The 60,948-nt window shown below is 37.9% G+C and overlaps 6 protein-coding genes and 1 non-coding gene across 11 annotated transcripts in view; 6 read left to right on the plus strand and 1 right to left on the minus strand.

Annotated features, from left to right (window-relative positions):
* LOC109157878 (probable proteasome inhibitor) overlaps window positions 1-3,052 on the plus strand; it is an 8,006-nt gene extending 4,954 nt beyond the window's left edge. Inside the window, exons 3-11 of one of the 2 annotated variants that reach the window (XM_019305728.1) lie at window positions 94-265; window positions 377-514; window positions 974-1,063; window positions 1,843-1,920; window positions 2,021-2,052; window positions 2,149-2,212; window positions 2,442-2,522; window positions 2,766-2,850; window positions 2,898-3,052. In XM_019305728.1, the coding sequence (XP_019161273.1) occupies window positions 94-265; window positions 377-514; window positions 974-1,063; window positions 1,843-1,920; window positions 2,021-2,052; window positions 2,149-2,212; window positions 2,442-2,522; window positions 2,766-2,841 (731 nt within the window). In that variant the 3' untranslated portion in view covers window positions 2,842-2,850; window positions 2,898-3,052. Of the gene's footprint in view, window positions 1-93; window positions 266-376; window positions 515-973; window positions 1,064-1,842; window positions 1,921-2,020; window positions 2,053-2,148; window positions 2,213-2,441; window positions 2,523-2,765 lie in introns of both variants that reach the window. The other variant, XM_019305727.1, reaches the window with a different exon arrangement.
* Window positions 3,053-10,956: 7,904 nt separating this feature from the next.
* On the plus strand, window positions 10,957-12,868 carry LOC109157769. Its single transcript, XM_019305608.1, has 2 exons — window positions 10,957-11,319; window positions 11,462-12,868. Exons 1-2 carry the CDS (start codon window positions 10,957-10,959, stop codon window positions 12,866-12,868), a joined length of 1,770 nt encoding a protein of 589 aa, XP_019161153.1.
* Window positions 12,869-22,886: 10,018 nt separating this feature from the next.
* LOC109157729 (probable glutathione S-transferase) lies at window positions 22,887-43,058 on the plus strand. 3 transcript variants are annotated; one of them, XM_019305569.1, is made up of 4 exons: window positions 22,887-23,251; window positions 26,299-26,629; window positions 26,727-26,773; window positions 43,039-43,058. In XM_019305569.1, the coding sequence occupies exons 1-3, from the start codon at window positions 22,931-22,933 to the stop codon at window positions 26,750-26,752; spliced, it is 678 nt and encodes a 225-aa protein (XP_019161114.1). In that variant the 5' UTR covers window positions 22,887-22,930; the 3' UTR covers window positions 26,753-26,773; window positions 43,039-43,058. The 3 variants fall into 3 exon arrangements, with proteins under 3 accessions (XP_019161114.1, XP_019161115.1, XP_019161116.1); XM_019305570.1 differs by lacking the exon at window positions 43,039-43,058 and having other exon boundaries at window positions 26,727-26,775; XM_019305571.1 differs by lacking the exons at window positions 26,727-26,773; window positions 43,039-43,058 and having other exon boundaries at window positions 26,299-26,667.
* LOC109157770 lies at window positions 28,692-29,525 on the plus strand. The gene has a single exon (XM_019305609.1). It carries the CDS (start codon window positions 28,692-28,694, stop codon window positions 29,523-29,525), a length of 834 nt encoding a protein of 277 aa, XP_019161154.1.
* On the minus strand, window positions 33,830-34,321 carry LOC109157731 (copper transporter 1-like). The gene has a single exon (XM_019305572.1). The coding sequence runs from the start codon at window positions 34,298-34,300 to the stop codon at window positions 33,860-33,862; it is 441 nt and encodes a 146-aa protein (XP_019161117.1). The 5' UTR covers window positions 34,301-34,321; the 3' UTR covers window positions 33,830-33,859.
* TRNAV-AAC lies at window positions 36,960-37,033 on the plus strand. The gene has a single exon. It is a non-coding gene; the product is annotated as a tRNA-Val (tRNA).
* Window positions 43,059-56,806: 13,748 nt separating the features above from the next.
* LOC109157851 (phosphatidylinositol:ceramide inositolphosphotransferase 1) lies at window positions 56,807-60,747 on the plus strand. Of its 2 annotated transcripts, none has more exons than XM_019305689.1 (12): window positions 56,807-57,139; window positions 57,259-57,348; window positions 57,979-58,065; window positions 58,162-58,230; window positions 58,384-58,464; window positions 58,719-58,790; window positions 58,921-58,981; window positions 59,074-59,176; window positions 59,548-59,643; window positions 59,744-59,790; window positions 60,195-60,304; window positions 60,366-60,747. In XM_019305689.1, the coding sequence occupies exons 1-12, from the start codon at window positions 57,107-57,109 to the stop codon at window positions 60,447-60,449; spliced, it is 933 nt and encodes a 310-aa protein (XP_019161234.1). In that variant the 5' UTR covers window positions 56,807-57,106; the 3' UTR covers window positions 60,450-60,747. The 2 variants fall into 2 exon arrangements, with proteins under 2 accessions (XP_019161234.1, XP_019161233.1); XM_019305688.1 differs by having other exon boundaries at window positions 60,388-60,747.
* The last annotated feature ends 201 nt before the right edge of the window (window positions 60,748-60,948 follow it).

Here is a 60,948-nt window from a genome sequence, read left to right on the forward strand (position 1 = left end):
GTTATTATTTCGATTCTCGCGGTTATATTTATGAATTTTAGGGTTTGGTTTACGGTTATGAAAGTTTTGGGGGTTATTATTTACTTTGGTTAGATGAGGTGGGGATTGATCACTGGAATGATTTTGAGGACAACTACGGCTTTATCTATTCAACTCCTGAGGGAAATTCAAAGAAGGTTTTAATAAAGTGCATCGTCATGAATGGTAAACTCCTCGTTGATGCATTGTGGGAAGGCGCTAGTGCTCCTCGTCATCTTGAACTGAAGTAAGTTCCTTCCAAATTCCTTTCTGTTTTTACTGAGTGAAGTAAGCATAGGAATAAGGGAGTTCTTTAAAATATACTCTGTTTGTGATTGTCATTGCTGGTAATGTGCAGTGTTCATGATTATGTTGAGAATGGAGGGGCTAATTATGATTCCCAGTATAAGAATTTTGGTAAGCTTGTTGAAGAAATTAATAAAGAAATTTTGAGCAAGGGCTCGCCAGCAGTGAAATCATCCACTCAATCATCAAGGTACATGTTATTTGGTCTACTCACTTTGTTGACGAACTCATGTGCATTGAAACTGGCTGTTGTTCCTGTGCATAGTTTGCATTAGAGTTTTCCATTTTTATTTGGAATATGAGACAATTGTGGATTTGGAAATGTAAACTAGTGCAAAATTGAAAGTAATTAAACTTCTGTTGTAAAAAATATTTGTACATTTGATTGAATTGCATTTTAAATTATAAAAGAATAAAAATATAAAGATAGCCAGTTTCGAATGGGAGCCACCTATTCTGTTCCTCAAATTATAGGACCCTAAACTGGGACAAGAATGGTCCCGTTTCAAGGCCTGTTACAAACTGGAATGGTACTAGTTCGGTGTGATCTGGATGGTTGTTGTAGTCATCCTTATTGTGTTTAGCTTAGCTAAAGAGGTGGTTGATTTTAGTTGCCACTAATGAATTACTTTGCTATACCCATGTACAGTTCTGAAAACGGAGGAATCAGAGATACTGCTGATCGACGTGGCGCTGAATCTGATGACCCATATCAGCATTTGGGTTCTGTTCCTCCAGGGTAATGTCAAATTAGAAGTTGGATTGCACTACTTATTTATCTTCTTGTATATGCTATTGTATTATTTGGTTGTCACCCATGAGGTACTCATCGTAATTCGACGTGTGTTGAAATCTTTGACCCACAGGTTCTTTGCACTTAGGATCACATTAAACTAGCAATTAAATTGTAGACATGCTTTTTTTATGTTATTTGATGTGTTATTTATTTGTTGTTGCCTAAGTGGGTACTTATTATAATTCATATTTTGTACTGGGGTGTCTTTAGAACTGTGTTATTTTACAAGAATGATATTGAATATGCAATAATCTGGTTCTCCTTTCTTTTATATGCGATTGAAGTAACAACTGTTTTCTTGAATCATGTGAAATTGAATTCATGTGATTCACGTATTCAGATGCCCTGGGAATTGCTTGGAGTTAGAATGTCTGAGTACATAATAATGAAATCAGATGTATAACTAGCATTCTTGGATTATAGATGTAGACAACCTTTTATGTGTTACTCTTTGATAAACTGCACCTAGATGCTATGTTGGGCTATAACATGAAGTAGCTGAACATTGAGTAAATACGAAGTGCCAGTGTTTTTTTCAACTCTGCCTTGTTTGTAGCAGTAGTAAGCATGTCTTATGGAATATCAATAAAATATGCATCTGAATATGTAATTTTTGGTCCTGTATTTCTGGTTTATGTTCAATCCTTTTATTTTGTTAGTATTAGTTTCTCTTGATGATTCTCTTATAATATTATCATTATTATTATTATCTGTCTATATAGATATGTGGTTCCTCCCATTCCTGCTTTTGGTGGCAGTGACATATTCCCTGGACCAGGTGCCGGTGTTTACCCTACCAGGTTCCTTAGCTCTCCTTGCACCTCTTCTCCATTTTAGATGGCTCTTCTTTGATCGTACTCCTAAATGTGCTTATTTGTTTTTTGATACATGTCCTTTCAGAGATATTGGAGGCTATGGAGGCATGCTTGTAGGTTTGTGACTGTTCCTACCTGGTGTTTGATTTTCTGATTTTCAAATCTTGAATTAAATCCTTTTCTAAACTTGATGGCTACTCTAATTTCTTTTAGGACCCAGAGATCGTCGTTTTTTCCCTGGGATAAGTGGAGATCCTCGTCTCCCTGGGGGATTCCAGTAAGTTGCTTCTCTTCCACTGCATTCTCCTTTGCAGACTTAATTTTTTGTTTTAATTTTTGATACATCGAAGGGTAATGGAAAATGCACCTAAGACCTCTTATGTAAAGTCTCGAGCATGTGCCACCGACTACAAGGCTCTTAGTGCAATCACTATTTTATCTCCTCCCTCCCATCTATACGTAAATCTACTTTGAGTTGACTCTAAACTGCCCTATTATTGTTACAGGGGTATTCCACCACCAGGTGCTCGTTTTGATCCATTTGGTCCACCCGACGTTCCTGGTTTTGAGCCAGGTCGTTTTATCAGGTATATTTATGCATATTGATCATACTCAATTGTTTTGGTTAATTAGTGTTCCTATATAAGGGTACTATCGCGGAATCAGTCATATTTGGTGAAGGTTTTATAATAGCATTTCAAAATAACATTTTCTATATTGCAATGCAAAAGATGAAACTCTCCGGGAGTTATGAATATTGGTAGCTCATCTCATCTGCGACTAAGTGGATTTATAGATCCCCCGTAATTTTTCTTGGCAACATTTTGCAGGGACCCAACTAGACCCGGAAGCGGCAGGAACCATCCTGATCTGGAGCACTTTGGAGGTGGTTCAGATTTCATATAGACTGAATAGTTTGTTTCTATAGAGTGGTGATGGGAATCATAAGAAGGCAGGGTCAGTTGTGAATAGGGTTGCACTACATTTACTAGCAAATCGCCCATATTATCATGTAATAAATACAGTTTTAGTTACAATACTACCATATTGGCGGAGTTTTTAGATTCATTCCCCCTTTCTATTATTAACTTATGGATATCTCTCTCAATCTTTGTGATGTGTATATGCTTTAAATCCAGCAAGATTATCACTACAATCTTCTATGTAAAGAGTGACACATGATCATCACAGTGGCGACAATGGTCAAGGGGCATTAGAGACATCAATTATTCATTCTATTACCAAAATAAAGAAATGAGTAATAAAGAATAAGCAAAATTGAATAAAGAAGGCATTAATCGGAGGCACAATTTAAATAGTGTGTTGGAAAAAATAATAATTTCACAATGTACTTGCAGTATCAACAGCATTATTGAAATTTGAAAGTAACTGATAGCGTACACAAACAAGGAAAATAAGTGTACTTACCCTATGAATCTCCTAAGACCTTATTGACCATAATAAACAAATGTCCAATAGAATTGATTAATTCCTAGAGTTGATTAATCAGAATGTCTTCTAAATTAAAATTTCTAGTTTTACTGAACAATTTGACTCGAATATAGAAGATTGATGTCACCATATCTCTAAGGTTGTATGCACTCCTTTCAATTGTCTGCCGACCAAAACATACAAAGGGTATCTCTGTTGCAAATATATTCATCAAACATGAATTTAATAAGTTAGCAATTATTAATTCAAAGATAATGAAAATCATAATTGATAAAAGGATAAACAGTTGTATTGGGTTAAGAAACAATCAAGAACAAGGTTTCATCATATATTCAAGTTCTTAAGTGTTTAGCCTCTAAACATGGAGGCAAAAAAGAAAGAAATCAATTAAACGATAAATGAATTCAAGAACATAAAAAATCACTTTGATTTGTGAAAAATGTTGATTCTAAACTTTCTCGAGATGTAAAGTTGTCTCTCAAAATATTGTTGAAATCTCTAAAAGTGTCTTGAATCTCATTTCTTAAATCTTGAATTGGAAAGTCTCTCAAAGGGGTTGAAACGTCATTTAATATAATTTTGCAACCATCAAGATGGCTTTAACACAACCATGTCGAAATATATCAACTTTCTTATTCTAGGTGTGTTAAGGTGACACCACCCAGACGACATGGCAATAACACGGTTGTGTCCCCGAGTGTATCAAAATCTGTCAAGGTCTTTTCTCCTTGTTTTAGTCTAAATCTCTAAATTAAAACTTTGAACATGAAAATTGCAGAGAACCATCTTAAACTTACGCGGACACTTGAATCACCTTAAATGAACTTCACATGAAATAATATGGCCAAAATACTATCAAAATGTTGCAAGGTAGTGTCCCTCGGCATGTTAAAATCTGCCCAACATTTTGACATCAATATTTTCCAAATTTGTAAAACCTCTAAACACAAAAGCTGTAGAAGATTGTCTTTGTTTTCTATGGAAACTTGACTCATCCCAATGAAACTTCGTATGAAAGAGATGGGCCAAAATACTATCAGTTTGTCTCATAGTGCATATTTTATCATTTTTGCTAAGAAATTCCTAAAAATCAAATAGTTGTGAATTAAGCACCATATTCCATCAAACTTGCATCCGGTGCAGTTGCGCAGTAGTACATCCGGTGTAGTTGTGTAATGGTGCAATGATGTATATTTACCAGGTCAAAATTGTTAGGAATATAATCCTACAAAAAGGATTATTTCCACAAAAATAGCAAGCACAAAAAATGAAAGGTTAAGGGTAAGCTTGAGTCATGTGATACCCTCACTATCCTTAAAACCTTATTTGCTACATCCCAAAGATGATAGGAGCATAGTAGTCTAGGTTTCCTAGGATAAAACAAGCTTCTACTCTATGTTTGAGACTCAAACAAAAGAGTCCATCGAACTAGAACTTGGCTTTGAACACATGAAGGAGGAAGATGAACAGAGTTTCGAGAGAGAGCAAAATGTAGGCTATTTGTCTTGCAAAAATTCTCCTGCCCATCCAAGGCTTATATAGGAGTTGAATGATTAAATAATATTTAATCATGACATTAAAACTGATAATAAAATCAGTCATTGTAACATCTATAAAAACAGACAACCATTAACTTGAGAATTAATTCTCAAATTCAAAATTGGAGTTAAATTGAAATGGATTCCATAACATAAGAATTAATACCCAGAATGGTACGTCAAGAGTGGTTCAAAATGTGAGTAGTTCAAAAGGTAGCTACTCAGAATGGTACCTTCGAAAGGTTACGATACATGACATTCTGGTCTGATAGCCGAATGGTCCCCAAGTCCGACTAGTTACTGCTCGGACAGTGGCAAAGGCGGATGGTGACAAAGGAGTTGGAAAACATTTTCGAAAAGTTTGCATATAGGTGTCGGTGTACACGAGTCAAGTCTTTTTTTTCTGGCTCATTCTGGATTTGATTTGCACCAACCTGCGTGCGAGAGAGAGCCTCTATGTTATACAATTCAACATCCTTCTAAAAGGGTCTTGTATATGTAGTGCAAATCCCCTTCATTTTCCAACTCAAATGGGTCTAATTTGAAAATCAATTTCGCATTCACCAATTATTTGTTTTGAGCGTAAAATATATCGATCTCTTCATCTCACTATGAAGAATCTAAATCCACTTTGACCCGGCGCAAATTAAAAATGGACCCACATATATTTGTACCACAAATTTGCAACTTACAAAGTCATTTTTGCTATTTTTTCCAATAATCGCCAACATGAATGAAAAAATTGATTTTCGGGGTTGTTTTAAAACGGAATGACTATGTTTAATGGTCGATCCTTGCATAGGATAAGCAGGTGTTACCCTTTGAACCTTCCCTTGTCAAGATATATTTACTCTACTGCTGTTCGGCAGAACGCGATGTCTTTGAACCGATTGACGTTTGTGAAAATGACGATATATCCCATCAGGAACCTCCCAACAATGTTATGCTCTCGACTCTGCCCATTTTTGTCATGGGTCACCGTTCCTGATTCTGCAAGAGTTTCTAAAGAATTGAGCCCTGTCAATTCTCCTTTGAAGACCCCACTTTTATCTCACATAAGTGATCCTTTTACAAGTATCCCGCATACTAACACATGTTAACCGGCAATTAGAATTATTAAAGCTTTGACGTGCTAACCTCGTGCGGGAGTCACTTGTCTAACAAGGAATGGTAGGGAGTCCGAGACCCCAGAGTGACACGCTTTGGTCCATAATTTAGTTGTCGCATTGAACTTAAGTGCCAACTAGGTTGGGTATCCACTATAAAACTTTATCCCACGGGCTTTAGACCCATTCCTCGTGTCAACTCTCTATTTAACCGTTTGGTTAACGAATCTGCTACATTGTCTTTGACTTCACATAGTTAACCAAGAAAAGTAGAAAACACCAGTTGTGAGAAGTTGTTTAATGGTATTATGTGTACGACATATATGTCTAGATTAGTAGATTTACCATTATACATATTACTCCGTACTCTACCAATCGTGGCTTGACTATTGCAATGCACACATATTGAAGGTACATGTCTTTCCCAACTAGGAATATCCTCAAGAATATGGCGTAGCCATTCAGCCTCTTCGCAACATTTGTCTAATGATATCAGCTCAGATTTCATCGTGGATCTAGCTATCACGATTTGTTTAGAGGATTTCCATGCAACGGCTGCATCAGCTAATGTGAACACGTAGCCACTCGTGTACTTATAATCCTTAATACCCGATATCCAGTTAGCGTCGTTATACCATTCAAGTACAACATGATACTTGTATAGTGTAGTCCAAGGTCACGAGTACCCGTTAGGTATCTCATAACCCCCATAATTGCCTTCTAGTGCATATCATGCGTGCAAAAAAAAAAAAAAAAAAAAAAGTAAAAAATTACTATTTGGATGGCTCGAAGGTGGATCATTAACAGAAAGTATATTCTTAATATAATAAAGGTTCATTTTTAATATATTGAATGTTCATTTTTTTTCTTTAAAAAAAAATCATTATTTGTGTACTGAAAGTTCATTATTTGATATACTACCAAATAACGAACTTCAATACACAAATAACGAACTTTCATTTCAAATACATTGAAAGTTCATTTTTAAAAATGAACATTTATTCATTGTCTACATTGCATTGTGGATCAAGGTCTACAATACAAATTAGTCATAGTTTTTCTTCATTCTTAGCCATACATGTGCACCCCATTACTTGCCCCATATCGCCCTTCGATCTCTCTGATGGATATATTGGACCCGGAGCAAGCTGAACTGAAGAGACAGACCCGAACCACCACGACCCGGGATGCACGGCCCAGGCAGCTCAATACACCCGAGCTCGTCACCATGGACCTCGAGTCGGTCCATGGTGGACTCGGCTAGGCCGAGCTCAGTTCACGCCCAGCTCGGCCATGCCGAGTCGCCCCGCTTTGGACCCGGTCCCGGAGGGGACGCGGTCAAAGCGGGCCGATCTAACCACCCCCGGTTTCAGGGGTGCGGTTGGGGGTTTTGGCTGATATAAAAGCCTCCATCTTGCCCTAAACAAGGACAAAACATATTCCTAAACTACTATTTTATAGCATTATTGTCCTAATCAAGTCTTGTAATAGCTTATTAGCGATATTCAATACAATCTACGGTCCCTGCGACCTTACGATATCCTTGCGTTACATTATTTATTTCATATATATATTCTTATCCAGATTCACTGATTCGGGTCTACTCCGGGTTAATTAATTCCATCATTGGTGCTCTTGTTGAGAGCTGTTGTACCAGCTCAAGCGTATTCTATATCCAGTGGTCTACCGCGACCAGCTACCATGACGAGATCAAGATCCAACTCTCGCCGCACCAACGGTTCCTGCGGCACCCAGCTCGTCGCAAACAGGAATGGCCCCAACGGGGCCCCCAGCATCCAACTGGCCGCCTCCAACAGGTCGGGAGGAGACCTGAGGGCCCAGCTCACCAACCACCGCAGCGGTGGTGCACCACCCCCCGCTGCTCCCGCTCTAACTCGCGCCCTCATCTAGGAGGGGGTGGCGGTCTTCGAACAAGCCTCCACGGCACTGGCACGTGTCGCGACGGGCCTCCGGGCTGAGGAAGAAGCCCACCTAGGCGCCACCCGAGGGGGCCTGCCGCTGAGCACCGTACCACCTCCACCTCCACCTCTCTGCAGGGGGCGCAGCGGGCCGAGCACCATACCACCTCCGACACATGCCACACAGGGGGAGGTCAACTCCCCCCGACCAACGGACAAGCGGGGAGGGGGGGGGGGGGGGGGGTCTCCCGCTGAGACCGTCGGCACGACGACGAAGGAAGGGCACCAGCCCAAACCAGGCCCGCCCTGGAGAGGTTGGCGATCGCGTGTCGACTTGGGACAGGCTGGGTCCGAGGCCGACCGCCAACGAGCCACCCGCGGCAGAATCGTGATCCCACAGGCTGCCACGACAAGCATCGGGCACCCGGAGGTCGCCAAGCCACAGACCCCGAGCCCGGCTGCGACTGGAGGCAGGCTCGCGTAGGTCCCCAGATCGTGAGACCTGAGGTCCACCGCGACGCGGGCAGCCTACCCGAGTAGAGCGAACAGGTGAGTCAAATGGCCGAGTCCCGAGCTCCAATCGGGACGAGGTTGAGCAGTTACGGAGGAGGATGGACGAGCTCCAGAAGAAGATCGATGAGAGGAACGGGTCCTCGGAGCCCCAAGACATACTGTCCACCCCGTTCGTGAGTGCTATCATTGAGGAACCCTTGCCCAAGGATTTCCGTTTCCCCACCATCAAGGCATACTTGGGGACCATGGACCCGCGATCACCAGGGACAGGGCCGCCATGATGATCACCGAGGCTACCGACGTCATCATATGCAGGGGATTCTTTGCTACTCTAGACGGACAGGCGCATGACTGCTTCGGGTCCCTCCCGGGGGGATCCATCTCCACCTTCGCGGACTTCACTAAACAATTCCTGTCCCACTTCGCCACCAGCATCCCAAGGAGGAAGCAGATCGCCGACCTGTGCGACCTGAAACAGAAAAGCTTGGAATCGCTAGCCGAGTATCTCAGTAAATGGAAGAAAGAGGCCATGGGGGTCGCCAATTTCGATGGTAAGTCGGCCATACCGATTTTCAGGAACAATGTGAGGTCGGGTGCCTTCCACCAGGATCTCATCCGGTACCCCCCGAAGAACTATGCAGACCTGATGGACATGGCGGTCAGGTATGCCGATGCCGAGAAGAGGAAAAGGGAGCAGGAGGAAGGGAGAGGTCGGAAGGAAAAGGCCCCCCAGGAGGAGCGCGGCAGGGCACCTTGACAGCACCGCCGCGAATACGCCGAGGGGCCCAGGTTGAACCCCACGCGGTTCCTCACCCCGCTGACGCACCCCGTGAGCGTCATCCTAGCTCACGCGGAGGACCAGGGGTTCGTCGAGTTCCCAAAAGAGGAATGCATGAAGATCTCGGTGAAGGGCGACCCCAAGAAGTACTACCGGTTCCATCGCCAAAAGGGTCACGACACGAATGAGTGCATCCTCCTAAAGAAGCAGATTGAGGAGCTCATCCAGATGGGTTACATGGGCCAATTCATCAAATGGCCTAGGCAACCCCAAGGCCAGAACCGGGACAACAAGTGGAAAAAAAGATGGTGGTGGTTCCACGCCATCCAACTCGGCACCCCGCAAAAGAGAGCACGGCCAAAGCTCTGAAGAGGACGACAAGACGACGGAAGACTCCCAGCCCCTAAAGAAGCGGTCCATCTATGTCATTTTCGGAGGACCTGAGGGTGGAGACACCCAGGCTGATCGGAAGAAGTGGGCGAGGAGTCTGTACGTCGGGGAGGTGACACAAGCCCCACGGGAGAAGAAGCTAAGGAGGGAACCCATCACTTTCACCGATGGCGACCTGCCGGACGACCCCCTCCCCCACCGGGATGCCTTGGTGATCAAGCTGGACATCAACAATGTAGTGGTGCACGAGTGCTCGTAGACACGGACAGCTCGGTAATGTCATGTACTACGACACGTTCACCCAGCTCGGCCTCTCAAGAGACCAGCTGGAGCAGGTCAGGACCCCCCTATCCGGGTTCACGGGGGACTCGATCGAGACGGAGGGATCAATTAGCTTGGAAGTGGAGATAGGCACCTCGCCTCACCTCAATAAGTGGAAAATCGAGTTCGTGGTCGTAAAAATCAGTTACGCCCACAACATGATACTCGGCCGACCTGCCCTGGAGGACCTCAGGTGCGTGATTTCCTAGGAGCACATGTGTCTCAAGTTTCCAACATCAATCGGGGTCAGGACCACCCTGGGGGACCAGAGAGTGAGTCGTAGCTGCTACCTACGAGCATGCCGCCAGATGGGCAAGACAGGCCTCCGAGTCCACACCATAGCTGAGAAGGCATTACGAGAGGAGGCGGGTCGGCCCCGGGCCGAGCCCATAGTTGAGTCGGAGGAGGTCGTCTTGGATCTCAACTGCCCCGATCGGGTTGTGAAGGTAGGGGTCGGCCTCCTGGATGAGCTCCGGGCTCGCATCATCGAGACGATCCGAAGTTACAAGGAGATCTTCGCATGGGGCCCCCAAGACATGCCGGGCCTCAGCCGCGAGGTGATCAAACACAAGCTGGCCGTGGACCCCGCGGTCAAGCCAGTCCAACAACGCAAGAGGTACCTCTCCACCGACAGAAGAGAGTTCGTGAAGAAAGAGGTCGGCACCCTCTTGGAGATAGGTCATATCAGGGAGGTCCTATACCCCACCTCGTTAGTAAATGTGGTCCTCGCCCCAAAGCCGCCCACCTGGAGGATGTGCGTGGACTACACCGACCTCAACAAGGCCTGTCCTATGGACCCCTTCCCGCTCTCCAACATCGACCAGCAGGTGGATGAGACAGCAGGTTGTGCTCTCATGAGCTTCCTAGACGCGTTCAGAGGGTACCACCAGATCTTCATGGAGGAGGCCGACGAGGAGAAGACAACTTTCACCACCCCGGAAAGGGTCTACTGTTACAAGGTCATGGCCTTCGGGCTGAAGAATTCAGGTTCCACCTACACTTGAATGGTGGGCAAGGTGTTCAAACAAGTCCTCGGCCGCAACCTGCAGGCTTATGTCGACGACATGATTGTGAAGAGCACCGAAGCCAACCTGCATACGGACGACCTAGCTGAGGTATTTTCAATTATGCAGCGTTGCAATTTGCAACTGAACCCCAATATGTGCACTTTTGGGGTCCACCGGGGGAAGTTCTTGGGGTACATGGTTTCCAAGAAGGGCATAGAGCCCAACCCCGACAAAGTTAAAGATATCCTGGACATGGAGCCCCCAAGGTGTCTTCGGGAAGTCCAGCGCCTTAATGGGCGACTAGCAGCCCTCGGTCGTTTCCTATCGAGGTCGCCCGAAAGATCTCTACCGTTTTTTGGAGTACTCAAGAAGACCAAGGGGTTCGAGTGGTCCTAGGAGTGCCAAAGGGCTTTCGAGGACCTAAAAACGTATCTGATGTCGCTCCCCCCTGGCCAAGCCCGTTAATGGAGAGGTCTTATTTTTGTACCTCGATATCTCCCAGGCCGCGGTCAGCTCCGTGCTGGTCTGGGACGATGACGGGGTCCAACGACCCGTGTACTACACGAGCCGAGCTTTACGGGGGGCGGAAATCAGATACACGCCCGTCGAGAAGGCCCTCTTCGCGGTAGACATCACCACAAAGAAGGTCGGCTACTACTTTCAGGCCCACCCCGTCCACGTCCTCACCAACCAGTCCCTAGATGCGGTGCTGAGGACCTCGGGGTCGACCAGCAGGTTGGTCAAGTGGGCCATGCGGCTGAGCCAGTACGACATCCAATTTCGAACCCGTCCAGTCATCAAGAGGCAGACACTAGCTGACTTCATAGTCGAGTGCACCGCCCGGGAGGCCACCGAGCAGGTCCGAGACGAAGACGAGGAGTGGTGGACCCTTTCCATAGACGGAGCTTCGGGACCAAAATGCTGCGGGGGAGGGGTCGTCCTCATCACACCCGAGGGGTTCAGAGCCTACTATGCCCTCCGTTTCGCCTTCAAGCTGTCCAACAACGAAGTCGAGTACGAAGCGCTCCTCGGAGGGCTCCGGCTAGAGCTAAACATGACGGTCGAGAAACTCAGGATCCGGTGTGACTCTAGGCTAGTGGTGGGCCAGGTCACGGGAGAGTTCGAGGCAAGTGACAAGAGAATGAGGAGGTACCAGGATGTAGTGCTCCAGCTCTTGGGCCAACTAATAAACTATGAAGTCCTACAGGTACCTCGGGATCAAAACACGGATGCCGACATGTTGTCCAAGCTCAGCCAAGGGGCCCCGGAGCACATCTCTAAAATTTCTCGAGTTGAAGATTTTGAAAGGTCAAGTCTGGAGTCCTACCCAGTCCTACCTATACAAGGCCGACCTCCCTGTTGGTTGGATTATCTTAAGGAGTACAAGCAAAAAGGTACGCTACCTCCTGATGAGGTCGACGCCAAGCTAGTGAAGTGGCGTGCCCCCATATATGTCATCATGGGGGACACGCTCTATAAGAGGTCGTACAACGGTGCCCTGCTCCGCTGCTTGTACCCGGACGAAGCCAGGTCGGTCATGGAAGAAATCCACAAAAGGACCTGCTCCGCCCACCAAGGCGCCTTCACGATGGCCTGCCGAGCCATCTTGCAGGGGTACTTTTGGCCGAGAATGGCCAAAGAGTGCGCCAACTACGCCAGAAGCTACGAGACATGCCAGCACTTTCAGGTCGGCCCCGCCCGACCCGCCACGAACTACACCCCGATAAGCTCGGTCATCCGCTTCTCCAGGTGGGGAGTGGATATAGTCGGAGCTCTACCTATGGGGTCGGGCAAAAGAAAGTACCTCATAGTGGCTGTCGATTACTTTACCAAATGGGTAGAGGCGAAGCCGCTGGCAAGCATCACAAGTGCTCGTTGCAAACAGTTTGTCTACCGAGACATTTTGTGATGTTTTGGGGTCCCGATGCAACTCATCATCGACAACGGACGCTAATTCGAAGGGCAGGAGTTCGAAAGATTCTGCGCCGAGTGGCGCATCAACCATAGCCAAGTGGCCTTATGCTATCCACAAGCCAATGGGCAGGTGGAGAACGCCAACCACACCATAGTGAACGGTCTAAAGAAGAAACTTGAATCCGCAGGTGGAGCATGGGTGGAAGAGCTCGACGCCATCCTATGGGCCTATCGCACCACCCCCAGGAGGGCCACGGGGAAACACCGATTTCTTTAGCCTACGGTTTTGAAGCCCGGGCCCTTGCAGAGATGGTCATACCCTCCCGCCAAGAAGAAGAATATGACCCCGACACCAACGAGGAGCACCATAGGCCCGACCTCCACTTGGTGGATGACAGAAGAGAGGCAGCCTCCATCCGAGCTGAAAATTACCAAAGGCAAACTAAGTCCTACCACGACAGACGAGTACAACCCCGTTACTTCCAAGCAGAAGATTATGTACTCAGGAGGAGAGAGGCAAGCCAACCCCAAGCCGGAGGGAAGTTCGCTGCGAACTGGGAGGGACCCTATATTGTGGCAGCAGTGGTCCGTCCCGGCAACTACAAACTCAAGAACCCCAAAAGAAAGGTGATACCCAGAGTTTGGAACTCGGAGCGTTTGTTGAGGTACTAACAGTGATCCACCATGGACCGACTCGGCCGTTAGGACCATTTCCTCTCCCTTTTTCAAATAATGTCACAAGAGGCGGCAGGTCCCCTCCGTTGCTATAAGCAGAATAAAGTTTTGTATTACGTCACATATTTTCTCACTCACTCCTCAAGAAGGGAGAAAGTTTTTTACCCGGGCGGTTAACATACCCTAAGGGGGCACGAGGCCCGACCTCGCGTACCAACCCCGACGGAGGAGCCCCATGGTCTAGTCTCACAAAGACTATACTGTCGCGGTTAACATACCCTAAGGGGGCACGAGGTCCGACCTCGCGTACCAACCCCGACGAAAGAGCCCCCGGCCTAGTTTCCAAAGGACTCGGTTAGAACGGCTATTAAATAAAAAAAATAAAAAAAAAATAAAAAAAAGCGAAAAGTATGTGCAACTCGGACAACTAGGGAGAAGGAGAGGAAAAAGAAACGACTAACCGGAATCGGGATGAAACTTGGAGACTCGGAAGAAAGCTTGTGACCCTAGGAGGAGCTTGAGAGATTCTTGATGTGGTGGTATGATGGAGTGGCCGAAAATGGAGAGAGTGAGGGGGTTTAAATAGGAGGTAGATGGTGGAAAAGAGGGGGAAGGGGAAAAATTGACCAAAAATTCAAAATTTGAAAAGGTGTATGGGGAAAAGGAAAAGGTGATGGGGATGGGAAGTAGATTTGATGGATATGATGGGTGAGATTCTCAAGATTTTATAAGGAAGGAGTTGCATGTTAATAGGGATTCTACCATATCTGGGGAAGATTTTTCGGAAGGGAAATTTTATCCGCGATAAAGATTTTATTTGGACGAGGTCGGCTAATTATCCATTCGGGGTGACCGCGTAGGAGTCGGCTCGCAATGTGTCTACTCTCCATCATTGTTGACTCATCACAACGAAGAGAGTGGGGGACTCGTGATGGATATATTGGACCCGGAGCAAGCTGACCCGAAGAGACTGAAGCGAACCACCGCAACTCGGGATGCTCGGCCCAACCCCTTAGGCCGTGACCGGGTCGGCCCAGGCAGCTCGGCCGTGAGCCGAGCCCGGTCACGAACGGTCTCGGTACACCCGAGCTCGTCACCATGGACCTCGAGTCGGTCCATGGTGGACTCGGCTAGGCCGAGCTCGGTACACGCCCAGCTCGGCCATGCCGAGTCGCCCCGCTTTGGACCCGGTCTGGGAGGGGACGCGGTCAAAGCGGGCCGATCTAACCACCCCGGTTTCAGGGGTGCAGTTGGGGGTTTTGGCTGATATAAAAGCCTCCATCTTGTCCTAAACACGGACACAACATATTTCTAAACTACTATTTTATAGCATTATTGTCCTAATCAAGTTTTGTAATAGCTTATTAGCGATATTCAATACAATGTACGGTCCCTGCGACCTTACGATATCCTTGCGTTACATTATTTATTTCATATATATATTCTTATCTGGATTCATTGATTCGGGTCTACCCCGAGTCAATTAATTCCATCACTCTCGAATATGGATAACTTGTTGTGCCTTTTTACACAAGAATTGAATAGTTTACTCGATTGGTGGCGTGACCGGCCCTAGGTAAGGACAAGCTGGGCACATACTCGGAGGGAGCCCACCCCACCCCTTTTATATATATAGTAGACATATATGTATAAGTAGTTGGTATACATATATTTTATTTTATTGAAAGATGAAACAACTTAGTTGGTTTAATACTTGGTTATTATACTAAAGGTCACGGGGGTGAGCCCTTTTGACTACAATTTTAATAATCCAATACACAAGATTTATTTATAATTTTAATTGTATAATTTTGAAATCTATTTATAGTTAATGTTAGAAAATAATTTGTGTGGCTCAAAATCCATGAAGAGTTAATCTTCCGCTGCTGTCCATGTCGCATGCACAAGCCACCACTTCGCACGACTTGGCACGTCTTCATTATGCTTACCGCATTTGTCTCTATTCTTAAGCTATAAATAGCCTTTGCTTTCATTTGTAATAGCACATCAATTTTGAATTCATTCTTCCTTCTTTTGTCTTTTTCTCTCACGTAGACATATATATATATATATATATATATATATATATATATATATATATATATATATATATATATATATATATATATATATATATATATATATCTTTTAATTCTCTTTATAGAGATTAATATATATATTTATATTTTCCCATCCTTATTAATTTATTTTGTCATTTATATATTTTCCCCATTATTTAACTTCTATAATTCTCAATTTTCGATTCTTCGCTTCCGCATTATTCCGCTATATTCCTAACAAGTGGTATCAGAGCGGTTTAATTGAGAGTTATTTTCAAAGATGTCGACTGTTACCAAGTTTGATATCGAGAAGTTCGACGGGAAAATTAGCTCTATCTGGAAGGTTAAAATGGAAGCCGTTCTAACCCAGAACGGTTTGAAGAAAGCGCTAGCTGGGAAGAAGAAGAAACCGGCTACAATGACAAATGAAGATTGGGAAGATTTGGATGACAAGGCACGCTCAACCATCCTTTTGTGCCTGTCTAAAGAGGTTCTACGTGAGGTAGTAAGTGAGACGACTGCGTCAGATTTATGGTCCAAGCTGGATACGCTTTACATGGCAAAAACTCTGGCGAACACGCTGCGCCTGAAGGAGCGTCTGTACACAATCCATATGACGGAAGGTACTTCTATTAAATCTCACTTGGATGAATTCAATTCTATTTTATTGGACTTGGAAAATATTGATGTCATAATTGAAGATGAGGATCGCGCTGTTTTATTGCTTGTTTCTCTCCCTAAATCATACAAGCATTTCAAAGAAATTATGCTGTATGGTAATAGTAGTGATACCCTTACTTTCGACAATGTTAAGTCAAACCTATTGTCCAAAGAAAAGTTTGACTTTGAAATTAAGTCTGAGGACAAAGGTGAAGGCTTGGCCGTAAGGGGTCGTTCACTTGAATCAGGGAGTAGCAATAAAAATTCTAGATCCAAGTCCAAAGGACGTAAGTCCAACAAATCCTGTAAGTACTGCAAGAAGCAGGGTCACGATGTGACTGAATGCTTCAAGCTGAAGAACAAACAAGAGAGAGAAAAGTCCGCTGAAGCTAGTGTTGTTGAAAGTGATTCAGAAGGCGATGTTTTGTTATCTGTTAGCTCCGGTTGCAAACGGAGTGAAACCGAGTGGATTCTGGACTCTGGTTGTACATTCCACATGTGTCCTCACAAAGAGTGGTTCGTCTCTCTGGAACCGGTTGATGGTGGAGTTGTCTTGCTGGGTAATGATACCCAATGCAAGATTAGTGGAATTGGAAGTGTGCAGATTAAAACTCATGATAACGTTATTAGGACTCTTACCAATGTTCGGTATATTCCTGATTTGAAACGCAATCTGATATCGTTGGGCACCTTAGAATCTCTGGGGTGCAAGTACACAGCTGAAGGTGGAGCTCTAAAGGTCATCAAAGGCTCTATTATTCTCATGAAAGCTTCTCGTTCTGGAAGCTTGTACGTCTTTCATGGCAGTACTGTGACAGGTTCAGTAGCGGTATCCTCATCGATGTCTGATGCGGATCTCACTCAATTATGGCATATGCGTCTGGGGCATATGAGTGAGAAAGGCATGCATCTCCTGAGCAAGAAAGGCCTCCTTGGTGGTTCAGGTAAGGGTAAATTACAATTTTGTGAGCATTGTGTTTTTGGGAAACAAAAGATGGTTAGTTTCTCTACTGCTACACACAGTACCAAAGATGTATTGGAATACATATATTCTGATTTATGGGGACCAACTAAATTCCAGTCTATGGGAGGCTGTAGATATTTCATGTCTATTATTGATGACTTTTCTCGTAAGGTTTGAGTCTATTTCCTGAAACATAAAAATCAGGCATTTTCTATTTTCAAAAAGTGGAAAATACTCGTTGAGACTCAGACAGGTAAAAAAGTCAAGAAGCTCAGGATAGACAATGGCTTGGAGTTCTGTGAGTCAGATTTCAATGGCTTCTGTGCGGCAAATGGAATCGCCAGACACAAGACCTTGCCTGGTAAATCCCAACAGAATGGTGTTGCCGAACGTTTGAACAGGACTCTATTGGAAAGAGCTCGTTGTATGCTCTCTAATGCTGGGTTATGGAAACGGCGTGATTTTTGGGCCGAGGCCGTTTCTACTGCTTGCTATTTGGTAAATAGATCTCCACATTCATCTCTTGATTTCAAAATTCCAGAAGAAGTTTGGTCAGGTAATCCTGTTGACTACTCTGTCTTAAGAGTTTTTGGATGTCCTGCTTATGCTCATTCCAGTACGGGTAAATTAAACCCGAGAGCTGTCAAATACATTTTCCTTGGTTATGCCTCCGAGTCAAAAGGGTATCGTCTATGGTCTCCTGATTCTCGGAAAATCATTCTGAGTCGTGATATCACTTTTGATGAAAATGCACTACTTTCTTCTGGAAAAGTTCCCAGTACAGGTGAGACGCAGAGTACTGGTGAGAAGGTGGAGTTTGAGTTCAGGCCTATTGACAGTATTACTACCACTGATGGTAATACTAAAGATGATGCATCTACTAGCACCGCACCTCTCGTCGAGCCACAACGAGAGTATTCCATTGTTATGGATCGTCCTAGGAGGACAATCAAAAAACCTGCTAGGTATGCTAGTGATGATGAAACCAACATGGTTGCTTATGCACTTTCAGTCACACAGGAAGTTGATGGTGATCCATCCTGCTATTCTGAGGTTCTTCCTGTTGCTAAGTTCAAGTAGAGTTTGAGCTTAGTCGATTGCTCCAATTACTAATTCAACAATGGATTTGATCCAAGGTGGAGATTGTTAGAAAATAATTTGTGTGGCTCAAAATCCATGAAGAATTAATCTTCCGCTGTTGTCCATGTCGCATGCACAAGCCACCACTTCGCACGACTTGGCACGTCTTCATTATGCTTACCGCATTTGTCTTTTTTCTTAAGCTATAAATAGCCTTTGCTTTCATTTGTAATAGCACATCAATTTTGAATTCATTCTTCCTTCTTTTGTCTTTTTCTCTCACGTAGACATATATATATATATATATATATATATATATATATATATATATATATATATATATATATATATATATATATATATTTCTTTTAATTCTCTTTATAGAGATTAATATATATATTTATATTTTCCCATCCTTATTAATTTGTTTTGTCATTTATATATTTTCCCCATTATTTAACTTTTATAATTCTCAATTTTCGATTCTTCGCTTCCGCTATATTCCTAACAGTTAAGTATTTTAATACTTATTTTATAACATTTCATTTTTGTGAGCTTTTATAATGAGTTATGAATTGTAAAAATTATTTAACTTGATTAATTAATTTATATGAAATATATTTTGTGATTCAGTTATTAAAAAAAAAATTAAATGATATTTTACTTTTTCTTTATGAATTATCTATTCAATATAATCTAGAAGTTTCTATTATGTGTCATCATATTCAAATTATTATTATTTTTTAAATTGAAATTGATATAGCTTAAAGAAAAAATATTTATAAATATCATATCGATATATGAGATGTGTGATTTATAATGTATTTTGTATTCTAACAATATTATCCAATTAATTATGTTTCATATTTTGTTATGAATATTTTATTATATTTTGAAGTATTTCTATTTCTCTCCCCCAATCAAGATGATTATATTTTAAACTCCATGTTTGTATGTTTTGTTTTATAAATGTTTATTAGGAAAATGCTTCTTTCCCCTCTTAATATTTACCTCCAAACTTTTCTCTCATGATGTGGCTTTCATCATTAGATGTCAATGAATTGACTAACCCACCACTAACTAATATAAGAGGGGTTTGTAGTATTGCTCTTTCTATTAATAACTAATTTATTATTTATTATGATAACAATATTATTGTTTGTAAGCTTATTTGATTTTCAATTGATTATTCATTTTATAAACTATAATTATTTATTTATGAAGGGATTGATGTGGTTATTGATTAGTTTGCATTTAGAAAAAGTATCTAGAATTTTTTTTCATTATTATTGCTTATGTAATATTGTTAAAAACTTCATAATCTTATTTAAGTTATAGTATTTTTATCATTATGTAATTTAAATTTTAGATATGAAAATATATGTTTTAAGTCATGGGCCTATTTTTTTTTTATATGTCCCGGGCATATAAAATAATAGGATCGGGCCTGATTGGTGAGACATAATGTTTTGAGTTTGAACTTTGTTGGCTACACTTCTATACAATAGTTATGCGTTGGACCTGTGTCCAGCATGCTTGCTGGACACGGGTAACAGTGTCGTTAGGCACTGTTATCTCCTTTTTTTTTTTCTTTTTTTTTTTTTTAATTTCAGACCGCTTCGTTATAGGAGTATATGTTCATAATTTTATTACTATATGTTAATAACTGTACATTCATAACTCCATAACTGTACGTTCATAACTCTATAACTGTACATTCATAACTCCATAACTGTACATTCATAACTCCATAACTGTACATTCATAACTTCATAATTGTACATTCATAATTTTCGAAGCTCTATGTTCACAATTTTAGAGCTCTATGTTCATAATTTTATCACTATATGTTCATAATTGTAAGTTCATAATGTTAGAGCTCTTTGTTCATAATTCGATCAATAACTGTACATTCATAATTCCATACTGTAGATTCATAATCTCATAACTGTAGATTCATAACTCCATAACTGTAGATTCATAACTCCATAACTATAGATTCATAACTCTATAATTGTACATTCATAATCTTCGAAGCTCTATATTCACAATTTTAAAGCTCCATGGTCATAATTTTATCACTATATATGTTCATAATTGTAAGTTCATAATGTTAGAGCTCTGTGTTCATAATTTCATAATTGCATAACTGTACATTCATAACGGCATAACTGTACATTCATAATCCAAAAAAAAAAAAAAATAACGCCGTTAACGCCAAAACGCGTGCGGATTTTTTTTTTTTTTTTTTAACTAAATGACGCGTTTTTTTTTGAAAAACGACGTCGTTTTGGGCCCGTGTCCACAATTCATTGTGGACACGGGTCCAGGGCATAATTTGCCACTTCTATAGCTCTTTTTGCTCCCTCACCTTCCAACCCTCAATCGTAATATCGTGCACAGGGTGCATAATGCATTGTGCGCCCTAACAAATTCTTAGTTTCGTATGTACAAAATTGTATAGTAGAATACACATAGACTCTTAACATACACAAAAACTCTTACACATAATACACAAACTCTTAACATAATACACATGAAAAAAAATTGTAATGGGATTGGACGGACAGAACGGTGTCCGTCGCGTCAACTCCCCAACTTATAGAAACGACGTTGTTTTGGGTCAGGGCACACAATGTGCAAGATATAATTTGCCTCCAACCTGAATGCCTCAAATTTTCTTGGGCCAAGACTTCACCAACATACCAAGATCTTATCAATAAAAATAAACGAGTTAGTCCTCAACTATAGTGATTTTACTCAATTAAGTCCTAAATGATTTTTTATGCTTAATTTATTCATCAACTTTGAAGATTTTACACAATTTAATCCTTTGTTAAAAATTCTGTTAGTTGACTATTAGAAATATGGCCCTAATGGTAATTTCTCATCTTTCATCACATTTGATATGATTCCTTCTTCTTCCCCTTATTAAGATCCATGCAGAAATGTAAATCTTCGTACCCAAATATTTATTTATTTAGGGTTGAAGTTGATTTGGGTACGAAGATTTGTATTTTTGCGTGGATCTTAATAAGGGGAAGAAGAAAGAATCATGAAAGATGAGAAATTACCATTATGACCTTATTTCTAACAGTCAACTAACAAATTTTTTAACAAATAACTAAATTGTGTAAAACCATCGCAATGGACAAATAAATTGAGCACAAAAAGTCTAGTAGAACTAAATTGAGTAAAATCACTATTGTCGAACACTATATTAGGTATTAACTCAAAAATAAACCCACATAAAATGATTATTCGTGTACTGTTTTTATGCTAACTTTTAACAAAATTAAATATTTGTAAAAAATTTTAGTCTAATGAGAATTTTCTTTTTAACAAAAAAATTATTATATTGTTTTGCTCTATCCCTTTTACCTCCTAAGCGGGCTAAGTCCTAAGCGGTATGGTCAGCCATGAGAATGATAAAACTCCAGCTGATAAAAAAAATAAAATTATTTGATCGAATTGGAACAGAAGCCAGTCAGCCACATACGAGTTTGGTAAAAGTTAGGATGTTGTGACATAAGCGCACATGTCACGTTGGGAGATATGATTTTGAATGTACTTTAATTTGTAAATACAAGTGAAGTTGTAATTAATAAGAGCATTTACATTAATGGATTTTGAGAGGTTTTCTATTTATTTATTTATTTATTTTTGAATTTTACTCACTCTGTTATAATGTAGTATCTGTTCATAACTATTTTCTCAACATATTGAAGCACAAAAGATAATACTAAGACTCGAATCCACAACTTTTCATATGGGAGAGTAACTTAGTGTCACTAGACCACAAAATTTTTGACATTTTAAGAAGTTCCTCAAAGAAAGAACTTGGATGAATTTTTTAATAAATGGAGAGGGGTTTTTGGGAATTTTTATTCTTTTGAATAATAAATTTTTGTGGGATCCATTGTTAGAGCAACATCAATAGCTCTAACAACTACTCAATTATCACTTATTGAATGAGTATATGGAAATGGTAGTTGTTATAAATCATAATCAGAGCATTTATATAAAAGGGATTGAGGAATCTGAATTATCTGATGGACTTTTGTGTGCACTAATCAAACATAAAAGTGTACATAATGATTCACTTTACACCCAAGAATTAGAAAGCAACGTATATTTAATATATATAATAAACAAACCACATTTTGATCTTTAATTAATAATTATGAAGATATAATCAACTCAAACACCAAGCGCATGTGTTCAATTGACACTTCTGTGGCTCTCTTTGAGAGAAAAGGTCTGAGATCAAACTTCAATTGTGGAATATTGACTCTTTATTCTACAACGATTGAAAAAGTATATTAAACAATACTTACATTAATAGAGTCGATAGTAGCAAAATAAAAACAAATGTCAATTACTATTCCTATGCTATTCAATCAATACTTTTACTATTCCAATACATATTATATTCCTCTTTGTATGGTTCAACCTGACGCCCCATGAGATTGAAAAATTAAACTAAGATTGTTAGGTACAAATTAAATAAAATAAATTTCCAATCAGCATCTATCTATCTATCTATATAAGGAGCTCATTTGGATCAACTAGGAACCAAAATCACTTGAGATTAGCGAAAGCCATCCAATTAAGAAACATGTCAGAAGTAGAGGTGCTAGGGGGTCCTTTGAGCCCATTCAGTTTCAGAGTGGAGATCGCCCTTAAACTGAAGGGCATACAATATGATTTCATACAAGAAGAAGATTATCGCTTCAACAAGAGCCCTTTACTTCTAAAGTATAACCCTGTCCACAAGAAGATCCCCGTGCTGCTCCACAATGGGAAGTCCCTTGCCGAGTCTCTCATCATTCTTGAATACATTGATGAGACATGGGACAACAACACTGCCCCTCTCTTACCTAAAGACCCTTATCAGAGAGCTCAGGCTCGTTTTTGGGCTAAATTTATCGATGAAAAGGTACGATAATCATCCTCCATCTCCATTGTATTTAATTTGTTAGTTTTATGATTTTTGGACAGTTTAATGGTCGTCGTACAGCACTAAGGTTAAAATAACAAGTATATATATGAGAAAGATAGACTTAATATAGAGAGAATTGAATAAATATTTTCTATTATGGAAAATTGCTTGTCCTTATCCCTATGTATGGGCAAATTATGTTGTGGACTCGTGTCCACAATGCATTGTGGACACGGGTCCAAAACGACGTCGTTTTAAGGGAAAACGCAACATTCCAGTTAAAAAAAATAAATTGATTTTGTATCGCTGTTAACGGCGTTATTCGTTTGTGGCATTATGAATGTACAATTATGGAATTATGAATGTACAATTATGGAATTATGAATGTAAGTTATGAATTATGAACACAGAGCTCTGACATTATGAACTTACAATTATGAACATATAGTGATAAAATTATGAACATAGAGCTCTAAAATTGTGAGCATAGAGTTTCGAAAATTATGAATTTACAGGTATTGAATTATGAATGTACAGTTACGGAATTATGAATGTACAGTTATGCAATTATGAATGTACAGTTATGGAATTATGAACACAAAGCTCTGACATTATGAACATATAGTAATAAAATTATGAACATATGCTCCTATAACAAAATGGTCCGAAATTTTAAAAAAAAAATGGTGGAAGATAACGGTGCCATTAATGGCACAGTTATCGTGTCCATATTGCATGCTGGACACGGCAATTTATATCCTACACCACAGCGTGCGTTGCATTGTGCGCCCAGATGCAAAACGACGTCGTTTCAATTTTATTTTATTTTATTTTTTGAAATTTTCCGCCCCAGTGTTTGGCAGTTAATTTTTCTTTAAAAAAAAAGCCCATGTCCAAAAATGTACATAATGTTATACATGAATGTACATAATTGTATACATGAATGTACATAATTGTATAACAAAATATACATACTGTTTTTTAAAAGATAATACATATAATCTAACATAATACATAATAAACATAAACGTTTAACATAATACACATCAACTCTTAACATAATACACAAAAATTTCCTGATTCGGATGTACATAAGTGTATAAAAAGAATATACATAATTGTATAAAAAATGTACATAATTATATGAACAAATATACATAATTGTATGAACAAATATACATAATCACAGTAACTTCCTACCGCGTCTTCCAAAACGACGTCGTTTTGGGAGGCGCACAATGCTACGCGCGCCGTAGTTTATGGTATAACGATTGGCTGAATACGGGTCCATAGTATAACAATTGCTATGTATGAGGGTGGGCTAAAGAGTCGCTTGTTCTTCTACCTATTTATATGGTGGGTTGAGAGCCATCCTATTAAACTCCTATTGGATGTCCTTTGGGCCTGATTCAATTGCTTCGTGGGCTTGTACCATCCGGTCTTGAGATCTTTTGGTCAATCGTTATGCTATGGACTTGTATCCAGCATGTATTGTGGACACGGTAACACTACCGTTAATGGCACCGTTATTTTCTACTATTTATTTTTTTTTTTAAATTTCAGACCGCTTTGTTATAGGAGTATATGTTCATAATTTTATTACTACATGTTCATAATTGTAAGTTCATGATGTCAGAGCTCTGTGTTCATAATTCTATAACTGTACATTCATAATTGCATAATTGTACATTCATACTTACATAACTGTACATTCATAATTCTGTAAATGCACATTCATAATTCAATAACTGTAAATTCATAATTTTCGAAGCTCTCTGTTCACAATTTTAGAGCTCTATGTTCATAATTTTATCACTATATGTTCATAATTGTAAGTTCATAATGTCAGAACTCTGTGTTCATAATTTCATAACTGTACATTCATAACTCCACAAACGAATAACGCTGTTAACGGCGAGACAGAATCAATTTCTTTTTAATTGGAATGCCGCGTTTTCCCTAAAAACGACGTCGTTTTGGACTCGTGTCCACAATACAATACACGAGTCCACAGCATAATTTGCGTCTTTTGGTCCAACCAGCTGTTTGCCAGTTGTTATACTATGGACCATAGTTAACAGAGTTTTGTTGACCATGGTCCAAAGACGACGTTATTTCTTTAAGTAAAGAAACGGCAGTCGTTACTTTTTAACAAATTCTGTATTTTTTGTGTGTTCATAACAAAATGAAACTACAGTCTATCTAAAATGAAACTGTCTCGCATATTGTGTTTATATTACCAAATGAAACTATAATTGAATTGAAATTATACTTTAGTTGTGTTGAAATGAAACTGCAGTATGTATAAAATGAAACTGAATAGCATGTCTCACATATTGAGTGTATATTGTCAAATAGAACTGTAGTTGAATAAAATGATACTTTAGTTTTGCTGAAGTGATACTTCAGTATGTCTAAAAAGAAATTGAATAGCATGTCTCACATATTGAGTGTATATTGTCTGATGAAACTGTACTTGTGTTGTAATAATGAAACTACCGTGTATATAAAATGAACTGAATAACATATTCAAATATTTGACTGTATATTGTCCAATGAAACTATAGTTGAATTAGAATTATAATTTAGTGGTGTTGTAATAAGACTACAGTGTGTATAAAATGAAATTCAATAACATGTCTCATTGTAATAATAAGACTATTGTATGTATAGTGTCGAATGAAACTGTAGTTGAAACAAAATGAAATTGTAGTTGTGCTGAAATAAAACTACAATAATGTATATAAAATGAAATTGAATATGTTATACAAGCGGAACTAATTATGCAAAATGGGTGCCGATTTCATTAAAAGAAACGACATCGTTTTGGACCATGGTCCACAGTAAAATTTGCCGGTTGGACCGATCAACGCCCTAGCACCCTATCGATATATTATATATATGCTCAATACGAGCCTCACCCGTGATCTTTGACATGGATTGGCTTGATACCCAATTGAAGCAAGTGTTTAATCTATCCCAACTAAAAACATAAATTGCACTAATGCATATTTATGTTTATATATTAAATATACGCTCAACAGTGCGTGGCTGCAACGCGAAAAATACTGTATGCTGAAGAAAGCGAGAAGGCAAGAGACGAAGTGCAGGGGGCCCTAAACCTTCTGGTTGATGAACTCAACGGGAAAACATTGTTCGGAGGAGAGAGTGTGGGACTTGTGGATATCGCTGCGATTGTGGTAGGATATTGGATTGATGTTATTCAAGAGGCAGCAGGGCTGGAAGTTCTGAGCAGAGAAAAACATGCAAAAATATATGAATGGATGGAGGCGTTGATGAGTAAGTGCAGTGTTATCAAGGAAAATCTGCCTCCCAGAGATAAATTACTGGCCTACTACCAGGCTCGTATTATCGGAAAAGGAATCATTGCCCATTGAGTCACCGTGATTTACATCTTCCCACATACTCTGTTGTGGGCTCTTAAGGTTGGGGATTCAGCCTTTGGGGTAAGGAAAAGGAACCATTATTCATCACTGATATATAATTGCTATATTATTATTGACCAATAAAAGGCAAATTCGGGAAAATAAATTCTGTTTTTTTTTTTTTTTTATATTAGAAGTTGTATCAATATAATTATGATATTTTATAACTCTAGCTCATTTGTATGGTATTCTCGTTGAATTTTAATAATATTGTTGTTTCTTTGAAAAAAAAAAAAAAAAACAACATACTCACTGCTCAATTTGTTTAAACATTGTCTCACACTCTCACCACACAATCCTCGTATTAGAATTTAGTTATTTAAACATACTCACTGCATGCTCAGTGCTCATATTTATATAAATTGATAAAATTGAAACAAATTATGACACTCTTTAAACAAATTGAACAAATTGAGGCACTGTTCATATTCATATATAAAAAGCACATTCATAGACGGAACAAATTCACATTCACAAATTAAACAAATTGAGTTGAAACACTGCTCTGTCTACTCACATTCATCAACAAATTGAACAAAGAACATACAAAAAGCACATACATATGTTCTAAGAAATTAGGGCAAAAATAAAATTAGATAAAGTAGGGCAAAAATACAAACCTGAGTCGTAAGAGGAGACAAGAGGTGGTGTTCCTGCGGTCCTGCTAACCAGTAAGGCGGCGGGCCGGCGACCGGTCACCGGTGTGGCGGTGTTCCGTGTTTGGTGGCGACTGGCAAGGTGGGAGCGTGCGGCACAAACAAGGACAGAGTGACAGAGCCGGACGCCGAGACCGAGAGGGGCAGTAGCCGGACACCGGTAATTTCGATAGGCGGTAGCAAGACTGCGAGAGCCAAGACGCGAGAGAGTTAGAGAGACGAGAGGTTTGCTGTGAAAAAAAAGTGAAATAATGAAAATTTAAAAAAAAAAAATTATGTATATAATAAATTGAAACATGTGCTCCATCTCAACTAAAAGCCTAAGCTGATAGTTGGAGATTGCACCTTTGGTCTGGCTCTGATACCTGGGAACACGCCCCTCATGTGTGAGGTGGAAGTCGCTGCCCCCTCACGTGTGAGGTGGGTTCCAAGCAACACGTGAACCGTAGTCGCTTATGGGTGGTGTTGAAATTCGAAACCATGACCTTTGGTCTAGCTCTGATACCAAATTAAATTATGTGCTCCATCTCAACAAAAAGCCTATACTGATAGTTGGATTGCACATTAATGATTATATGCTCACATAATACAGCCCCAAAACGACGTCGTTTTGAGACTGTATAATTTTTTTGCCATGGGAGCAGCTACCCTCACTGCCCCCAGGCCATCTCCTTCTCTGTCTCTCAAGTCTAATCATATTATTCTTCTAATCATGACCTACAATTAAGGTGATTGGTTAAAATGTTTAATATGTTTTTTTCCCACTAAATCCATTCTTTTAATCATGATCTATAAGTAAATCATGACCTACAATTAGGGTGATTGGTTAAAATGTTTAATATGTTTTTTTCCCACTAAATCCATTCTTTTAATCATGATCTATAAGTAATGTGATTGGTTAAAATGTTTAATAGGGGTGAACAACTGATGCACATCGATCTAAACATCCTAAGATGCACCGAACTAAGCGTACCAATGTACATGCATCCTCATAAGTCATAACCTGTTGTGCCACCCCTAAAGGTGTTAGGGAACAGAGCTTTTGAAAAACTATTCGTGTTTGTGTTTAGTAAGCGTTCGTTTAATAAGGTAAACGAACATAAATTGTTAGACATTATATTATTATTAGATTTATAATGTATAGTTTATATTCCTGTAGCTTAGTCTTGGTTTGTTATTTCTAGTCTAGAGTTCAGGAGACTTATGTGGTTGCTTTCATATAGGGCTCTATCTTGTAATCTCTGAATTGAATTTGAATTTCTAAACTCATCTGGTATCAGCTTAGCGTTAGGCTTATTCGATCCCTCTTTCCCTAATTTCTCTCCACCACCCATCATGTCGACGAATTCATCCGAGCGCACGGTGACCACCACCATCGCCGCTGCCCACACCACCACAAATTCCCTTAGCTCTGCTCATCACTTTGTGTCGATGAAGCTAACGAATCGTAATTTTTTGTTCTGGCGTGCTCAACTCCTACCATTTCTCCGCGGGCAAGGGTTGCTCGGGTATATTGATGGCACCCTACCCTGTCCGCCGGCCACCATTACCGTTACGCAGCAGACCAGCGAGTCGGGCGCCACCACCTCCGGTCCATCCGCCGTCCCTAACCCAGAATACGAAAGGTGGTTGCAGCAGGATGCTTCCATTCTTTCCCTTCTTATCTCGTCGCTGGTTGACGAGGTAATGCCTCATGCTCACGGCCGGAACACCACCAGGGAGGTCTGGGAATCACTCACGGCGGCGCTAGCGTCTTCTTCAAGAGCACGGTGTTTGAACCTACTGGGCCAGATTCAAACTCTCCGGCAAGGCAGTAGCACACCGGCAGAGTATCTAGGCAAGGCGGGGGTGATCGTGGAGGCCCTGTCGCTCGCCGGCCGCCCGCTCTCACTCGACGAGCAAACGTTATATGTTCTGCGGGGGCTCCGGCCGGAGTTCCGAGCAATGGCGAGCGCTCTCACGGTCACAGGTACTCCCGTCTCCCTCTCTCAGTTATCTGATCTGCTACAGACTCAAGAATTCATCCAGGCAGATGAGTTCTCTGCTTCGGATCACTCTGCGACAGGCGGAGCACTGGCGGCCTTCTATGCGGGGCGTGGCAGTAACAGTGGAGGACGCTCCGGCTATGGTGGACGGCACTCCACGAACAACGGCAATCAGAATCACTGAGGCAGAGGCCGTGGGCGAGGTGGCCGCTGCCGTGGCAATCCGCGCTGCCAGATCTACCGGAGCCACGGACACACTGTCGTAACCTGTAACAAGCGCTACACCGACTCCCCAGGTCTGCATGCGCACATGGCAGTCTCAGGTGATGCTCCAGCAGACTCAACGGTTGACGGCTGGTTCCCGAACACGGGTGCAACTACCCATGCCACGCCGGACGATCAGATGCTTGGCCGATCGGAAAGCTACACCGGCGGGGACGTACTCACCGTCGGAAATGGTGCAGGTTTGAACGTTTCTCGTGTTGGCCTTACGGTTATCCCTTCTGCGTCTAAATCTTTACACCTATCAAATATATTGCATGTCCCAAAGTTGTCACTACCTCTTTTATCCGTATATAAATTCACGAATGATAACGATGTGTATTTTGAGATTCACAAGGATTTATTTGTTGTGAAGGACTGCACCACCAAGGCGGTTCTTCTTAAGGGGTTCACCACTGGCGAACTGTACAAATTATTGGTCCCCTGGTCACATTTTGCGTATCTTACCGCCAGAGCGTCACCCACGGTGTGACATCAACGCCTAGGTCATCCACATAAACAGGTCCTCCAACGTGTCTTACAACACTGCCCGGTCACAAATAAAGCCAGTTCGTCAAAAGTGTGCACGGCGTGTCAACTTGGCAAGTCGGCGCGGTTTCCCCTTGATCGTGTTCCTAGATCTAGTTTTGAAATTTTAGATTTGGTGTATACGGATATCTGGGGTCCGTCCCCTGTTATTTCTGATTCTGGATACCGTTATTTTGTTTTATTTGTAGATGACCATTCGCGTTTTTCCTGGTTTTATCCGCTTCGGCTAAAATCGGACATATATAAAACTTTTGATTTATTCCGGGCAATGGTAGAACGGCGGTTTTCCCGTTCTATCAAAGCCATCCAGTCTGATTTAGGAGGCGAATATCGTCGTCTACATAGTACTTTTGAATCCCTCAGTATCATACACCGACAATCCTGCGCATACACTCACGAACAAAACGGCCGAGTTGAGCGCCGGAACATACATATTGTCGAAACCGGTTTAGCACTACTTGCTGAAAGCTCAGCTCCGCTTAAATACTGGGATTATGCTTTTGAAACAGCCACTCAATTAATCAGTTGCTTACCATCCTCTACAGTACAGTTCCAAAGTCCCCATTATCGCCACCACAAAACTCTCCCAAACTACACTTTCTTTCGTGTCTTCAGGTGTAGATGTTTTCCCTATCTAAGGCCCTACAATCGGCATAAGATAGAGTTTAGATCTGCACCGTGTGTGTTCCTAGGTTACCCTGTTTCATTTAGGGGATACCGCTGTATGGACCTAACAACGGGAAAAGTTTTTATCTGCCGCCATGTTCGGTTCGATGAGACTGTTTTCCCTTTTGCTATGCAGGAAACTTTGCAGGGTGGCCCGAGTGTTGTAGACTCGTCCATTCCATGGGCTTTCGCCCCAGTCATGGTTCCCTCACATGGGGCACCGGTGCTGAATGAGCCCCCTTTGGCTCAAGAACCGGCACCTCTGGCAATTGAAGCACCACCAGTTCGTGCAAAGCCCCGTACAAAAATTGCCCCTACTGCACAAGTTGAGCACACTATGTGTACTCGTCATAAGACACATGGCACCGGAGAGGAGTTCTTTGCCCTTAACACTACTGTGGACCCTACGTGTTATTCACATGCAGTTGGCCATCCGTAGTGGCGGGAGGCTATGGACCAAGAGTCAACGCACTTTTACATAACAACACGTGGCATTTAGTTCCAGCTACACCTCATGGGTATCTCGTAATCAGCGCATGTCGCAAGGTCCTCCACAGAGGCTGAGTATAAAGGTCTAGCTGATGTCTCCGCAGAGGTCACGTGGATTGTTTCGCTACTCCAGGAATTAGGGTTGTCCTCCGGTAAACCAGCTACACTCTGGTGTGATAACCTTGGAGCTACATACCTCGCCGCAAATCCAGTTTTTCATGCTCGCACAAAACATGTTGAAATCGACTATCACTTTTTTCGAGATAAAGTTGCATCCGGAGACTTCATTGTTAGTTTTGTCTCTACCAAGGAGCAGCTGGCAGATATCTTCACCAAACCTCTTCCTGCGATGCGTTTTCAGAATCTTCGAGGCAAGCTCAATGTTGTTCCTCTCCCTCCTTGAGCTTGAGGGGGAGTGTTAGACATTATATTATTATTAGATTTATAATGTATAGTTTATATTCCTGTAGCTTAGTCTTGGTTTGTTATTTATAGTCTAGAGTTCAGGAGACTTATGTGGTTGCTTTCATATAGGGCTCTATCTTGTAATCACTGAATTGAATTTGAATTTCTAAACTCATCTAAATGACCAATTTTTAGAGTTCAGTTCAGAAATGAACAGAGTCTGAACAGTTGTAGCCTTGTTTGCTAAAAGCTCGTGAACAAACTCATTTGTGTTAGTTTAATAATATTCACGAACAACTCGTTTAGTATTCGTTTAATAATGTTTATGAACATGTTCACACACACACACACACATATATAGTTGTTGTGTTGTTTGTTTAGTTATTGTTTGTGAATATAGATTATTTATTGTTCACGAACGAATTGTGACCATAAACATAAGCATGTGTTTGGTTATTAAGTGTTCACGAACGTGTTTGCAAATGTTAACGAACATATTCGTGAACGTGTTCGTTAACGTTAACGAACACTAATGAACGCTTAACAAACGATCACGAAAATGATTTTTAAAAACCTTAACAAACGAACGTGAACATAAACACTCTAAAAATCATAACAAACGAACACGAACAATCTCTGTTCGTTTATGTTCGGTTCATTAACAGCCCTAACCATCCCCAACAAATATCGCTGTTAGGCGTTGGTGGCAAATTATTGTGTGGACCATGGTCCATACAATTGTGTGGACCATGAATATCATGTACATTTTTAATATATTAAAAGTATATTATTTTGTACTGAAGGTACATTATTTTTGTACTAAATGTACATTATATAAAATAATGTACCTTTAGTATATTAAAAATGTACTTTTAAAAAATGTACCTTACGTACATAAATAATGTACCCTTAGTATATTAAAATGTACTTTTTATTTATGGTCCACACAATTATGTGGACCATGGTCCATGCAATAATGATTGGGCGTTGGTCGGGTAGGCCGAGTTCAGTCCCTGTTCGATTCGAGACGTGGCGCTGCGATTTACTATGGAGGGATGTGGTTAAATTATTAATATTCACCTACTTATCACCAATTAGTTTTAAGTATGATATGACAATCAGATAATCAAAAAATTATGTGATTAAGCATGCTTGACTTACAGCAATTACAAAATGGATGACCCTGTAAGCATAATACACCCAACGCTGAGATCCATCGATTGTTCATTCTTAATTTTTATTTTTCAAATTAAGAATTAGAAAAAGAAAAAAAAAATTCTCACTACGCACTAAACAGGCCCAAAACGTTTACGGAATTTTGAAAATTTACTTTATAAAAACTTCAGGCCGTTAGCCCATAAGGTGTGTAATCTCATTCGTTCAAAAGCATATCAATTGTTATATGAGTTCATATTGTATTGTAAATTTTGATGAAAAAATTATATGCCTGTAGTTAATATATTCTATACGTGTAATTAATAATTTTTGTATCTGTAATAACATGGTAATTTTAAACACATAATATGATAACTAAAAACATATAAATTGCTAACTGAAAATATATAATATGTTAATTACGAATAGATAAGATGTTGGTTAAATGTTATGTATTGACCGTTAACAATTTGTGTATTCATTAAAAAAAAAAAAAAAAAAAAAAAAAGAGCAAAGTGTGATATAATTGTACACCCAATGGAATATAACAACGCATAATCAATGAAATGAACATCATCTTGAAAGAAAGCTCATATCACTATGAACCGTACCACTCGACCTAATTAAAAAAACATATGCAAAAAGACATTAATATTAAGAAAAATTGTATTTTTGGTTCTTCAATTATATTCATGGTATAGATTTAGTTCTTGTGCGAGATGCGTGACAATATCATTTTAATTCCTATGTTATGTATGGAGTGAGAAATTTTGTCTTTGAAAAACTAAATCAACTACTTTCTTAATTAAGTGGCAAATTGGTGGTAAAAATAATGAACGAGGGACTAAAGTCACTTCATATATAACTTAAAATGTTAAAAATGATCGAGTATTTAACTTAGAGACTAAGTTTATACCACGGATATAACTGAATGATCAAAAATGCAATTTACCCTTAATATTATATATTTACCGATTAATTACCACAAACACATTAAACTTTAGTAGTGTTGTCGGAGGTAGTCTCCGGCGGAGGAGCGGCGGCTCGCGCCCGAAACTTGACTAAAAAGTAGCCCAAAGCATGGCCAACCACCGCCACGACAAACACTCCAATGTTGAAAGACATGACGGCCAGCATAACCAAGTAGCCCAGAGCGACGCGAACGGCATAAATAGCGGCACCAACCACCGGGCTTCTCAGCGGCGGCATGGGCGCCGCCGTCAGAGGAGAGGCAGACAACACCTCGACGATGAAAGCGAGGCAGAAGATGAACACCAAAGACAGTATGTACATGCCCAGGCGGTTTTCCGGCCATCCGTCGAATAAAATGGTCACATCTTTGCCCCAGAACAGACTCATATGCATGGCCGCCGACATGTCGCCCATGTCCATCATCGTACCGTTATTGTACATTGTACTATGTTCATGCGACATTTTCAATAATAAACTGTGAGATCAACACAATTTGGTTAGTTTATTTGCAATCCTAAAAGTCATAATGGGTAGCTTTATATTTGCCCCCAAAGGTACGGGGGCATGGAAAATGCCAAAAAGGCACGCCGTGTTGTATAGTTCAATTCGATGATTTGAATTGTTTAATGTGGGATATCCCCGGCCGAATTGACACGAAAGAGGCTTCATTCAAGTAGATGATTGTTTAATTTAATTTACTTTGGGCGGCTTTTGTCTGCTCCTTTCATGCTCTTTCAATGGCATTTATTTTATATTTTTTGTTCTATGTGTCTATGTATATGTATATAGCTAACGAGATCCTTATACAACTGGGTATTAGGGTTAAAAAGATTGATAGAATCGTTTATTTTATTTGTTATTTTTTGGCCAAGACAATTATCAGTTATTATTGTGTGGACCATAGTACACACAAATTGTGTGAATCATATTTTGTATGTTATAAAATAATATATATTTAGTACAAAAATAATGTACTTTTAATATATTAATAATGTACATTGTATTCAGGGAAAGTACATTATTTGAGTACTGAAAGTACATTATTTTATATAATGTATATTCAATACGCAAATAATGTACATTTAGTATATTAAAAATGTACTTTTTGTTATAGTCTACACAGCACTGTGTGGACCATATATAGTCCACGCAATAATTTGTAATGAGATGCTGTTAATGCATATTTTTAGGTTTATTTCATTGAGCGCAGCTTTGTATTTTTTGAGTACTATACACTCGTTATACCCTGGACCATGGTCCAAAAACAGCGTCATTTCTTTAAGTAAAGAAATGGATACCGTTAAATTTTAATAGAGCCCGTATTTTTTGTGTGACAAAATAAAACTAAAATGTATCTAAAATGAAATTGTCTCCCATATTGTCTTTATATTATCAAATGAAACTGTAATTGAATTGAAATGATACTTTAGTTGTTTTGAAATGAAACTGCAGTATATAAAAAATGAAACAGAATAATATGTCTCACATATTGAGTGTATATTGTCAAATGATATTGCACTTGTGTTGTAATGAAACTACATTGTATATAAAATGAAACTGAATAACAGTTTCACATATTTGAGTGTATATTGTCCAATGAAACTGTAGTTATATCAGAATAAAACTATATGTGTGTTGTAATGAAACTACAATGTATATAAAATGAAACTGAATAACAGTTTCACATATTTGAGTGTATATATGTACAATGAAACTGTAGTTATATCGAAATGATACTATAGATGTGTTGTAATGAAACTACAGTGTATATAAAATGAAATTGAATAACAAATTCACATATTTGAGTGTATATTGTCCAACAAAATTGTACTTAATTATATCGAAATGATATTGTAGTTGTGTTGTAATGAAACTACTGTATATAAAATGAAACTGAATAAAAGTTTCACATATTTTGGTGTATATTGTCCATTGAAACCGTAGTTGAATTAGAATTATAATTATAATTTAATAGGTGTTGCAATAAGACTACAGTGTGTATATATAAAATGAAATTCAATAACATGTTCATTCTAATAAGACTATTGTATGTATAATGTCGAATGAAACTATAGTTGGAACAAAGTGAAACTGTAATTGTGTTGAAATAAACTGAATATATTATACAAACAAAACTATTTAACGCGGAACGGGTGCCCTTTGTTTTTCATTAAAAGAAACGGCACCCTTTTAGATCATGGTGCACGATAATTCAAATGATTACCTATCCCATTTCGTCTTGTGTTACTTTTTTAATGAGTTGATCAAATGTTCATTTTAATTATTTAAAGGAATAAGGGTAAAATAGGCCATCGAACTGCACTCAATAATGCAATTAGGCCACCGAACTTTAAAAAGCTACAATTGGGTCCCTGAACTAACGAATTCTATTCAATTAGTCTAATTTGTAGGTTTCCAAGTTGTTAGCAGGTTATCCCTTTTCAAAATTTTTTTTAATTATTATTTAAAATAATTATTTAATATTAATAATTAAAAATAAAAAAAAAATAACAAAAAAAACAGATCGACACGCCGGAGACGAAGAAGGTTTCTTCGTCTCCGGCCATGGAGACGGAGACGAAGAAACCTTCTTCGTCTCTGGCTGGATATTTTCTCCATGGCCGGAGACGAAGAGACTCTTCATCTCCGGCCATGGAGACGAAGAGTTTCTTCGTCTCCGGCCATGGAGACGGAGTTAACTTCTTCGTCTCTGGCCGGAGACGAAGGAACCTTCTTCGTCTCCGGCCAGAGACGAAGAAATTAACTCCATCTCCATGGCCGGAGACGGTATCTTTTTTTTTTTTTTTTTTTAATTTTAATTTTAATTTTAAATAATAATTTTTTTAAAATATTATAAATTAGGGGTGACCTGCTAACAACCTCCAAAACTTACAAATTGGACTAATTGAATAGAATTAGTTAGTTCAGGGAGCTAATTGTTGCTTTTTAAAGTTCGATAGCCTAATTGCATTATTAGGTGCAGTTCGATGGCCTATTTGACCCTTATTCCTTATTTAAATAATTTATGCGTATATACTAACCAAAACGCAAGGTGAAACAACACAACTCTGGTCAGACCTTGATCTTATAAATGTTTCTAAGTGCTTCACAAAACACAAATGGTTTCGTGGTGTAGTTGGTTATCACGTCAGTCTAACACACTGAAGGTCTCCGGTTCGAGTCCGGGCGAAGCCAGTTTATGTTTTTATTAGAGGAATAATTCTTAGCGGAGAGATTGTAAAACGAAATGTTGCCCATTACATTCCCTACGCTTCTTTGAATTACTCTGGCGCGATTAATAAGCAGTAGTTGTTAGGATTTGAATTTCTTATCAGTTTTTTATTATTTTCCTACTCTTTTAATTTCTTTAAATTTATTTATTTTTTATGGTTTGACAATAATCAAATAGTTAAGAATCAATTTGCTAGAGGTGTTTATTATACAGTTTAAGAATTGAATGCATGAAGATTCATATTTTCCTACTCTTTTAGTTTCTTTAAATTTATTTATTTTTTATGGTTTGACAATAATTAAATAGTTGAGAATTAATTTGCTAGAGGTTAGTTTCTTTAAATTTATTTATTTTTTATGGTTTCACAATAATTAAATATATAGTTGAGAATAATCAATTTGTTAGAGGTGTGTATTATACCTTTAAGAATAGAATGCATGAAGATTCATCTACTAAGTTGCATGATCCGGTAGCCAAATGGTTTGCTCCATTCACATGGGTGGGGAGCACCCAACCTCATGCTTAAGAGACGAGGTGCTGAACCACTACGCCAACCATGTTGATTTAAGTTGCATGATTATATTTCTTGCAATTGACAACTTTTACATTTTCTTGTTTCTATTTACATTTTCTGAGAAAGATAGAGTTGGTTGAACAAGTTGACGGAAAAGAAAATGGCAAAGTAAATTATGGTTCCACTAGAAATGTAAAAGAAAAAAGTCGAATCACTGAAGAAAAGGAAGACACATAATTAGAAACATGTACTAATAAAAGTTAGTACTTGGAAGAGTAAATGGAAAGTTGAAATACAATTCAACTCTTAACACGAAAGAAGAAAATCAAATCACTAAAAAAAAAAAAAAAAGAGAGAGAAGAAGGAATGGGTAAAGTCCCATTTTAGGGATGTAATTGAGAAATCGAGGTAGGTTTATTTTCATGCTCGAAATAAAATGTTTTGACATAAAATGATTAAATGAATGGCAAGGTATATATATTAATCATCTTTTCTTAACATGACGAATAAATTTCAATTAGAAGAAGCAATTGTGACTCCATATTTATTTCTATGTAGTAATGCTACACATCTCACCTAAAATTTTCCTTCCTTATTTTTTTTCTAATTTTATCTTAACGTGGCACTATTTGATTGAGTTGCTTATTATTTAATTAAAACTTTCATAGAGTTTTAAAGACTTTTATGAACTTTAAAAGTTGGGAGATATTCAATTCAAACTTTTAGAGAGTCTTTAAAAGTCAGGCGGTATTCAATAAAGATTTTTAAAGAGTCTTTAAAAGTCGTGTGGTATTCGATTAAGACTTTTAAAGAGTCTTTAAAAGTCATGTGGTATTCAAAAAGTTATGAACTTCTGTAGACTTTTTAATTTTAAGACTTTTGGAGACTTTTTCTTCTCAAATATAAATAGTTGAAATCCAACCATCAACCCCAAGATTTCAAAATTTTCTTTCTAACAACTTTGAATATTTTCTCTCTCTATTTAGACTCTATTTTTTCTCCCTATTTAAACTTTATAAACCTATCTAAATTCAATAAAATTATTTTTTTCTTCATTATCCTATATTTTTCTCATACTTAAACTTTACCAATTTTCTCTCTCTCCTAAACTTTATAATCTTTATCTAAAAATTCGAAATAATATTATTTTTACTTCATTATTGCTTGTTTATATTGATTTTTATTTTTTCTATGAATTTTTTATCCCTAACTTTCTCTATTTCTCCCTAAATACATGAAAAAATCAAATTTTTCTATCGTCAAATTTTAATATATGTTTCATAATATTCATATAAATACTTATATATTTTGATTTTGATTTTGATTTTTTTTATGTTTATATTCGTTATATATATATATATATATATATATATATATATATATATATATATATATATATATATATATATATATATATATATTAACAACAAGTTACTACAAATAGCGAACTACTGTTTGCAACAACAATTTGTGATTGCTAACAGTAGCACATTATTGTTGTTCGCAGTCTCAAATTGCTATTGCAAATAATAGTTTTTTGCGTGATGCCTAGCAATATATCAAGTATAATTTTATATAAATATTATTAATATTAGATTTTTATTTTTTATTTATGCAACTTGTAATTATATTTTTAAATATTTAATTTTATCAATTATTTTATTATAAATTTTATTGTTCAATATTGTTATGAATTTCTAATGAAATAGTTTTTTTTTTTGTTGATGTTGATTAATAATAATATATATATATATATATATATATATATATATGTATGTATGTATATATATATATATATATATGTATATAAAAGTAATTAGAAGTCTCGACATACTATGGATAAAAATAATAATGTTGAGAATATTGATGTGGGTGAAGAACTATATAATAAGAAGGATTTTATGATATATTATAAAAGTTTTGTAAGAAAATTATATAAATGATAAGAATCAAAATCATTGAAAGTTTGTAAGGATATATTCAATTAAGAATTTCAATGACTTTTGTAGACTTTTTAAAATAAAAAGTTGATAAAAGTCTATGAATGTTTTTTATATATATACTTTTATAGAGTCTTATAAAGTTTTAAAAAGTTTTGAACGACTCTATGAAAGTCAATCAAAGTTCATTAAAATCTATCATTTTAAAAGTCTTTAAAACTCTACAAAAATCATGATTGAATACACCCCCCTTAAAAGTAAATTGGTTAACTAGTTCATAACACTCAATAAATATAAATATGAGAGAAAAATATTAGGCAAAATTTATGAGGGAAAATAGCAATGCAATTTTCTACCTCCATGGCTCCATACCACTTATTATATTAGTATAAACATTAGTCAAATAAAATAATGTCAGCCACAAGACTAATCCAGGCCAGGTCAGTACTTTGATAAAATGACCATATTATATATTGGTGATGAATTCCAGGCCAGTTCAGCTGTAGCATAGTTTATCATAGTTCTTCTGAGCTCATGGATGTGATGGTAGGATGTGACGATGAATTTGGCACCATAATGCACAAGCTCATTTCAAATTCAAACAAATTGAAAGTCATCTCAATCGTAACAATGGGAGGGATCGAAAAGACAACTTTGATTAGAAGAATCTATGAAGATGCCTCAATTATTTCTCATTTTCAAATTCGAGCATGAGCTACTGTATCTCAAGAATATAACCTTAGAGAAATTCTCCTTAACCTTCTTAACACCAATGGAGGAGATATCTCTAATCTACCAAATCAAGTGCGTCAAAGGTTGATGGATCAAAGATACCTAATTGTGATCACTGTTGCAAAAATCGGTCTAGGCGCCGCCTAGGCGCTAGACGCCTCCAAACCGTGGTGATTTCCCCTCTAGGTGCCCGCCTATGTGACCGGCCGCATAGGCGTCCGCTTAGCGCCTAACTTGGCCAACTTGGCAGCCTAGGCAGCCGCCTAGCGTCTAACTTAGCCGAGTTAACTCGTCCATTTCGATCGAGTTAAATCGCATTGGTGCATCTTTTACCCGATGACACCCAAAAGGGAATTATGAAGGTTTTGAATTTATACAGGGTACTATGAAGACATTGTCTCAATAGTATCCCTATTTTTATCAAAGAAGGTACATCTGGTGGTGGTTCAGTTCTCTGTCATGAACGGGACCAATCATCAAGATCAACTCAGTTCTATCATGAAGGAAGCATGTCTACTCAAGCTTATATAATCGTATTAAAAATATTATTTAAAATAATTCAATATAAGTGAGCTATAACGCTCACGATTATATAGCTATCCCAAGTCATGCAGCTCATAAGAACTTCAAAGTATTTCAAATGGATGTAAAAAGCGTTTTTCTAAACGGTCTTCTTGAGGAAGAAGTCTACATTATAAATTTTATGAATCTACAATATAAAAATTATGAATCTACAGTATAGAAATTATGAATCTACAGTGATGGGGTGTGAACCTCGTGGGCTCAGGGCCCAAGAAGAGAAGGGGTCAAGTCCAGAAGAAGAGAGGCCCAAGAGAGATATAGGCCAAACCGAGGGGTCGGCTCGACCCCAAGGTCGGCGCGAGTGAGAGGTCGGCACGAGTAGGAGGTCAACCCGAAGATAGCCGTTAAGCATTTAAGAGGCAACTTGTTAAGCACAAGCCAATTTTGTGACGAAGGATATCGAAGATGTATCCTTTGTTGAAGGTCTAAAACTCAACTTGTTAAGCACGAGCCAATTTTGTGACAAATGATATCTAGTATAATTTTTCATAACTCGACCAGCTCGACCTTGCTAATTTTTTTTCATTATATATATATATATATATATATGTGTGTGTGTGTGTGTGTGTGTGTGTGTGTGTGTATGTGTGTGTGTAATATGACATATATACACCCGTAGACTAGTTTGATACTTTGAATCATTGGATGATTGAAGTATTTGAGTATTTTATATTTGAGTATTTTTAATTTTTAATATTGTTTTGATGTTATGACTTATGAATTATCATTATTTCATTTATTTGGATGCGTTATTTGATTGAATGTTGAAAACATCATCATTAAAATTGTCAAAATGCAAGTCTGCCACTGTTTTTTTTTTTTTTTTTTTTTTTTTTTTTTTTTTTTTTTTGCGCCCGCCTAGATTCCGCCTAGGCGCTAGGCGCTGTCCAAGCGTCCGACTAACGCCTAGCGCATACTACAACCATGATTGTGATAGACGATATATGGGGTACCAATGCATGGGATGATGACCTCTATAGGTGTTTCCCTGAAAGTTTCAATGGGAGTCGAATATTGATAACTACACGGCTCAAATAGGTGGCTGACTATGCTAGCTAGTTCAGGTAACAATCGTCATTACATGCGATTTTAGATTCCAATGAAAGTTGAAATTTATTTTACAAGAAAGTATTTGAGGTAAGTGGTAGTAACATAATGAAAGTATTTTTGAACATTTTTCTTCAGGATCTGTGTTAGGTAGAGAATTCATATTTTCAGCAATAATATTCCACCATAGGTTTAGTGATGGCTGGTTGAAAGAGGTTAAGAGCCCAACAACCACGATAATTATTAGAGGTAATCCATGACATTTTTCAACAATACCTTTACCAACTGTCTCAAATTTAAGGGGGACTTTTTTTCCTCAAATACTTTCTTGTAAAATAAATTTCAACTTTCATTGGAATCTAAAAATCGCATGTAATGACGATTGTTACCTGAACTAGCATAGTCAGCCACCTATTTGAGTCGTGTAGTTATCAATTATCGTGGTTGTTCGGCTCTTAACCTCTTTCAACCAGCCATCACTAAACCTATGGTGGAATATTGCTGAAAATATGAATTCTCTACCTAACACAGATCCTGAAGAAAAATGTTCAAAAATACTTTCATTATGTTACTACTACTTACCTCGAGAATTGAAAGTTTGTTTTTTATATTTTGGTGTTTTCCTGGAAGATAGTGAAATTCGTGTGAAAAAATTGATTAGGTTATGGATTGCAGAGGGATTCTTAAAGCTAGAGTTGAATGACACAATGGAAGAAGTGAGTGAGGCTTACTTACATGATCTTGTAGATAGAGGTCTAGTTCAAATTGTTAAGTGGAGTTTTGGCGGTAAAATGAAGTATTGTAGGGTTCATAATGTGTTGCATAAATTGCTTGAGAGAAGCTCAGAGGGAGAAGCTTTTGTGCGTTGTAAATAAGAATAGTGTTGAAATGGGTGGACTTAAAATGCATTCTCATGAGAATAAAGAGAACCATGTCAACAAGCTCTGTTCCAAAAGCTTGTTGTTGGGTTAGCAACACATTTCCCTGTTTTGAGGTGCTAAGGGTGTTGGACATATCTACAATCCCAATTCATGAACTCCACATACCAAGTGAAATAGTGAGTTTTGTTAATTTGAGATATTTAGCCTTAAGAACAGAGAATTTATTTACAGATTTAGGATGGTTCAAGCTTCAAAGTTTGCAAATCTTGATTTTATTATTATTATTATTATTATTATTATTATTATTATTATTATTATTATTTTGTATTAACTACTACTTTCTACTAAAACGGAAGCCAAAATTTAATATTTCGGGTATGCCACGACTAAGGCATGTTTATCTTAAAGGTTGTTTCCTCAATCTCCCAACATTGGTCCAAGGAAATCTACAAGCTCTATCTTGGTTGAAACTATCTTATCAAGGTCTAGACTTGAAAAAAAATTCAAACGTGAAGAAACTTGGGATTTACATTGACGGTAACCATGTTTCAGAGCTGCAGCATGGTTCACTTAATGATCTTGTCAATTTGCATAAGTTGGAGAACTTGAAAATTAAAGTATCATACAAAAGAATTGAAAATAGTTACTTTCGACTTCTGACAGCTTTACCTGAAAATATCAAGAAGTTGTCACTTTATGATACTTATCTTTCAAGGAAGGATATGACCATTATTGGCACATTGCTCAACCTTGAGATTCTAAAATTCATAGGGTATGCTTTCAGTGGCCAAGAGTGGAACGCAAGGGAGAATGAATTTTGCAGGTTAATGTACTTGCAAATTCAAAGGTGTATTTCTATTTTTGTAGTGAGTAAGAGGAAGATGAGGAAGAGCAAGACCACATAATATGAATCACATTAATCGTGGGCTGAATATGCCGTGTTTAATGGCAAATTATGCTATAGACCGGTGTCCATCATGTGTATGATGGACACGCTGTATATCATAATTTTTAAACTGTAGATTCATAAAATTTATAATGTAAATTCAAAATTTTTATATTGCACATTTATAATTTCTGTACTGTAGATCCATAATTTCTAAACTGTATAGTTATCAAATTATGAACACATAGTTATCAAATTATGAATCTACAGTACAGAAATTATGAATGTGCAATATAGAAATTATGAATCTACATTATAAATTTTATGAATCTACAGTATAAAAATTATTAATGTACAGTATAGAAATTATGAATCTACAGTACAGAAATTATGAATGTGCAGTATAGAAATTATGAATCTACGGTACATAAATTATGAAAGTGCAATATAGAAATTATGAATCTACATTATAAATTTTAGGAAAAAGGGTCAAATAGGCCCTCAAATTTTAGCTTAAAAGTCAATTAGACCCTTAAACGTTTTAAAGGTGCAATTACACACATCAACAATTCATTTAGGTGCAATGAAGTCCAAAAATAAATTAATGACCTCCTATCACAAGTCATTAGGGTTCAGGCCACCTTCCAACAAAAACAAAATGTGACAAGTGACCGACCGTTGAAATTTCCGGCAAAAAAAAAAGTAACCGGCGACCGACGAATGGTCGCCACCGGTCACTTTTTTGCCGGAAATTTCGCCGGTCACTTTTTTTTTTTGTCAGAAATTTCGCCGGAAGGTGGCCTGAACCCTAATGACCTGTGATAACAGGTCATTAATTTTTTTTTTTTTTTTTGGGTTTCATTGCATCTAAATGAATTGTTGATGGGTGTAATTGCACCTTTAAAAGGTTTAGGGGCTAATTGACTTTTAAGTTAAAGTTCGAGGGCCTATTTGACCATTTTCCTTAAATTTTATGAATCTACAGTATAAAAATTATGAATCTACGATATAGAAATTATGAATGTACAGCGTGTCCACCATACACATAGTGGACACGGGTCTAGGGCATAACGCTCCGTGTTTAATATGCATCAAATAAAAACTTTAAAATTAATTTTTAAACTTTTAACTACTATATCAATAGTTTATACGTAATACTGGTAATTTGTTGTTTGATTGTATGAATTTGGCTTGTTTGGACTTATAGTTAATACTACCGTGTAGTGTGATGGCATCTTGATTACCCATTCAAATGGATGGTCATAGGCTTGAACCCCAGTAGTGAGGGTTTAGATTCTTTGAGCTAAAAATGTATTTAAAAAAAAAAAGAAGATAGTCAATCATAATTTTTAATTATTATTATTTTTTAAAAGTTGATCATTCAATTGTATTTTTGTGTATAGATCAGTGACCAATTTGACCCATATTTTAAAAAATTATTTTTCTTCGAACTAATGAGCTGATAGTGAAAAAACTCTCAGGTTCTATACGTATTTTGCACTTTATAACCGATTCTTTTTCATTATTTTTGCAAAATCTTCCTTATATTTATATTCATTAGATTAATAGTAAAATAACACATAGAAATAATTTTATAACATTATGACTTCTCGAATTACGGATTCTTTTTCATTTTTCCTTTTTTTTTTTTGCTAACCTTATTATTATTAAGTGTTTGGGCGCAAAATTAAAATGGTGAATTTTGTTTTTAATAATAGTATAGAGTATATATTATTAATAACCGATTCTTTTCCAATTTTTTTGTGTGCAAAATCTTCCTTATATATATTCATTAGATTTTTTTCTGAATACTATTAACTCTATTATAATGCAATATCTATTCTTATATATATTGATTAGATTAATAGTAAATTAACACCCTGTAGCTAGTTTTAATCTAAATTATTAGACAATTTAAGTTGATTTACCTACTAATAGTTCATTCTCTCTCTAGAATACATCTAGGGTTTTCGCTTACATATTAGGGTTTCTAGGTTTTCACAAGGTTGCCGGAGGATCCGTTCGGTCGAATGGCCGGGAATATACAGGTTTTGTTCGATGATGAGGGCCGGGGTGTGCAGCGGCAGAACGACGTCAACATTCGACCTCCAACGCCGGCAGTTGCGACGGACGTTGAGGCTGGTGTGGCGGTGATTACCGAACGCTGGGCGGAATGGGCTTTGGAGGAGGAGGCCGATGCTTTCGTTCCAGCAGTGGGCGGAGAGGACGGTAGTGAGGTGGGAGAGGAGGAGGAAACATGGAAAGTGGTTGGACGATTCCTCACGCAGAAGATGGTAAAGCTAGATTTTATGAGACAGGTTCTCGCATCTGTGTGGCAGCCGGTCAGAGGAGTGCAGGTTACGGAGATCCAGAGAGGTTTATTCTTGTTCGTTTTCTTTCATAAAACGGACATGGACTATGTTTTGAATGGTGGTCCCTGGGCGTTTGAGAATAATGCGTTGGTTTGTCGGGAGGTCCGGGAAGGTGTGTTGCCGGGGGATGTCCAATTGAATACGATTGATATGTGGATACAGCTACATGATATGCCCAGGGGATATACGACGCAAGCTATCTTGGAGCAGGCCAGAAACTTTATGGGCACGTTTATTAAGCATGATGACCGTTATGAGGGGGCTCCGTGGCTAACTTTTCATCGGATACGGGTATCCATACCGGTTGATCGTCCTTTACAAAGGGGGATGAAGTTAATGAAGCGGGACAAGACTACTGCATGGGTCACTTTCCGGTATGAACGGCTACATAAGTTTTGCTATTTTTGTGGTTTCATGGGACACCTACACACGTTTTGCATTCATGCAAGGGAAGCAGGAATACCACTGGAACGGTACCCGTATGGTCCGAATATGCGTGTTGGTGGATCCCGAAGCGCTCCTAGAGCGGTTGGGGATAGCTGGCTCGTACTGGTAGGGGGGCGTCCGCGTCCGATGGTGCCTCGGAAACCGGTGGGTGTCACGGCAATAGTGGATTTGGAGGAAAGGGAGGGGGCGGGAAAAGTGGCGGAGGAGTGTGTGATTGCGTCGGCGAAGCGTCGAAGGCAGGTGCAGGAGGATAGGGTAGAGGATATGGGTAATACGGGTGATGTCACAATGCAAGGTGGCTCAAAAAACTTGTCCATGGCGGGAGCTGGTACCTAGCCCCGTCCATCATCATGAGTACTTTAAGTTGGAACTGTCGTGGCTTAGGCAATCCACGCACAGTTCGACAGATTGTGGGCCTAGCGTCCAGTAAGAAGCCGGATTTTGTGTTCTTGATGGAGACAAAGGTGCCACGGATACATGTGGAACGGATCCGTGTTACGCTTGGGTATGAGGGTTTGTTTTATGTCGATAATGATGGGTTGAGTGGTGGAATGGCGCTTTTGTGGAAGAAGAATAATACGGTCAGACTATTGAGTTACTCACAGAGTCATATAGATGTGGAAGTTAATTTGTTTAATAAGTTGTGGCGCATGACATGTATATATGGTATCCCGGAGCGAAATAGGCGGGAGGAGACTTGGGATTTGCTGGGCACTCTGAAGAATAGATCCTTGTTACCCTGGGTGGTGATAGGGGACTTTAATAATCTCCTTTATCAACATGAGAAGAAGGGGGGAAATCCATACCCTAATAGCCTGTTACGGGGTTTTGGAGATGCTGTGGATGGCTGTGGTTTAATGCAAATGCCAATGAGAGGTCACCAGTTTACATGGGAGAAGGGAAAAGGGACGCCGAATTGGATAGAGGAAAGGCTGGACAAGGCCCTGATAACGAATGCTTGGGGTGTAATGAATGAGAACGCATGGCTGGAGAACATACGGACCCGGGCCTCGGATCACTCGATTATTTTCCTCAGTATTAATGCAATATGTATGACTAGGGGAAGGGGGCCGCGGCGGTTCAGGTTTGAGATGGATTGGTTGTTAGATGAAGGGTGTAAAGAAGTGGTGGAAACGTCCTGGCAGGAGGGAAGAACGGAAGGATTGCTATATTGTCAGCGGTTGTGTGGAGAGAAGTTAATGCGGTGGGGAGGAGATCAATTCCATAAATTTGGTAAACGGATTAACTAGCTACAACAGAGGCAGAATACCATTCGGAATAGGCGAGATTCGGCGGCCCTAGCTGAGTACCAGCAGATTGAGAATTCCCTGAAACAGATTGAGATCCAGGAGGATGTGTTCTGGAGACAGCGAGCTAAGCAGCACTGGCTTCGCGGAGTGGACGCGAACACAAAATTCTATCACAGGTATGCCTCTGCTCGTAAAAAAAAGAATTATATTTCAAGTATTAAATGTGATGCGGGTGACTGGGTGGAGGGGGAGGTTATGCATGCAACTGTTCTGAAATATTTTGAAAATATTTTTGCCTCTAATGGATTGAACTGTGATGATCCACTATTTGGCGTCCTAACCCCACGAGTGACCCCGGCGCAAAACATGATGCTGGACCGCCCTTTTGAGACTGACGAAGTAAAAGCGGCTCTGTTTTCAATGTATCCAGATAAGGCACCGGGCCCGGATGGGTTAAACCCGGGTTTTTACCAACAGTTTTGGGAGGTGGTGGCAGGGGATGTATCTGGTTTTATAACGAATGCCTTGAATTCTTGTGTATTCCCCGATGGTTTGAATGATACTAACATTGTTTTGATCCCTAAGAAGGAGGTGCCTGAGACGGTTGCAGATTTAAGGCCGATTGCGTTAAGTAATGTCATATATAGAATTATGGCCAAGATGATAGCAAATAGGATGAAAACGCTTATGGGGGGGTTGATCTCAGAATCCCAGAGTGCTTTTATTCCAGGAAGGCTTATCACTGATAACATCTAGGCGGCGGCTGAGGTGGGGCATTATCTAAACAGAAAACAATGTGGTGTAGTGGGTTGGAGTGCATTGAAACTGGATATGTCAAAGGCCTATGACAGAATGGAGTGGACCTTTCTGGAAAGGATGCTGACAGTTATGGGATTTAGTGAGAAGTGGATAAAACTTATTATGCTGTGTGTAACGACTGTTAATTACACTGTAATGGTCAATGGTATGGCAGGAGGGTGCGTGAAACCAACCAGGGGCTCAGACAGGGAGATCCTCTATCTCCGTATTTATTTATTATTTGTGCAGAGGCTCTCTCGATGATATTGCAGTATGAGCAGTTAGCAGGCTCTATACATGGATGCAGAGTAGCTAAGGGGCACCGCCTGTATCACATCTATTTTTTGCGGATGATAGTCTCCTATTTTTTAAAGCGAATATCCAGGAGGCTGGAGTTATAAGGCAATGTCTAGCAAGGTATGAGAAATTGTCAGGCCAGGTGGTGAACTATAATAAATCTAATATATGTTTTAGCAGGAATACCCAGGAAAGTGACAGGGCGCAGGTAGCGGATTATCTTGGGGTGGTGCAAGCACCCAATTTTGGAAAATATCTGGGCCTACCCTCCTTTGTGGGAAGAAACAAGAGAGATGTTTTCTCTTATGTGGAGGAAAAGATCAGGCAGCGGATTGGTTCGTGGAGTAAAAAGTTGCTTACTCAGGCTGGTAAAGAAGTATTATTGAAAAGTGTAGCGCAATCTATGCCTACCTTCTCAATGAGTGTTTTTTTGTTACCTGAGGCAGTTTGTCACACAATTGAACGAACTATGAATAAGTACTGGTGGGGGAATGGAAGAGAAAGGGGAAACATTGGAAGGCTTGGGACAAGTTGTGTATCCCGAAAAAGTATGGTGGCATGAGTTTTAAAGACCTTAGAGCTTTTAATCTTGCTATGTTGGGAAAACAGGCATGACGTTTTCTAACAGACCCAGGAACACTAGCAGCAAAAATATATAAAGCAAGGTATTATCCCACAACCAGTTTTACTGATGCCACTATTGGTAATTGCCCAAGTTATTGTTGGAGAAGTATAATGGCAGCGCATGCAATGGTGGTCTCGGGGGTGCGAAGGAGAATTGGGAATGGACAGACAACTTTAATATGGGGACATCCGTGGTTACGAGATAGTCCTAGCCCATTGATCCAAACAGAAATGCCAAAGCAGTTGAGAGAGGCACGGGTTGCAGGATTGATTGATTTACAGACACATACGTGGGATCCACATATTTTATCTGACCTGTTTATTCCTGAAGATGTAGAACGAATTAATATGATCCCTGTTAGTCCTGATTACGAGGACTCGTGGTATTGAATGGGTGACCCAAAGGGGATATATACTGTGAAGAATGCCTATAGGCGTATTGTGGGCGACTATGAGAATAACCCCGTGATATTTGATAAATGGGTCTCAATGTGGAAATTGAAAGTACCCCCAGGTGGACGACTTTCTTGTGGAGAGCCATATGTGATATTTTGCCAACAACCACTAATTTGATTATTAAAAGGGTAGAGGTGGATCCAATATGCCCAATGTGTGGTTTAGATCATGAAGATGTGTTACATGTTCTAGTGCTCTGTGAATATTCTACACTTGTTTGGAATATAACACAATTGCCTATTATTAATATTATTGCAGACTCTTTTACATCATGGCTAAAAGGGGCTTTGGCGGTCTTGACGGAGGAACAGACCCGATTGATGGTAGCGGTGTTATACTATATTTGGAGAACCAGAAACTCAGCCGTTTGGAAGGGGACTATGACGCGGCCTACCCAAGTAGCCAGAGCAGCAGCCGCAGCACTTCAGGCATACGGTGCTGCCCAGGACTACCGCGCGCAGCCGGATGCGGCGTCGGTACCACCAACCGAACCAGGAGATGGGGGTCTGCGGTGTTACGTGGATGCAGGCTTCCGTCACGGCACGGGCGAGGCTACGTATGGCATATTACTAGTAGCGCCGGATGGCTCTTTTGTGGCAGCAAAGAATGGCAAGTTGCCAGTTTGTTTCTCACCACTTATGGCGGAGGCACAGGCATACAAGGAAGCACTATCTTGGCTACTTGAACAGAACAACACATCAGTAAATGTACTCACGGATTGCATGGAGTTGACTACAATTATACGGCACCATCACACGCCGATTTATTCGTACGTTGGGGTCACAATTGACCAATGCAGAACACTTATGTCTTTATTTAATCGTATTACTTTAGATTATGTCTCTAGACAGGTTAATTTACATACGCATACATTAGCTTCGTTAGCTTTTACACAGGATCAAGCTATGTACTGGGATGCTATCCCACCGGACGCTATTTCGGCTTTGATTCATTTATACAATCGCATGATTGACCTTCAAAAAAAAATCTAAATTATTAATAACACATTCTTTTTTTATTTTTTATTTTGCAAAATCTTCCTTATATTCATATTCATTAGATTAATAGTAAAATAACGTGTAGAAATAATTTTAGAACAGTATGGTTTCTTGAATTGCAATTTTTTTTTTCGATTTATCCATTTTTACTGCTAACATTATTATTATTAAGTGTTTGGACGTGAAAGTTAAAAATGAAAATTTTGTTTTAGGTAATAGTATTGATTGATTCGATTAATAATAAAATAACGCGCGCTGTAATTTTAATCTAAATTATTAATAATCGATTTTTTTTTTGACAAAATCTTCCTTATATTTATATTCATTATATTGTTAGTAAAATAACGCGTAGAAATAATTTTAGAACATTATGGTTTCTTGAATTATAATTTTTTTTTTCGATTTTTCCATTTTTAATGCTAACATTATTATTATTAAGTGTTTGGACGTGAAAGTTAAAAATGAGGATTTTGTTTTAGGTAATAGTATTAATTGATTCAATTAATAATAAAATAACGCCCTGTAATTTTAATCTAAAATATTAATAATCGATTTTTTTTGAAAAAATCTTCCTTATATTTATATTCATTATATTATTAGTAAAATAACGCATAGAAATAATTTTAGAACATTATGACTTCTCGAAATACGAATTCTTTTCAATTTTTCTTTTTTTTACTGCAAACCTTATTATTAAGTGTTCGAGCGAAAAGTTTAAAATGATGATTTTGTTTTTAATAATAGTATAGATATATATTATTAATAACCGATTCTTTATCATTTTTTCGTAAATCTTCATTATACTCATTAGATTAATATTAAATAACAACTTATAATTTTAATCTAAATTATAAATAAGTGTTTTTTTTTTTTTTTTTTGCAAAATCTTCCTTGTATTCATATTCATCCTTTATATAATAAAGCTATATGGTTTGGAAAATAATTAATGTTACAAATTAATGTCACAACATCCTTTATTATTATAAAAAAAAAAAAAAAAGCACAACGTTTAAAAAATCAAATAGCTATATATTATATAATCATATAAAAAATATACTTTTAAAAAATAAAATAGCTATATATTATATAATCATATAAAAAATGTGTTCAATTAGAGTTTAAATTTACACATACAAAATTTAAAATTTGCTTTCCAAATGTAATTATCTTAGTTATTATTTGTATTGTGAAAATTATAATATAGATGAAATACAATTAAGAATAAATCAATGTAATTATGTAAATTCTCTCTATGAGTTTATTTAAATATGCACATAATTAGAGATTATATTAATCATACAAAATTATAATTTTAATATTAATTTTAATTTTAATTGTAATTTTGTATTCTATAAAAATAATAAATACTTGATCAATGGAAGCTCAAAAATATTATTATATTAAATAATTTAAAATATTTTAGTTTTTCTATTTTTTATTTATATTTATAATAACATAATTTTTTTCGTGCATCGCGCGGGTGAATTACTAGTTAGATTAATAGTAAAATAACACGTAGAAATAATTTTAGACAATTATGCCTTTTCAAATTATGAATTCTTTTCTATTTTTATTTTTTTACTGCTAACATTATTATTATTAAGTGCTTGGGCGGGAAGTTAAAAAGGAGGCTTTTATTTTTAATAATAGTATTGATCGATTGGAGCAGTGGCGGAATAATATTGTTGAATATGAATAGGAATTTTAATATTGTTGTATTGTATTACGAATAGGAATTTAATGGAGAATTATAGTACGAATAGGAACGTAGGAAACAATATATTCTATTAGGAATTGTATCTTCAGTGCATAATCTTCAGTATAACCAATCATAAACCTTCATTGTATAATCTTCAGGATTTGGGGTTAGTATATTTAAGTATTTACATGCAACTTTTCCCTTTTTGACATTATTATATCATACTCATGCCACGTTAAAACCTCACTAGAAAAACTCAATAGGAAAAACCTAGTGAGGAAATGAGTACGTATTTGTATGCATTCATGTGTTGCACTAGCTGCCAAAAAACCTTTAATAATTAAAAAAATAGTTAAATCTCAAAATGGTCCTCCGACTATGATCTTTTCTCAAATTGGTCTATTGACTTTTAATTTTCCCAAAGTGGTCCTCTAACTTTTGAATTTTAAGTCAAAATGGTCTTCCGTTAGCTTTGCCGTTAAATTAGTGTTAAAATGAAAGGTAAAACCGGAAATTTAAGTTTTACACTCCAATTTAAAGCAATCTGTCTCGGCCAACCCGATCGATGCCCAACAAAAGATCCCCATTGCCCCTGATTATGACAATCAATGGCACTAGAGGGGGATATCCGCGGCCTGTATTTAGTGAGGAATGGCTACAAGATGTTGTCAACCAGTACCCATGTCGGGGTGTCGCCCTTTTCTGCCTAGTCTCAACTTTGGCGTCAGAAGATTCCGTCCAAGTTTCTTAGAGCATCTACATCAGTAGATAATATGGGGAGATTGCAGCATTAATTCTCCCACTTCAAGTTTATAGCTAATGTAGGGGAGAATTCATCTGCAAATTTCGAAATAATGGCAGAGAAAAGAAGAAAAAGAAGAAAAAGATAAAAAACAAAGCATGGGCTGCTGTGCGCGTTTCGCGCACAGCAGCCAGCCCACATGGGCGCGTGCAAAGCATGCGCCCGAGGGCGAGTCAGGCGCGCCTGACTCTTTTGTTTTTTTATTTTTTTTTTTCGTTTTTGATTTTTTGATTTTGGTTTTTTTGTTTTTTTTTTTCTCCCCTTTCCACATTCTCTCTCCTAATCACTCTTACATTATCCCCCAATTCTCCCAAACTAATGTGGATGATCTTAATTTCATCTAGCGTTGCACACGTGAGATACTGGCAGTTCGTGCTGCCTTAGCTGCTAGAAGGGTGGATCTTGATTCTATCTATCCATTATGTAATACAGATTTAGAATCCATGGATCATTTATTTTTGGAATGCAGTCAAACCACTCCTGCCTGGTCGAGTCAGTTCGTCGGCCTTTTGTCTTCTACGCACAGGAAGGATTTTCTTTATTAGCTTTCTGACATATGTTTAGCTTCCAATGAAGCTTCTAAGAGGAAAGTTGTAGCTCTTCTGTGGTCTGTATAGAGGGCAAGGAACGACGTTATCTAAAACAATAAAAGCTACCTGGTGGCAAATGTTCATACCTCGATAACACGTCTCCTTGGTGATTGGCAGTCATTAGCCAATCTTCAACCTCTATTGTGGGTACTATTCATCAGCCCCCTCATACCTCTTTTATCTCCACCCCTAACTAGAGTCAACAGAATGCTGTTACGGTGGATGGTTCGTTGCTTTGTAGAGTTGATGTTTCCATTTTTGCTGACCGATGCTTCGATGCTTTGTAGAGTTGATGTTGCGTTTCCGTTTTTGTTGACCGTGGTGAAGGTTTTTTTGGGGCAGTTCTCCTCTCTGACACTAGAGTATTCATGGGACTAGTGTCCACCTTCATTTTTCAACTCAAATGAGTTTATTTTGAGAATCAACTTCTCATTCACCCATTATTTGTTTTGAGCGTACAATATATCAATCTCTTCGTCTCACTACAAAGAACCCGAATCCACTTTGACTCGACCCAAATCAAAAGTGAACCCCACTAATATTTGTACCATAATATAGCCACTTTCCATGCCATTTTATGCTATTTTTCCAATATGCTATTTAGATTATCTTCATTTGGCGGTTAGGGAAGCTCTATATTGACTTAAGGAGGATGGTTGGCAACGAGTCACGATTGAGTCTGATTGCTTTAATGTCTATCAATCTCTTAAGGTTCCCTCTCGGGATCTCTCTTATGATGGCTGTGTTATTGAGGACTGTCGCAAATTGGCTAGACACTTTGTTTCAGCATCCTTCTGTTTTATTGATCAACAAATGTGCTTGCCCATACTCTTAGCTAGGGTGGCAGATTCTCAATCTGGTATAAGATTTATAATATGACAGCTCTGTTTGGCAAAACTTATTTAGGAGCTTATAGTTTATTTTAAGCTACTATTAAGCTATAAGCTCTGTTTGGTAATGTTCCCAAAATAAGCTCCTAGCTTAAAATAAGAGTTTATTTTGGAACGCTACCTTAAGTAGCGTTTCAAAATAAGCTCCTATTTTCCTAACTTTTTTTTTTCCATCTTTATCCTTATTATTTTAAAGAAATGACATAATTAACCTTCCCAATTAAAACCTTTTTCTCTTCTCCTTTATCCGCAACTTTCACCGCAATTATTATTATTATTATTATTATTATTATTATTATTATTATTATTATTATTATTATTATTATTATTATTATTATTATTATTATTATTATTATGAGATTTGCAACAATATTGCTACTTCATTATGAGATGCTAGATCATGATTATGCTAATAATTTTATTTCAAAATGTTAACTTTTTTTAAAAATAAAATGTTAAATTTTAATATGTAAACAAACTAATTTAAATTTTATAAAGATGCCCTTTTTAGTCTTTTTACATTTATCAGCTTATCAAAAAAATTAATTTTACCAAACACTTTCAATCATAATAGTTAGCTTAACAGCTCTTCAGTTTTCAGCTTCGAGCTTATAACTTTTCAGCTAAGGTTACCAAATAGAGCCCACATAATGACTAGAAATGCAGACTACTAACATTTATTACATTAATTTCTTTGGTTTTGAATCACTTTAATATAATTAATGGTCTGTGTTTCGAAGTACAATTTGTGGGAGAAAAAGAGAAATTTAACATAATATTTTATTCATGATCATGATTAACTGATATTTTTAAAAAACATAATAGTATATTTTGATAAACTCATTAGTAGGGACGTTGAAAGTATTACCATTTACCAATCATTATTTCATACAGTTATGTGAATCATAATCTAAAAATACATAAAGTACATTATTCTAATTCATAAAATATATTATTTTAACACATAAAATATATTATTCTAATTCATAAAAACATTATCTTATTCCTATAAATTTCATTATTCTAACACAAAGTAAATTAAATTATTTTAACTCATAAAATACATTATTCTAACCTATAAAGTACATTATTCTAACTCATAAAATATATTATCTTATTTCAGAAATCTCATTATTCTAACACATATAAAATAAATTATTCTAACACATTACACATAACACATAAAGTATATTATTTTAACTCCTAAAATATATTACCTTATCCCAGAATGTTCATTAATCTAACACGCGTGCAGAATAAGAAATGTTTTTAACATCAAAATGACGTCATTTTGAACTGTGATCCAAATAATATGCCAAGTATTACTTATGATAACTCAAAATATTAAAATTAGGCTTATGCACCAAATATTTGCCAAGTATTACTTATGATAACTCAAAAAATTAAAATTAGGCTTATGTACCAAATATTTGCCAAGTATTACTTATGATAACTTTAAAAAAAAATTAAAATTAGGCTTATAACATATGTACCAAATATTCTGTTATCCTATATTTTGGAGAGCAAAAGTCCAATTTTTCCATTTAATTAGTCTCATGAATTCCCATTTTATTGTTGAAGAGTCAAGAGAAGGGCATGATTTTCTTCTTTTTCTTGTTTTTTCACTGTAATTCAAACGGGCTGTCTCCCCTCTCTTTCCCAACTGTTCTCCTTGTTCAACTCGCGTGTTAGCAGACAATAGACAGAAGAAGAAGTACACAACACTTACCTGCGAGAGAGGGCCAAAAAGGCGAGAGTAAAGTTCCCTCCCTCTTCTCTGTAACACAAAATCTAGAGAGAGAGAGAGAGAGAATAAAAAAAGGAATCACCGATCAGTCTATCCATCTGCGACTCTGCGATAAAGTTCCCAACTTTCAACTTGAATTACCCATTTCAGAATTTTGAATTCTTGCAGATATTCGATTTTTTTTTTTTTTTTTCATTTTCCATTTAGGATATTCGATCATACATTTTATTTTATTTGTCAATTGCGATCATAAAATACTCTTAGTGGAATCCTAGGATTCTGTCTTAGAATCAGAAGCCGATTTAAGGAATTTGTTCTGGGACTATTGGTTTGAAGTTGGGGTTTCGGAATTGAATCGGTTTTTTTTTTTTTTTTTTTTTTTTTTTTTTTTTTCTGGGGAAGAAAGGGGTTTAGGATGAGCGATATTGACCATGTTTGTGATCTAATATGGAAGTGGTGGTAGTGATTGACACATACGAAGAAGATGTCACTTTACATTGGTCGTGAGGCCTCCAAGGTTTGCCTTCAAATACAAACTTCTTACCTTTTATCTATATTTTGGTGTTTTATTCATTTGTTTCTCATAAAAGACCCATCTTTTCTTGATCGGGCTGCTTTTGTTGTCCGGGAGAGAAGCTATGGAAGAGAGTTTGTTCAGAGACTGCAACGGAGATCAGCCTTCTTGCTGAGAACTGGAAGTATATTCTTTGCGGTCTAGTTTTTCAGGTTTCTAATGTTGCTTTATTTCCTACCAAATAGTAGTTTTTTTTTTTTTTTTGTTAACTGGGGTGTATTAATTTTGTTGAAGAAGTTAGTAAAGCATGTATGTAGGCTCTGTCAATGTATTTATGATGCTAGATGGTATTGGTTGGGCTAAATTTAAAGGGCAGTAATTCACCAGTAAATATTGTGCTTGAACTTTGGTGCAGGTTGGGTTTGTGAAATTGACTGTATATAGCTCGTTCAAACTAGTAAAATGGTATAAGTTTTGCTCTCTTGATCAGATGAGAATACCCAGCTTTATCAATAAGCTATGCCTTTCTGTTAGCATCTACTCCGTAACTTTTTTGCATCCAAAAAACACCTCATATCTTGACCGGTAAGCTCAAGTTCCACACCGAGACATTGATTATAGAAGATCATTATGCCTTTTGTGCCTATTTTTTGCTATAGGTTGTTGTCTACGATTGAAAGTTTCTTGAATTAATTGTCATAGCAATTTGAAGTAGTGGTACTTGAACTTTTACAGGCAGTTATTACTTTCCTTTTGATGCTTCAATTCTTTGCAATTTCTTCCTGTTCTTGTTGTGGTTTAGATGGCTAAGACGTGACATCTATTATATTTCCTGTATTTAGTACATCCATGGATTGGCTGCTCGAGGGGTTCATTACTTACATCGCCCAGGACCCACACTTCAAGATGTTGGGTTCTTTATTTTACCGGTTAGTTCTACTTATTTCACATCTCAATTCTCACATTGCCTCTACTTTGAGGGAAGATGCATGTTTATGCCATTTTTTCCCCTAAAATAACTGCAGGAACTTGGTCCAGACAAAGCTTACATCAGTGAGACAGTATTTTCCTTCATCTTTCTGTCTTTTGTCTTGGTAAGTCGTCCTCAAATGTCTATTTCGATTATGTAATTAGCTACTTCTGTTTATCATTTCTGTTTTGTTCTAGATCCTCAGTACTTTGTTTTCATGCATTAAGTCCGAGTTTAATGTTTCGTCGTTAGAAACGTGGTTTGTTTTGTGGTGCAGTGGACTTTCCATCCTTTCATTTGCAAGAACAAAAAGATTTACACGGTTCTAATATGGTGCAGGGTCCTGGCTTTCTTAGTTGTAAGTATTTTCTTTCTGTATATTTGCATGTTAATCTATCCACTATAAAGAAGGTTCTTGCAGTCAAGTGCTCACCCATTCATAGAGTCTTTATAATACACCACATGATTGTTATGACTTGGGCTCTGGGTTCAACTGTTTTAAAATCCGCAAACAGTTGTTCACTCGACTAAAATGTCGGAAAATATTTAAGGATGGAAAAGAATTTACGATTGTGGGTGTAAAACGTTTTATTTTTCCTAATCTTTGAGCAGGCTTGCCAAATCCTTCGGATCATTACTTTCTATTCTACGCAGCTTCCTGGTCCAAATTATCACTGTCGTGAGGTAAGTACTCAAACTGTAAAGGACAAATTCTGTTCTTAGAGATATTTGGAGGTTTCCAAATAAAAATGTTGTTTACACTCTTCATATCTGTGAGTGCATCTCTTATACTAATTTTTCTGCAATACGGCAGGGCTCAAAACTTGCCAGACTCCCTCGTCCTGATAATATTATAGAAGTTCTTGTAATTAATTGTAGGTGATTTGGTTATGTCTGATTTCTTTTTCCTTTGATTTTTGATTTCATATTTTTCAAAGCTGATTTTTATGAATTTTTGCCATTGCAGTTCCTCGGGGAGTGCTTTATGGCTGTGGGGATCTAATATTTTCATCTCATATGATATTCTCTCTTGTCTTTGTCCGGACATATCATAAATACGGTACACAAAGGTAAAATTCTAATGCTGTGATGAATAGTCGGTTCAAGTTTGTAAGACATACCGAGAAAGTATGATGATTGAACTTATTGCTGTATTAAGATGAACTCTGTTTTTTCCTTTGGGAGAAAACTTTGGCATAGAGTTATAAGTTTGTAACTTAACTTTTTTCCCTGCATCGTATGGAAAAACCAATATGCCCAACACTTTGCCCCTTAATTGGACCGACCTGTTATGAACTGGGATTAGTGAGTATGGTACGAGCTTAAGGTGCCTGCTACAGTTCGGGCCTACTCAGGACGCCTCGTGGTCTAACCAAAAAAAAATATTTTCCCTGCATGCCTTAAATTATAATAATTCATTATTGCTTTGTCGGATGTGCAGGTTTGTAAAGCATTGTGCATGGTTAGCTGTTATTGTTCAAAGCTTCTTGATTGTTGCATCTCACAAACATTACACTGTAGACATTGTGGTGGCATGGTGAGGGGTTATTGACTGAGCTCTCATGTGAACTTTTGAGATGGCGTACTATAACTGAATCGTTATATGTTTATCTGAATCACGTAAAATTTTCTTGTAGGTACACTGTTAATTTGGTGGTCTTCTTTATTGACAAAAAATTGGCAGGTTAGCATTCAGAAATAATCTCTCTTGCCCTTCCAAGTCAATATATATATATATATATATATATATATATATATATATATATATATATATAGGGGAGGGTTCAGGTGAGAACACCTTCCCTGTAAAAAGTGTGGACACATTCACACCCTCCATCTTGAGAAATCAAAGGCTAGGATCTTATCATTATTAAACTTTCAAGTTTGCAATAATTATAAAATGAGCCCCACTCTTAAAAGTTTTTAATAATTATAAATTAATCCCGTGTTTTTTTTTTTTACTAAAACCCTCGTGGACGGATTAGTCCTTACTTTTTACAGGAGAACCCTGTTCTCATTTGTTCCTGCCCCTATATATATAAGATTATGGAAATACTAATACTAATAATCTGGGATTTCTCAAACCAGAATTGCCTGACCGCTCGGGACCGGTGGCATTACCATTGACAAAGGACAACAAGACTAAAGAGGAGAACCACAAACTTTTGAATGGGAATTCTGGAGATCCTGCGGAGAAGGTATAATAGATTTACAACATCATAATCCAATGGTTGGTTTCTTCTTGCTAATGTCGTCGAGATGTCTCTGTCCCGTTTGCCAGAGGCCAAGATCCCAAATCAATGGAAAGATAGTAGAGAACGGGAACATAACTACGCATGCTGAAACAACAATGAATGGTGTATAGATGTTAGAAGCTCCATCCATCGTGAGTAGAGCAAGTCGGGATTGGCATGCCAAGTTACCGACTTTGTGTTGGTGGACAATCCCCGGCCTCCTCTAGTCATCACATGGGGTATGGTCGATATGATTTGTATTCTTGGAAAGAAGGATAACGCCTTTCCTTGTCCATGATCCATAGCTAAATCGCTTAAAATGCAACGAGCATCATGTATGTCATGGAATTACAATTACAATTTGATTAATAGATGCAAAGCTTACATCCTATTGTGTATTGTGTAAATTTGAAATTGTTGAGTGTTGCTGTTCATATGCATAAGCATGCCTCTTTCTTCACATGTAAGAGGGGAGCGGGAAGCCTTTGCAGTCTTTGTACTATATTACGAGTTCTAGTATATGTACTTCCAAATTTTACTCACTTTTTTACTTCATGATGTGTCAATTAAGGATGTGATATTTTCATCATGTGGTTCAGGATCGTGTT

This window comes from Ipomoea nil, unplaced genomic scaffold, assembly GCF_001879475.1.
Source record: "Ipomoea nil cultivar Tokyo-kokei standard unplaced genomic scaffold, Asagao_1.1 scaffold2792, whole genome shotgun sequence".
NCBI classification, from domain to species: Eukaryota; Viridiplantae; Streptophyta; class Magnoliopsida; order Solanales; family Convolvulaceae; genus Ipomoea; species Ipomoea nil.

Excerpts from the sequence above, each read along its gene's own strand:
- LOC109157769 (XM_019305608.1), top strand. The coding sequence starts at position 10,957 with ATGGTGGGCAAGGTGTTCAAACAAGTCCTCGGCCGCAACCTGCAGGCT. Across the intron at positions 11,320-11,461 it reads GATCTCTACCGTTTTTTGGA|GCCGCGGTCAGCTCCGTGCT; the intron begins GTACTCAAGAAG and ends GATATCTCCCAG.
- LOC109157729 (XM_019305569.1), top strand. The coding sequence starts at position 22,931 with ATGTCAGAAGTAGAGGTGCTAGGGGGTCCTTTGAGCCCATTCAGTTTC. Across the intron at positions 23,252-26,298 it reads CTAAATTTATCGATGAAAAG|TGCGTGGCTGCAACGCGAAA; the intron begins GTACGATAATCA and ends TACGCTCAACAG. Across the intron at positions 26,630-26,726 it reads CTACCAGGCTCGTATTATCG|GAAAAGGAACCATTATTCAT; the intron begins GAAAAGGAATCA and ends CTTTGGGGTAAG.
- LOC109157770 (XM_019305609.1), top strand. The coding sequence starts at position 28,692 with ATGTCGACGAATTCATCCGAGCGCACGGTGACCACCACCATCGCCGCT.
- LOC109157731 (XM_019305572.1), bottom strand. The coding sequence starts at position 34,300 with ATGTCGCATGAACATAGTACAATGTACAATAACGGTACGATGATGGAC.
- LOC109157851 (XM_019305689.1), top strand. The coding sequence starts at position 57,107 with ATGTCACTTTACATTGGTCGTGAGGCCTCCAAG. Across the intron at positions 57,349-57,978 it reads TTTGCGGTCTAGTTTTTCAG|TACATCCATGGATTGGCTGC; the intron begins GTTTCTAATGTT and ends TCCTGTATTTAG. Across the intron at positions 59,791-60,194 it reads TATTGACAAAAAATTGGCAG|AATTGCCTGACCGCTCGGGA; the intron begins GTTAGCATTCAG and ends TTCTCAAACCAG.